At 40.9% G+C, this 60,948-nt stretch overlaps 2 protein-coding genes and 1 long non-coding RNA gene across 6 annotated transcripts in view; 1 reads left to right on the top strand and 2 right to left on the bottom strand.

The window, feature by feature from the left end:
- Positions 1–484: 484 nt before the first annotated feature.
- LOC128783571 (uncharacterized) lies at positions 485–6,957 on the bottom strand. Its single transcript, XR_008429211.1, has 2 exons — positions 5,100–6,957; positions 485–1,012 (listed from the first exon to the last, which is right to left on the bottom strand). It is a non-coding gene; the product is annotated as an uncharacterized LOC128783571 (long non-coding RNA).
- A 2,560-nt stretch (positions 6,958–9,517) lies between these two features.
- RIMKLB (ribosomal modification protein rimK like family member B) lies at positions 9,518–51,223 on the bottom strand. 4 transcript variants are annotated; one of them, XM_053934395.1, is made up of 7 exons: positions 51,038–51,223; positions 49,335–49,836; positions 43,021–43,241; positions 18,683–18,913; positions 16,662–16,748; positions 13,529–13,732; positions 9,518–12,089 (listed from the first exon to the last, which is right to left on the bottom strand). In XM_053934395.1, exons 3-7 carry the CDS (start codon positions 43,193–43,195, stop codon positions 11,626–11,628), a joined length of 1,161 nt encoding a protein of 386 aa, XP_053790370.1. In that variant the 5' UTR covers positions 43,196–43,241; positions 49,335–49,836; positions 51,038–51,223; the 3' UTR covers positions 9,518–11,625. The 4 variants fall into 4 exon arrangements, with proteins under 4 accessions (XP_053790370.1, XP_053790369.1, XP_053790371.1 ...); XM_053934394.1 differs by lacking the exon at positions 51,038–51,223 and adding an exon at positions 50,832–50,986; XM_053934396.1 differs by lacking the exon at positions 51,038–51,223 and adding an exon at positions 50,832–50,986 and having other exon boundaries at positions 43,021–43,238.
- A 4,902-nt stretch (positions 51,224–56,125) lies between these two features.
- MFAP5 (microfibril associated protein 5) overlaps positions 56,126–60,948 on the top strand; it is a 19,933-nt gene continuing 15,110 nt past the window's right edge. The window contains exons 1-2 of the mRNA XM_053936494.1: positions 56,126–56,194; positions 56,727–56,805. The gene's annotated coding sequence lies outside the window, so the exon portion shown is untranslated. The remainder of the gene's footprint in view (positions 56,195–56,726; positions 56,806–60,948) is intronic.

Genomic DNA, 60,948 nt, shown 5'->3' with positions numbered 1-60,948 from the left:
CAACATAGTAAGAATGTACACGCCCATGTCTATAACAAGCCCTGCCACTGTGGCTTCAAAATCCAAAGGCACATTATCTCTGTAGGTTAACCAAGTTGCTTCTCTTTTTCTCTAGCAGTCACCAAAGTGACCATGAAGTATACCATGATCAGTATAGTGACTTCATTTTTAAAACTCAGGAGACTTGTATCCTCAGTGACTTAGGTGAACTCGTAACATGACTGATAAAACCAAAGGCCTGATGCTAAAGTTTCTAAGACATTTGGGAAGATTATTCATGTCAATATAAAGCATTTAGGACTCTTAGGAATGAAATTCATGGAGGGAAAAAAAAAGGGTTAATAAAGTGAAGAATACCCAATATGTTTTACTCTTCTGGCTTAGCTGCAGTTTTGATACAGTATCAACAGATTTCTGAAGTTAACCATTCCTTCGAGAAAGGGGAGATGGCGTAAAAGGTACCAAAAAGAATCTCACACTCTCATGAATTACAATTCAACTCTTTTATTCAATTCTCCAAGTTAGTGGGACAGGGATCATCATGACTGTTAACACCACATGTGGACATCACTCCATTGCACATCCGTGCTGATCCATCCTTTCTTCCCTTCATTGTTAAGGAGGCATTATCAAAAGGCTAAGTGCTCCCATGAGAGGCAAGAGAAGACCTGCTGCTGTTGTAGAAAAACCTAAAGAAACAAATCATTGAAGAAGTTAACCTTTGCTCCACAATATGAACATCAGAAATGCAAGCAGACATCATAAAAAAAAAAAACATTGCCGTATCCAGCACCTATCTGGCTTCCCTGATAGCTGCAACAAGACACACCAAGGACTAAGCCATGGGTACCAAACTCCTCTTCTGACCTTGGAAAAGGCCTTTCCAGGTCAAAGAGTGAGATGCAGTGTGGGTTGTGTTCTGAAGATAAAATCTAGTTCCTGTTACCTTTCCAGTGGGTAGAGTTCAATCTCTGCACCTGGTGATCCAGTATCTTCCACACGCCTTAGATTCCTGTGGAAATATTTCATGTGGAGGAAAAATTGTGTAAAAGTTTAGCAAAGTCAAACTGCAGACTTTTCCTGCCTAGTTCTCCCCCTGATAAAACTTCAGCACTTGCCATCCAGTAAACAACCATTTCCATTTGGGCATGGACAAGCATTCCTACATCACATCACAACTACACTACCCCTCCCTTACAATGTTGTAAAGGTCGGTGGGCAGGGTAACCGTAACATTTCTGTTGTTTCTGTTGCCTTGTGTTGGTTAGATGCATGGGAAAATATATACACAAGCACATTGAATTTCCTCCTAAAACTCACAAAATCCAAGTTTCAGGCTTAATGCACAATACCACTGAACAGAAAGAATCCAGAGAATAAAGACTACCAGGCAGTGTTCTGCACAGTAGCAGCGAGGAGGGGAAACTGCCCACACCTTCTTGGACAAGCACACTTCTTGTAAGTGAAGTATTTACGGATATGAAATATATACAGCTGCAGTCAGTGTGGTATTCCTCATCAAGGTGTAACTGAAACATTAATCTGGACTCCTGGCTTCCCACTACATTGGTATGACAGAACCAAAAGGATAACTGTGAATACAGCTACTGCTTAGGCTTCTTTCTCTGCTTCAGAGCATCTTCCTATTCAGTACATGTAACACCATGGACAGTTTTCACCTCTTCAGTTCCTCTCTCCCCAGAATTTAACTGTTTTACAACACAGATCAACTAAGCATCATAAAAGCTCAGCAGTGTCACTGTTTCCAGGAAATCTGCATAGAAGAAATGCATGACTGGCCAAAGAGGTAGCAACAACTGGGTTACTGGCTTATGTAATATGGATCTTCCCTCCTTCTCCAACAACAAATGATAATTTGTACAAGAGGGATTGTCCTAACCAATTCTGGAAATTAGCATGTATGCCTGGAAATTTACAAATGCAAGAATTAATTTATTATTTAAATTTATATATTACAACAGTGAATGAGGTTTACATTGGATATGAGGAGGAATTTGTTCATAGAAGGGTTGTCAAGCATTGCAATGGGCTGCCCAGGGAGGCGATGGAATCACCTGGAGATGTTTACGACTGGATGTGGCACTCAATGCCATGGTCTGCCTGACAAGATGGTAATTTGTTCAAAGGCTGGGACTTGATGCTCTCAGAGGTCTGTTCCAACCTAACTGGTACTGTGATCCTGTAAAGTTAGTTTCTTGCTATTAGAACACTTTATTGAAAAAAAAAATCCAATGACCTTTTAATAAAACATTTCTTTTCCATTCCTGCATTAAAAATCTCAATTATATTGTAATTTGTCTAACACAAAAATGCTTTTTCTTAGCTGTTCTGCTTCCTATAGAAATGGATAAGAGTATTATATATTTAACTGCCTTCCAAATAAGCAAAAAAATATCTATTACCCTAAGACAGAATACTGTACCATAGCTGCATACAGCAACCTGGCTCCAAATAAAAAAGCAGACACACAGAAATTCACATAAATCTTTTATAAACCCTTCATGCACAGACTTGGCAGAGCTTAATACAGACATATTACTATGCAGACTGTATATTCTAGTAACACTTGTACTGTTTCTAAAGGGAACAAAGGAGGGACACAGAAATACCTTGAAAATGCCTTGCATGGGTGCAATGTGAATTTTAACTTTTTCATCAGCCTAATGCATCACCTACTATTCAGTCAGCATGAGGAACCTATCCATTTCCTCCTTTCACAAATATCACCCCTTGCCTGCCTCTGAAAGTCTATGACAAGAACAGGAAATAATCTGTCTTCTTCAAATCTCTACCACATCAAAGCTGCACAAAACAGGATGATAGGGGTATGTCACATCTAAAAGAAAAAAAAAAATAAAACCAGAACTCTTTTATACTGACAGACACATGGAGAACCATGGAGGATCTGAAAGTGTTCTAGATGCTGTCCTGTTTATAACAAAATTCTTTCCTGACCAGTGACTGTCACCTTGGTCTCTGCTCATCAAAAAAGCTCACATACATTTATGTGCCTCTCTCTCCTCTATGCTGAGAAGCAGCAGTTACAGGTGTACTGGGGCCAAACAAGCCCATGCCCATGGCCAGAGGAACACCCTTCTTCCCAAATGTTACTGTCATGTAAACTCAGTGCAGTAACACCTTTAATCCACATGACCATCAATTCAAGTAGGCAGGTGCTACATTTAGTTTGTGCCTCAATGGAACTTTCAGCTCTTCTCCCCAAGATCCAGTTCCCAAAGGCCAGTATGCCTAGCATATATTACATGCGGAAAGTCTGGTGAGATTCCTCCCACCAGCTGGGAATGCTCAAGATCAGCAAAAACTGTTTTCCTGCCTCATTCTCTCTCTGATGACAGATTGACATAGGCTTCAGATTCCTTTGCCTCTAGTATCAGAAATTATTTCTCTTCATCACATCTCCAGCCTGACTGGATTTAAAACCCTTTCTCTATGAGCTCTGTCTCACATACAGACTTTGCTCATTATTACATTTAAGACTGCAAGCAATTCTCTATCCAAAATATTTTCCATTTTGGACATGCAATCTCATTTCACTCTGTAAAAATTCAGTTCTGGGATTTCCAACCTGTGGTCCACAGAATTTTTTCAAAGGTTGTATGATAACTAAGAATCTAATGAGAAAAGCACACCAGTTGTCCATGGTCCTAAGTGGTACCTGATGTGTACTGGAGACTATTTAGCTGCCTGGATATCAAAATTCAGATCCCGCTTCGTTCCTGTATATAAGTGTTGTTCCTGATTTTAGTGTGACTACTCCAAGTAAAATGAGAAAACAGAATTTGGAATTTATCTACTAATACTTAGCTGTAAATTAAGTAAAAACATTTATGAAAATACAGAAGCCACTGCTGCATTCTGCATATTAGTATATATACTGACAAAATTCCTTTTTCCCAATCCATTTGGACACGCTTCTCCATATTATCAGCTGATCCAGATTCAAATTTCTCATATGTCAGGCAGTTTGTCAGTGCTTCTAGTGCTCTTTCCTCTTATTTTCTTTTCAGAAGGAGCCGTCATTCTACTAGAAAGTCAGCATTTTAATCTCTAGTAGGAGAATTACTTAGCGTGGAGGTTTTGTTACGGTGGAACATCCTGATGATATCTGCAACAATAACTACTTATGGTGTCTACATTAGTGGTCTCCAAAGATGAGACCACGCTCCCCAGGAAGCTTTGCAAGACAATCTATAAGGCTGCAGGATGAAAAAGGTTTTTTCACCATTAATAAATACAGTTAAATAAACGTTTCAAAAATAAACTTCATTTAATCTTTACCTCATCCTTTTTTAACTTCTTGGGTTTATATAAGTTTTACTATGTATGTAGTAATACACATATTTGGGAAAACTATTGGGGTGCATGCTCAAAATGTTTTTTCTGATAGGAATCAAAGAAGTTACAGAGCCATTTAGAACTGAAGAGGTGGCTGACACTACCAACTCCTAACTATTAACTCAGAAACATTATATAATTTGCATTTCCCACTTCCAAAAAGAATTTTAACTCTTGGTGATTCGAACCTTTTTTTCTATCTTGAGATTTAGGAAATCTCCAAAAATAACACTGTTCTTTATTATCATGGCATTTCTAAGGCATTTATATATACACACACATATGTTGTTCATAAGTAGCAAAAAAAGCAGTTGGGCTCTCAGCCTATGAGGCTGATCATTGGCTGATGGTAAGGATCTTTGTTACCTTCATAAAATAAAATTCCATAGGATTGCAGGATCTTCCTCATCCATTCCTTAGTTTTTAAACTAGATTACAATAAACATTTCACCAACGGCACAAATATGAACAGTCTTCTGTGGAGCACAGAATGACTGGGCTAGATACATTCCTTTCAGCCTTATTTTCCAGTACTCTAAATATGTGGTGATTTTGGTGAAATTTCATTTTTTAGACAAGTAAAGTTAGATGGGAAACTGGAATGTTCGATCAAAGATGAGAATTAGGACATCAGGTAACCAAACACTAACTGAGATAGATCAAGGTGCCTCTTGTATTACAAGCAGTCTTTTGATGGTCAGAATTCTGTAAATCAGACTCACCATTCAAAGGGACAGTTCAGGGACTCTGCCTCTCTTCTCCATTCCCCTTACTCCAGTTAGTATTTTGCAATCCATTTCTCCCAGTACTGGAGGTTCTCAGGTCACAGTCATGAGTGTCTTCTGCTGCTGCTGCTGCCACCTACCAGTTTTATTATTCTGTTGCAGCAGAAGGGCATATAGAAGAAGTTCTAGTTCAGCATGCATGTAATCATCATCCCTTGTCTAAGAAGTCATGGCCTATTCAAGTTCTACATTTCCCCATACACTAGGCAAAGCACTGGGCACAACCAAGATCAACACAAGGCTTTGAAAGCTACTCCATAAAGAGGAAGGAGCATGATCTGTAAAACCACCTTTGAAACCACATTAAATATTACAACTTTAACTATTACAGAATGCAGTACATTTTGGTAAACTCTCCCCACCAAAGATGAATTGCAGACTCTGCAAAGAACTAGTACTGTATTTCTTTCAAGAAAATCTTCACATAATATATATCTAAAATCAGGTTAGAGATGCAAAACTGTGATCCAACATGAATTAATGAATAAATCTGAGGAAAAAAAAATTATTTGTAGACATTATTACAAACCCCAAAAAGACACCCAACCACATGCCTGAAAGTGTTACACCCGTGTCCTATAGCAGCTGATGCACAAAAATATACACAAATAAAGGAATAGGCCTGCCCAATGCTGAGACGCAAGAAGTGGGTGTGTCTGAAAGGAAAAAGCATTGGAAATGTAAGTATAACAGGTTTGTAAAATTACCTTGCAAGTAAAATTAAAAGACACAAATTATACACTCAATTATACCAATGAAATTGGATACCACTCCTCTGACTTCCACAGAGTGATTCCAGGTTTATCTCAGTGTAATTGAGAGCAAAATTTGGCTCTAAAATTATTCCCTCCCACCTTAACTTGAAGCTACAATTTATTATATTGCTGATAAGTTTGCTTTCTTTCAGGAAAATATAAACTGAGACTATGAAAAATTGACTATTTTATGATGGTATAGAGGAGTAATTAATGTACACAGAAAAATAATCTGAAACAAGTGCTAATTCTTTACAGATGTCATAGGAATATAATATTGAATAAGGAAAATTGGAAGCCTGTTTGTAGGCTAATATTCTTCAACTTGGAAGGGTATTCCAATTGTCTGATATTTTACCTCTGTGTAAAATAGGAAGATTCTCCCCCTTAAATTAAGTAAAAATATATTAAGTACCCAGTACTTTTACATTGTTTGAGATTAGGGAGAGAGTTACCAGAGAAGGATAAAATGTACAAGTGCTTTGATACAGCAGTAAGAGCAAGATAAAATGTGTCACCCCATCCTCCCAAACAGAAATCATCAGCTCAACAGTCTTTTTCTGCAGCACACATATTCTTCCATCTGTCCTCTTTATAGGATCATGCTCTATTGAATTTTAATAGAATTAGCATTCTTAGTACTAGTTTTTCATTCCTATTAACTACTTACTTCTGCAGTTATATTTCATGTTCACTTAGCAAATGGAAAGCAACATATCTTTCCAAAATCTAAGCTAAAACAGTATACTTGAAGACAATCTAAAACTGATAAAGAGGAAGTGGAATTAATGTATTACAAAACTATCCCTCATACAGTTGCATAGGGGACTCACTTTTGTCTCACCTGAGTAAAGTAAAGCACAATGACAGTTTTCTTAAAAGTCAACAAGTGTAAGGAGGGGAAATAATGAAGTAAAGCAGGGTTTTCTCTAAATCCGGTTAAAGAAATCATTCAACAAGTATCACCAAAATGAACTGATGGGAAGAAAGGAAGGCAGACAAGTTAGCAAACTTATGAAGGTTAGAATAAGAGCAGAAAAGTGTCAATTTACCTGACAACAGGTCGGTTTTGGATGTCACCAAACTGCTGCATTTACCATTTTACCCGCTTGCATTACTGGGGGGAAAAGTTTAGGAAGGAACATTCGCAAGGATTTTTCATAAGTTCTCACTCTTGCCATCAGAAAGGGGAGAAGGGGTTTTCTCTGGATTGTTTGACTTTTTTTGGCTCCTGAAAAGTTTTGCAAAGAACAGTAACAAAGTGTGAACTGTTAGAACACATTTCTGTAAAAAAGGGGAGAATAAGTCACCCAAAATAGCGCAACAACAAATCCCACCCGAAATCCGCACAGTTAATTTGTGTCATTGTTTTAAACAAATAAACAAAACAAAAACTTTTCAACTCAAATTAGAAACATGGGAGGCTTGGAGACTTCCAACAGCAGATCCACCATTAGAATGCTCCAAAAGTCATCAAAAGTTTAAGATAGATTTAAAGAAATTAAAAAAAAAGAAAAGGCAGCAAACACCTGGTTATAAATCCTGCAGTGTTCAGTTTAAAACAATTCCTAGAACAGTGAAAAAATTAAAAATTAAAAAAGACAGTAGCAACAGAAGTTACCTGTCCGAGCACCTACTATTCCATAGAGAGAACAGGAGTGGGTCGTGTGTCTCACACCAGCCATAAAGCCCATAAACCTTCTCAAAAAGAGTGAGCCATGAGAAAGATACTGTACAATCTGTTTTCAAAGTCTCTCTAAGCCCTTATTGTCCCTTATACATTTAACTGACAGATTTTTGCAATGAGGGAATTTAGCAAGTGTCACTGGTTTCATTTGTTGGATTTTGCAGTCCAGTATTAACATCTGAAGAAGCATCTCCTTTGCGTCTGACATACCCAGATGTTCCAGAGGTTATTTTCCAGGTAAATATCACACAGCAAAGATAGCACATGAAATGGGAGAAAAGGCTTCAAGAGTGACCGTCAACTCAGAACAAAAAATGTTAACAGTCAATGAAAACATCAAGCATTGACACTGTTTTACAGATAAGGTGTTGTAACATTACAAGAAAAGATTTTATAAAACACATTAAAGAATTAAATACAAGGATTAAGATACAATCCATACATTGACAGCAAGACATGAATTACAAACACATTAAGTTGAACAGAAGAAAATCACCAGTGTTACAGAGAACAAAATTTCATCAGATGTAATTTAAGAAACTTATTCTTGCAAATGAGTTTATAACTGGCTCTTTCAAACATTAAAATATACAAAAATAGTTGTATCACCATCAGCTGTATTGGTACCACTGTAATCCACCACTATGTTGACCATTTTTTCAGCACATGATTCCAAACCCACATATGGAGGTAGTGTTAGTGCAACTGTATAGAAGTTTAGCACGTGATTTTCAGCACACAGAACTGAAGAAAATAAAGTGTATAAAGCTGACATCTGTGGAGTTCACCTTCAATGGGAAACACTGCCTGATTACCACAGGCTAGGTTTGTTGGTGTTTTTCCCTTTGAGTAAAAATGAGACACCCCTTGCATCCCCAGGCCATTCTTTGCATTTCACTGTTTCAGGAGCAATGAGTAAGTAGGGAGTAAATACATGAGACAAGTGTGCCCATTTGTACAAATGACCCCTCAAGCAAGGTTTTCATGCAGCATCAATACCCAATATCCAAACACACACACATGATGTTTCAAATCCTGTTTCCCTCTGTGACCACTATGCATGCATAGACTTCTCTCCAAACTAGTAATGGAAGCACCAACCAGAAGAGCAGCTTATGAGAAGGGAGTCAAACGGCAAATCTCTCAACCCACTTGGTCTTTTTTAAAAAAATCTTATATTTACTTCATGAATTTTACAGCTGTGAGGTGTAACCTAGACATTTTGAAAGGGTGCTAGAAATGTAAGGTTCCTGTGAGCTACAAGATACTACAGGAACTCAAAAAAATAATCCAGAATATTCAGTTAACTTTCATCTAAAAGATGTTTCCTGTGATAGAAACACGAAGGCCTTTGTATACCAACTAGCACCTGTTTACTCCCTGCTGTTATTCCACATGTGCTCAATGTATGTCACAGCTAGAAAGGGAAGGATTGATCCTATCAGCCTGTCAAGGAATGCAGGCACCTACCAGTAAAAAGGAAGAGACAAAAAAAGAAAAAGCAACAAAAAAGAGCCACCCTCCACCCCAAATTCCCCTTGGATAAACAAGCAAGGGAAGTAGAGCTCTTAGAATAGAGTTTACTGCTCAGTGACTAAAGAATTAGGTTACTTTCATGTTCTGTCGTTCTGTAACTCTTCACAGAGGTTGAAGACCTTTATATTCTTCAGGTATAACCTGTGCACTTGAAGGCTCAGTAAGAAGGATTTGAAAATACCTTTTTACTGCTGAAGATCGTTTTTTTGCTGGACCAGTTGGTCCACCTTCCTGCTTAACACCAACAGTCAACCTTTCACTTGATTTTAATAATAATATTTAATTCTACAAAAAAAAAAAAAAAGCCATTTTATTACATTCCTTTTAAAATAAAAAAACCAAACTGTACAAAGAAGCATGATCAAACCTCCATAAAGTAGGTTAATACTGTTCTGTTTATTGCCTCTTGAAGACTCTCTGCATAGTGTCCGTGAGTTGTGTTTAAGGTCCAAGTGAAGGTAAAACAGCAGAGCAGCAGAGAGGTGAGGAAGGGCCACAGAGGTGGGCAGTGCAGAACCTCAGAGGGTACATGGGACATGCTCCATTAAAGTATCCAGAAAACAGCAGCATTGCACACACACAACCCCCCTCCAAACAAACCTATTTTCACAAGATGATTTTTCAATTGTAAACGTTTTACTTTTTGTTTTTAAAAAAGAGGCTTATCTTTATATATATATTTATATATATATATATAGTTCCAGGGCTTTATGAACCCCAAGAATAAGAGGGGAATGAAAAGGGAGAAGGAGGAGGAAAAGGAGGAGGAAGACAGGGACTGAAAAATGGACTCAGTATCTGTTTTGGTTATCTGTTTTACAAACCAGCTCAAGGCTAATGAGAAAATGCACAGCCAGAAGGATTAAGGAAAATCAGGAAGTCTGTGAAAAAATTAGGAGCTGAACAGCCAACATCCTCAAAAAAATAAAGAAAAACAATTGTGCACACACAAACACACACGAGTGTGTGCAATCACACTACGTACATGTAAGGGCCTAGGATCAATCCCTTAATTGTTTTTGGACCTAGGTTTTTTTTTTTTCTTCTTTTTTTAAACTCTGGCTGAGCTCTCTTTTTTTTCTTTCTTTTCCTTCTTTTTTTTTTTTTCCTTTTTTAAATCTGACACATTTTCCAAAGCTAAGAACTGAATATTTCTCCCCAGTTATATACTCTTTGGATTTATGCCAACATCAGTTTTTTATGTTCAGTGGGGAAAAAGTAAGCCTGGTAAGTATTGTATGAACTGTAGCTTTATTCTAAAATTCCTCTGGATGACTAACCACTTTTAACCAGCTCTTCCCTCCTCCACACCTTACCACATTCCTCCCTCCAAAAAAAAGCAAATAAAAACAAACAAACAACCCCCCCCACCAATGTACAGGCTACAACTCAGTGTTTTCTTAACAAACAGTCTGCGGTGTTTTCACTTTGGCCACTGTTAAAGATGCAGGCATAGAGAAGGGAGTGTTGGACTAGCATGTATTAAAGAAAAAGGAACATTAACATTGCAGATCTCTCTCAGAAAGACTAAAACACTAACAAATACAAGTCGATGCACGTTTGCTTTAAACTAGTGTAATTCTTTTTCACATTTTTAGATTAAACATCATTTTTGTATACCAAACATTACAGTGCTGTTTATCTCCTCCAACCATGCAAAAATAGTTAAAAACGTGCCACTTCTGCCCACAAATAGAATATGACCAATTCCCCTATATACCTTCCAAAATGAGGATTTGAAATGAGAAAAACAGAAGTATCCTCCTTTAAAACTTTATAAAGGAATTTAGACATAAAGCTGCCACTTAATACCAAGATGGTACAATCTACAGATTTTTACAGAAAGTTCACATTAAGTCAACTGATACTTCTCTCAGCTTCATCATTTGAAAGGCCGTATCCTGCAAGGTCAGAAAGTGATGACTTTAAAAGGATCCTGAACTTACAGCTCCCATCTACAAGAGTAGGAACAGTAGGTGTCCAGGAATTTTGAAATACTTGGTATTTAACACCTTCAACTCACACAAAGAATTTGAGGCACTCGGCAATTTACAGGATCAAGCCTTACAGAGGTAGAAGAGACTTAACTTAACTGGTGCAATAATTCACAGAAGTTTCTAGAGAGCTGCCAGACAACTTTCTGAAAATCTTCAAGTGTGAATCACGCTTCAATGCTTGCCTGTGAAGACACATGAACTGCAATATATCTGGGGACCAAAGCAGCATCCAAATAAAATTACTGCTTGGTTACGAACTGAGCATCTCCACTGTAAAACTGATGAAGAACTTAAGACAATTTAATGTTCTGCAAATAAGTAGGGACAGCAATCACAGCACGTGTGCCTTTTACTTTTACTCTCTTGACTGACACACCCACCCCCCTTTCCTCATTCCTCTGAGCGTCTCTGATAAACAGCATTGCAAGTTGGTTTAAAAAAAAATTTTACAAGAGAGAGTTCTGTTGGTCACCTATTTACACGTGGCATCACTCCACAAGGAGCTTGATCTCATTGGCTATTAGCTGGTTCATGTTGAAGAGAGCCCCCGGGAGCTTGGTGAGCAACTCTCTCTCCGTGGTCTCAGGGTCGCTGTCGACAGAGCTGGAGCTAGCACTCATGTTGTCGACAGCGGCCCCAGCTGGAGGGCCCAGCTCTGGCTCGCTAGTCTCACTGGCCGTGGACACCACGGAGAGCAAGGACATGCGCCGCGTCAAGCGGCCGGGGGCCAGCAGGGAAGCGGCATAGTCCGCTATGATACCAGCTACGTCTAAATTACAAGCCTTGTCAAAGGCAATGAAACCTACATTTGCATTGGCCTCGCAGACGTAGAATGAGCCGTCGTCCTTCATCAGCAGGTCAATGCCGCACACATCCATCCCCAGGATGTTTGACACTTGGACTGCCAACTGCTTGCCTTGTTCACTCAGCGAGCACATCATTCCTACACCACCTGGAAAAAGTGAAAAGAACTTGCTGTCTGCACTCAGGTCACAAGTGACTGACATCCTTCTCAACCAGGCAGTGCTTTTTGATTGGGAAGCTTCAAAGTCAGCCTGCAAGCACACTGCTGATGACTTAGAAAGCAACCTCCTTTCCACAGTGACTACTAATGAACTTGATGCCACACTAGGATTTCAAAAGATTCTGATCTGTCTTTGGCAGGTCAAGATTATGATTTGTTTAAAAAGAGTTAAGTGATGACTTTTTAGTCAAGAAAAAATACACATCTTTATGATCCCAGGATATTAAAAAAATGAATTAACAAACCATCCTTGTTCCTTCTAAGGAAGAGGTTTTCAAGAAGCGTTCTAGCTCACAATAAATATTTCAACAAAATTAAACCTAGAACTCTTGGTAAGACTACAACTCTAACTGTAGATATAATTGAGGGGAATGGCAATTAAAACATTATCATCATCTGCTCACATACCTCTCAACTTCCTATCACAGGTTACTGTCTCTAAAGCAAGAATTAGGGAACATTTGTGTCTGAACCTCAGCTGGTCAGGTTCACAGTCCACCAACTAAATATTAACTGGCTCAAGCTTCATCTATCACAATACTTAAATTGAAAAATAACCCAAATAATAAGAAACAAAAAGAAAATTAACAGAAAAATCTTTCAGGCTGTATTTCCTCTGCATGAAGTAGTAACTAAAATCTCTTAGGCATTCTAACCAAAACTGCACTATACATGAACACATTTTATGCCATCCCTGCTCACGTTCAGTACAGTTTCACCCAGGCACCCTCAAGCGTCTTTCCTCCTTTTACCCTCAGAAACCCTCAAGTCCAACACCCAAACCTATGCAGAATCTCAGTTTTGAGCATGCAGTAACCTCCTCTTTCTCCCAGATATGGTCTTTGTGGGAAGAGGTAGCAGGGAAGAACCTGAAAACTTAAGGCAGCACAGAAAATGCACAGCGTAATCCAATTATTTATTGCCTTCAACAGCTTCCTCACTTAACATTTTCTTCTACTCTCTTGCCAAATGACTGACTCCTCCACCTCCCTTTAGTGTTGCTTTCTGTCTTCCTTCATTTTCTGTTCCTCTCAACAGGATGAAACAAATGATAACATGGCATTAGCATTAAATTGCCATTACCACCAAATTGCCATTACCACATCAGTTGCTCCATTTGTGTTCTAGAACTTTCCCCTGTTTGTCATCATCCCATCTATCAAACACTTTGAGCAAAGATCATCTCTCCTCCTGTGTTTGCTCAACATGCTTCTTACTTAATCCTTATTCTCATGTTTCCCCTTTAAACCCCCAGCAGTAAGCACAATTAACATAAAATAACACCTGCAGCTTATTTCAGTCAGCTTTGTGATTTTTCAACTGAGTTGAAATATTCTGATCAAAACTATGAGCAATGCTTTTCCTACCAAGTGAGCAGTTACTCTGCATCCTCCCATCTGTCGAGCAGCGGAGCATGGTGCCCACCACACGGCCTCCCACTACGATGACACGCACATCCTTGCCATGGGACTCCTTAACGTATTTTTGAAATAAGTAAGGGGCATCGTGACGGATCAAATGGCTTAGGTCTGCCAAATGGTGCTTGTCTCGTGCCAGGAACACAGCTTTACCTGTATGGAGGAAAGAACATCGGTGTGTTGAAAGCAGCTACCTATCTGAGCTGCATCAATGACTCAGCACATGAAAGTCAAACCTCTGACCAGCACACTGCCTATTCTCAGAGGCCCCATCTGTAGCTTATATCCATTTACAAATTCTTCCATGGACAACAGTATTCCACTGATTCAGTGCTTTTAAGTGTTCAAGTACTGACAGAGCTAGGAGACTTGAGTTTAAAAAAAAGAAAAAGAAAGAAGCAAGGAAAAAGAAAAAAGCTTTAGATAAAGGAGATGGTCTTGCAGTTTCAACTTCTATTGGTACAAGTCCTTAGTGAGAGGGGAAAAAAAGGAAGAAATACTTAAAGAGCAACCGACATGTAATTAATAACAATTTTGTTCATCCAAGAGGACAGGACCCACAGCCTACAGCTTTGACACACAGGAACCAACAACATGAAACTGTGGAACACTTGGCATCTAAGAACTCTGAAGTCTCTAGTGTGCCACTGCAGAACCACTCATTCCTCTGTTAGAAAGTTCCTGAGAGCTGCTCTTCCCAATACTTAAAACAGCTCACAACTCCAGAATGAGGTCTGCAGTGGAACAACTACATTCAGAGGAAAATGTTCCACTCCACAGTATCCAAGATAATTTAGAAGAAGATTCCATAAGACATAAAATGAATGGATTATCCCACAACTCAAAAAAACCCTCTTGACAAATCACCAGGTTTTCTGCAAGCAAACATCTCTAGGACTTGGATTTTTTAACCTGAAATAAGTATCTTCATTCCCTTTCATTTTTAGAGCACACCAAAGACTTGTTTGCTCTTTTCTGGTTGTATTCATACTGGTTAAAGTCATCCCTGAACCAGACTCTACTACTTTCTATCCAATTTCCACTCTCACAAGACTGCATCCCATTCCATCTTTACCTACATTTCCCAACTTCTTTTCCCCTTTCCTGAAGGCTCTATGTCATATTAGATTTATGCTTTGCAATAAGGCTGCACACTTTCTCTTGAAGCAGAACTGTCATTCAATTCTGTTATGGTGTTAACAGAGTACAAACATGAATTGATAAACTGCCCTCCTTAAGTAAGAGAACAAAAATGCAGCAGAAGCAGAACTAGGATAAATAATGTGTAAAGAATTCCACCACATGTCCCTGTGCCCTACTAGAGCAGCCTCTGTTTAGATAGGATTTAAGGTCTCCATAACACAGAACACTGCTTGAGGAACATGGAATTTCTCATTACAGAGACATGAGAATGTAAGCTTAAAATTCACAAAAAGAAAAAACCTCTATGTTCTTTCTCCCACTCCAAACTTTAACAATTCTACAGGCAATTAATAATCCTACTGTATTCCTGAAATGGAAAAGGAAGAATGGTGCCTTGGAGAGGAACTATTTAGTTCTTGCAAATTATCCAGCACCATGACATCTTGGCAAAACCAGGACTGGCCTATTTGCTGCAGCTGCAAGCTGTACAGAAAATTGGCCTAGAAGAGTATGGCTTTTATTCATCAGCCAGTACACCTATGACCACATTTGCCTATTTATTTTAAATATAATTTGCAAATGGCTGTTCTTCAATTAATTTGAAAAAGTTTCCCCAATTCTCTTAATGTGAAAAGATATGTACTTTGCATAAATTTGCATTAAAATACCTGGAGTTTAAAGTGGTCTAAAGCAAAACTTGTAAACAGATTTACAGGAATCCTGGCTAAAAAAGGGAGCAGAAAACTAAACTGCTGTTTCTTTTAGAGCTAGAACTCTAAAATTATTTAGTAGATCTTCACTAGAAACAGTGTTAAGTCAAATCCACTGTCTCAGATATTCCACAGCTGTCAAATTCACCTTGCTGCAACATCAAACCTCACCTTGGCTTTAGAGCTCCACCCACACTTTAAAACCACACTAACAGGAATTAATACTAACAGCAGCAGGTCTGATTTTCCTCAGCCCCAGCGTTTTGCTCTTTTCCATTATATCAACACAAGTATTTGTGCAAGTAAGTGCTAAATCACGTAAGGAATTAATCTGAGTAAAAATAACCCATCTAGATCCATTCAACATCAGTTCCTGAATCCACTTACTACATGGCTACAGAAGCACTCATGCCAGCAGAAGAGAAGCATCAAAGCAGCAGAGAGTGAGAGCAAACTGACAGAGAGAAAAGAGTGGTGTTCTCTAGTTATGATTTTGTCTGAAGTAACTCCTGGTTTTGTGCCTTATCTTTATTTTTAGTTTCTTTATAGATCTAGTATTTATTAAATTTGTTTGAAAGTATATTAGAAACAGAGAAACTTCCTCTGCAAATAACCTCTGAAATTGATTTAAACATGGCTTCCTTCAGTAACCATTATTTAACACTAAATTAAGTTGATGTTTGTTTCATACTCAACACTTAAAAGACTAACAACACAGCAACTTAATCTGAACCTGCAGTAATACCACTGACAATGTCAGAGGTATTTTTCTGAAAAACGGAGATTCAGTTTTATAAACAATATGTAAGATTTGAATTAAATCAGAATCCTAATTATAGACAAAGTCAAGTAGGAAAGAAGTCACTGCATGAACTGAGATTTCATTTCTTAGGCCTATTTAAAAAATCCATGTAGGCTTCTTTCAACTTCATGAAGGCCAGACCTCCCATTATTCTAGTTCAAAGCTTTCCTCATAGAAGTCACCAATGCACCATAATTTTGAACACTTTCCCTTTGAATGCAGCCTTTGCAAGACTGGGTTCTACTAAAACTGTTTCCCAGTGCTGCAGCCTATTCAACATTCAGCATTCAAGGGTGGTAGAATTTAGATGTATTGGAAAGAAGTCCAACACCTAACAGATCTTCTTAACTCTCATTCCTTGATGAGACAAAAACTTGGGAGTGCTGCTCAGAATACTCCTTGCCCTCACCCCTGACCTCACACCCACCTCGATGACCCCGCGTGTTCTTCACCACCATAGGGAACTCCAGCACTTCCGCCTCATCAATCATTTTGGAAAAATTCTCATGACCACCTGGCAAAAAGAAAACCAACAACATTATGTGCCACCAGTCTGCTGTGGCCAAATTTGGGATGTAATTGCCATACATTCCTCCCACCCTTACAGCTTAGATAATGCAGAAAAATCATCAGTTAGGAGGACCTTGGTCATGGAGCATGGATCAGACTTTGAAGGTGTTTGTGGCATGTGGGATACTAAGACCTACTTGCTTTGGAATTGAAGACACAAATTGACAAAGGCCTCTCGATCACAATCCCAAAAGGCTCAATCTAATCTTCCAAATCCAAATGCCCCAATTCTACCATCGTATTCCAGTTTATCACTTTTACTTTATCAACTTCCATCTTTTCAAATATCTAACAGGAAAACAGCAGACTCATAACACTAGTAACAGTTCCATCCACACTACTAACCAGGAAAGCAACACAGAACACAATGACAAGGCATAATCCACAGAGCAGCAACAACCCAGACCTTGTCAATCCACCTCCCCACTTCTGAAGGTTTAAGTCTCCTGTATTTCATTCTCCCTATATCCTGAAGTACTACTTTAAACCCTTAATCTCATTGCATCTCTAAGGACCTTAGAGTGTAGCTTTTAATGGCCATTCACGCAATTATGGTTGATACTTCAAGGTTACTTGAGTTCAAGTCAAAGAAGGCTGACCACAGCACAAGAAATACAGATGAGAAAAGTCAGCAGACAAAGGGACAAGTTCCCTCTAACACATTGTGCAGTAAAGTGCAGAAGTCAAGCCAAGACACAAAGTCACAAAGCCAGCAGCAGCCATCACGACCCTGCCATGGAGTTTAATGTATGTCATGGAGTAACATGTCATTCAGCACATCCTGCTTTACTTGGCAAAGTCAGCTCTCACATATAACTTGATACTTGCAGTTTAAAAAAACAAAAAGAAAAAAAGAAAAGAAAGTCATGCTTCTGTCAAATTCCAGAGGCAGACACTAACAGAAGTGGGAGGGAGTTATGACCAAACAGGTATGTACTGCAATTATTAAGCATCATTCCTGGTCTCCCCTTCCCCCCAAAAATTAAAAACTCATTCCTTTCTCAAGAAGTTAGAGCAACCACATGTATAAAGAAAGGGTATGTTTCTTCTCAAATGTGTTTTCATGGTAATTGATGGAAATAGTAATTCATAGTAATTGACAGAAAGCCATGGTTTTGTCACTTTTTTTTCCTCATTTTGTCAAGTTCCCTTTAAAAAAGCCTATTGATGCAATCACACAAAGGGAAGGAACGCACTGGTATTCCCAGAAGGAACAGAAGGTTGAGAGGTATCTACAGTTCTTTAATAGATTGTAATTAAAAGCAGAAAGAGCATCAGGGTAGCTCAGATGAATGGTTCCTCTGATCTAGCACTCTGTCAGGAACCAGAGATAGTAGAGAGTCCAGAGGCAGGAACCATAAACAATAATTAACTGTTTTGGTGGGCAACAAAGCCTAAACTATTGTTAAAAGGTGAACACAAGGACTCATACTCCTTGCTACTCTTGTCCTTTCACAAAAACTGATGTATTTGCAGACATTTTTATTCATATAGGAGTTTAATCTACTTTCAGGTTGTACCAAAGTGTAGTTTTCTGTAGTACTTATGACATTTAGTACCTCAAGCTCTCGTCTGTTGTTTTGGGCAACTGGAAAACACTGGAAAGTATTATAGCACTAACAGCCAAAGTCAGTTGCTTGGAAGGCTGAGGTACAGTTTAAGTACTCTTTTCAAAGCATCAAAAGCTAATCAACAAAGACAAAACCAGAATCTGGATGCCATGACTTTAACTTCTTTTTTTGGTTATTAAACACTTAGCTGTGGAACTGGCCTCATGCTACTTAAATTTCTATGGATTTCCAAAACTTTTATCTTTTGCACTGCAAAAGTGCAAGTTGTCTAGGCAACTATGCTACCCTTTTGATCCAACAGCCTTACCATATGAGAAAGTGTCTGGAAGAGGCACACCATGGCCAGCAAGTTCTTGAAATGTCCAGAACTTGTTGACACAGTTGAGGATGGCTTGAGGACGATTCATCAATCGACAGCCCATCTTCTCTAGGTGGCGAAGGACTGTGATGTCGCTGTCACTCTGGACCCAAGGTGTTGGCACACGCACAACCACCACTTGTGGGTAAGCAGTAATGAGCTCCCCTTTCACCCGGAGACCTGAAGAAGGAAGAGAGAAAAACATCCCAGTGTTAAGTCATAAGGTCTCCAGGAGAAGGTAAACAGGCGCAGAAATACTGCACTATCTGTGATCACAGAGATACCAGACTTCAACAGCAAGTGTTAAAACAGCACAACTCTCCCCAGCACACATCTTGTCAGCTGTGCTGTTTCACTCATGTCACTCTGAACTCACATAAAACTAGGACCAAGCAAAAACCAGACTTAATTAGGGCACAGTCTTGGGCTCCTTCCCAGGGTGATGGGCATTTGTTTACAGGTTGACACTCCACCCTTTCTATGGGTGTAAACTGCATGCTACACTCACATCAGCTGTATCAACAGCTCAGGAGGTTCCTGCCTCCCATCGCTGGTTCTTGCCTACAGGATGCAGTTCATACCTTTCCCAGTCCCAGCTGTATTGATCCCTCTGTTTTTGGCACCACATTACACAACATATTGCCAAAGTGACAGAGACTGGATAAGATCCTTAAAAAAACACAATAAACCAGCAGTATTTTCAGCAGGTCATTTCAACAATCTGATTTATATTAAATTAAGTGGTCAGAAACAATTTTATCAGCAAATAGGGAAGCACCCTGTGACAAAGGCAGGAACAAGAAAGAAAGCCAGCTTTGCCACCAAGATCAATACATTACTTAATCATGACCTATAGTTTTACAGGCTAATTCTCTGAAAAAGAAACACTGAAAGATGAGCTGCAGGAACAGGCATAAGACAGGATTGGACAGAAGGCATCAAGCTCAATGGAGACAGTCTGGAATCTGAGGATGGGAAAAGACAAACAAGGTTTGATATTTACTTTATTTGCCTTATGTTCAAAGCAAAACTTTATGACTTCAGAAAAAAATACTCAGCTCACACTGCTGTCAACACCTTAAGGGTTAAAAAAATAATTAAAAAAAAAAAGTGAGCTGAGAAATCACAGTGCATCTGCATCTTGTGCCTACCAAAGGCCACCTATAACTAGTGAGCTCTAACCAAATTTTTTTACCTGATTACTGTATTCCAAAGATGCTACATTACAAATACAGACTTATATCTACTCTGCATGAAGGCACCGATTGCGAAGCTATATATTTCATTTCAACGTGCATTAGAATTAATTGGGGGAGAACTGGGAGGGAGGGGGGAGAGAAGAAGGGGGATTTCCCCCTCTCTGTACTTCCCTTTTTTCTTTTCTTCTCCCAACCAGGATGTATTTTAGACCTTGCATTAAACATACTGAAGCAACCATCTAACTCCCAAAATGGAAGTTGAAATGTGCTGCCCATTCCTCAGGAGAACACAACCACACTCTGGAAAGGCCAAAACAGAGCCACATCCAATACAAATTCTTTTTTCCAATCCCCACAGCCATAATTGCACAGAGATGAGCAAACATAAGCAGACGAGTGCTCTGGCTGCTCACCTCATTAGCACCAAGCACTGCCGCATTGCAGCTGACATGACTCGCGTGTTTAAGCAAGCAGGCTTCAGAGACACACACACACACACCCCATTTTAGAGAGGCATCTCAAGCAAGATTAAGAACAAGACACTGCTACAAACCTAAGCAGACTGTGAACAGCACAAAATGGACTACAACCTCCTTTAGCCACAAAAGGAGTACAGATTCAGCAAGCAGAAGATTTTTTTACTTATTAGTCAGATTCCATCTTACACATGTATTTTTCCATTTAGGTGCATGCCCAATTACACCCACTTTTTGCCAATGTAATTGCATGCTCATCCTGATCCACATGCAAGCTGTGCAACAATCATTCTAAAAAGGACTGCATTTTCTACACAGCCCCAAAATTGCCACCGTTATCTGTGCTGTGAACCAAAACGACACAGTTTTCCAATTCATAATCTCTCAGACTATTTTGTTGTTTTGCTTTAAAGTCACGCCACATGATGAAGTTTTGCACCATGGATTCTGAAAAAGAAAAAGAGCAGTTTGAGGAGATGTGTTTGTCTCACCTGGAATTCTTCTGAGTACCTGTGATAGACTTGACTATCAGACTGGTGTAAATTTAGCCAGGTCACCATCCCCCCTGAAGTGACTTTGGAAGTACAATGATGTTATCAACAGAACAGTCTGAGCTTTTGTTTCAGATTCAGTCATACTCTCTGGTCTGGATACTGTTCTTCCCAGAACAAAATTTCTCTCCCCTTACAGAAGGCAGTTTACAAACAAAGAGAAGACCTACTCAATGAAATGTATAATCTGAATCACTACTAGTGATATGCACCATAAAAATTAGCTGCAGTCTCCCAGCAACACAGTGCTGCAAACAGAAGCAGCTTTATTACAGTAAAAAGGAGAGGCAGATTCTGCCATTTTGGAACAAGCATGCATTCAGCATTCCATCTGAGACCCATCAGTTAACAATCAGGTTAATGGTCATTATTGCCAAGTGGGCTGATAAAATAATATTTATTCACTGTAATGTGCAGTAAAAGAAAGCAGTAACATAGAAGATCCAGGTCATTATTTCCAAAAGACTGATTCATGAATGTAAAGAAGAGTAAGGGAAAAAAAGACTACAGAGATGTTACATAGTGGTTAAGAGGTAATGGTTTTTTTTTTTTAATCATAGATTGTGCTAAATTGATAGGGACCCACAAGGCTCACCATGTCCAACTCCTATCACTGCACAGAACAGCCCCAATAAGCAGGACACCATGTACCCAGGAGCATTGTCCAAACACTTCTTGAACTCTGACAGGCTTGGTGCTGTGACCACTTTCCTGGGGAGCCTGTTCCAGTGCCCAAACACCCTCTGCGTGAAGAACTTTCTTCTCATATTCAACCTAAACCTCCCCTGACTCAGTTTCAGGCCATTCCCTTGAGTCCTGTCACTGATCAGTACAGAGAAGAGATCAGTGCCTGCCACTCTGCTTCCCCTCATGAGGAAGCTACAGACCACTCAAGGTCTTCCCTCAGCCTCCTCTTCTCCAGGCTGAACTAACCAAGGGACCTGTTTCACAGAGTGGCACACAAAACTGCACACAGCCTAGACGAACACTCCCTTCTTTGCAGTTACAGAGCCATCCTGATCCCAAAACAGTAAAGCAGGTTACACTCACTGTTGCCTGTGGACAATGAACTGACCTCACAAACACACAGAAGGCAGACACTCAGATCATACAGAAATACCTTGACAAATAACAAGTTAATCCATTCATTGACATTTTCAGTGGATGCCCATGACATTGCAGACACAGCAAAGAGACAGCTACATGGTCCTTTGAAGTACCAATAATATAAGCCAGGAAAGGAAAATTCAAGCTTATCCAATACTGTCAACTTTCTCATCATATAACAACCATTTTACCAGTGCCTGAGAAACAATTTCTTAGGTTATCATAAAATATTTGGGTATTCTTTGGTTCTATGATGTAAAGACTCACGAGTTGGAATATAATACAGTAAAAACAGATTTAAACCCTGCTCTTCAACAAGACCTATTCTTTCACTCAGCTTCAGCTGTCTTTGTTCTTCCTCTGCAAGATGAAATTCTCCAAAATGGAACATGGTACACCTATAACATTATACACCAATCATCACAGTATTCAGACAAAGTACAAAGGAATTTTTGCAACGTGAACTGTAATCACTTGGGAATAAACCTCACTAGTTACACCATACCCCTCAAGTTTCTCTCAAAAACAGCTCAAAGTAGCACATGATAGAACTGAGTGGGTAAATGCATGATTATTCATCAGTTGGCCCAGCCACTCCTCCTGCTTTTCACTCCCAAAGAACAGCAGGCAAGCTTAAAATGCAAAGCAACTGGTCTCTGCTAAAAAGGATTATTTGGACCCAAAAGGCAGAGGCCATCACATGAACCCGTGAAAACCACAGAAAACAGAGCATTAAACTGTACTAAAGACAGAAGAAAGAGGCAGAGATGACTACTGCTGTTACCTGTGAGGTCAGAAGATCTGCATCTACACCCTTAGAAAGTTTCTGCGACACTAACCTCCAGCACAGCAGAGCCTATTCACATAGAAAGATATTCATGATGATAGCTGTCTCTCAGAAACCTGATTTAGTACAATTTTAGGGTGGACAAACATACTCGGGGAAAAAAAACACAATGATAGCCTTATGGATGGATAAAAAGGATCAAGATTTCAAGCAACTGTGTGTGGCTTCTGAACATTTTAATTCACATCCAAGCAGTGTTTTAAATTGCTTACATTTTTGAAACTCATTATTCCATTTGCAGCCTACACAAATTCCTTCCAATCTCTACAAGACTCATTCATCAACAGATTAGTAACTACTGCAAAGCAATATCTCGTGTCCAGTCTGCATGTTACAAACAACTGTACTTTTAGTTGAAACAATGCTTTCACAGAAAGAATGTAGTTTCAGAAGATAAGTCTAAAAACTCCAAGATTGCAAGGACATCCAGATGCTTTATATATCTTGATTTAGCAAACATGAGGCACTTTTAACAAAAGATTAAACCTTAGTAATATAAAATAAATTTATAAAAGACAAAGCTTTTCACTGTGCCTGGAGACAGCTGGTACACTGCCTTGTTACCCATGGAAGCTCATGACCTATCAAATCCATTTCTGACCAAACAGATCAAAAGATCAGGAAGGCTCCACAAAAGGTGGTTTTGCCAAAGCTCCCTATGCAGTGCTGCCATGAATTCAGCAACATAAAACATTTTAGTCATCACCTTCTTTCAAATTGACTTCATGTATATATTTCACAGAATTTGTCTGAGAATTGTGTGGCTATGAGAAGTTCCCAAACATGACAACACAGTTAATGTACATGTACATGTAATTCCATGTACAACACGGGTAACTATGCAAAGAATCCTCACTGTGTGGCCTCAGCTGCCACAGGCTGCCATTGTAACTTCAGTGACTACCTCCGTCTTCAGCAAAACCCCCAATAAACACCAGCTCTCTGAAATACATAAGTAAAAAAAAAAGTAGGAAAAAAAGTGATTTAGTATTCAGACAGATCCAGTATGTGGAATACTTTTTCTAACAGGCATACCAGCATTTAAGTGGTTGGTTGGTCATCGTGCATGCAGCACTACAAAAAATAAAATTTGAATCAAATTTCACTAGCATAAAACATACACCAGCTCCCACCACATTTCCAACAGGAGCTAGCAGGGTCTGGGAACTTCCAGATGTATTACCCAGATTTTTCCTCAGAGATCTGTAGGCTACCTTGAAAGTCTCCAGCTCTCAGAACTTTGTTATACAAATTTATTCATCCACCCATCCATGGAGCTGCTAACGTTTCCCAAATGAACAGTCACTCAGCAAGCAGGCTATAATGAATTCAACTCAGTCAGCTGGGAGAAACAGGCAAGCCTTCTATCACACAAACCTTTCCTCGTATTTTGATGATATTACATCCTGCTACTTGCTCTTCACAATTCATCAGTTCTTCTCACAGACATCACTGAATTTTTCTACAAGTCTGGACTCACTCCTGCTCTCAAATCAGTGCATTCCTATTTCATTTGTCCTCCCAATATCTGTCACCCACAAGACACTGCATAATATTTGCATTAAATCATTATAAAGTGTTTAATAATTACTTACAGTTTACTTGCAGGGAATTAAATGTGTTTCACCCTAATTGCCATGTTAAAGCAAGCTTAAAGCTCAGAAGGGAGATTTCCCAAACCTAAATAGCAGATTACTGCAATAACAAGTTATACATTCCTTCACTAAACTCCATCACAACTAAATCTCTAAAATTTTCAAAACTAAGCATACTTCAAATAGTCTTGGCAGAATGTATGTGTCAGAATTAAGGAATAATTAACAGAAGTAGAATTAACATTAATGAAATACTACACTATATCTGAAAAGCTTGCTGCTATATTAATTTAAGTATCTATCCTATAACCCAACTATAAGCAACATAAAATTTCCAGAAATTGGGTAATAAACTTTCTTTTTTTCCAATTTTTTTCAAACCTTCTTTGAAAAACGTAACTTCATTGAAATGTATAAGTATTTTTGAGCAATTGCTAATTTCTGAGGGTTTTGCCAAAGACAGAGGCAGTCACTGAAGTTAAATTCCTCTTCTGAAAAGTGGCTGCTTGTGGCAGCTGTATGTTAGATAAAGTATCACACTTCAAATGCAATTTTATTTGAACCAGAACTTAACCTCTAAAAGGCAGCTAAGCACTGAAATTTTAGAGAACAACCAATTTATTAACATCAAACTTAACTTCCCCCTTTGAAGTTGTACAGGAATTTTTCCTATATCACTTATCACCTGACAGCCAGAGTTTATTAATCTGAACATTAAGTTGTCACAATTCCTCCAAAATGTCACTGCCATGTAAAAGCCTCTTTGGTATCTAGTATTATTAAGCTATTTAATTACTCTAGTGTCCACAGAAACAGATTTCTCCAATAGTTCTGTGCTGGATGTTTTAAGTTCAAATTATCTCCCTTCCTATCCTGCTCACTAGTTTTTTCAAACCAAATTAACAAGTGCTAACATTCAACCCTATGTGTTCAATATGACCTCACCCTCCTTCTCCACAAGAACTTAACCAGAAAGGCTTTCCCACCAAGACACACTTCCATAGCTCAGCAATATCAAGGAAATCACACAGAGCAGAAACAAAACTGATCTCTCTAGAACAGTACTATGCCACTGTATTCTGAAAAAAAAAAAAAGGTATTTTGGAAACCAGAAGCTGTCTATTTAGCAAGCTCTTATGATGAAACCTTTACCTAAACCCACTGCTCAGCACAGATAACACTTCAAAAGCAGACATCTGTTTATAATCCAGACATGATATTTTAGATTCGATATGGTTTAGGTGAGGCCTCTTGTATCTCATTAGAATTTTTGTACAATATTTTCACAAGGTGTTCTCAGAACATTCCTGGGTCAAATAAGCATGACTGATAGAGTTTTAGAAGTCTAAAGCATCCTCAGCAGAGAGAATATCCACTTGTGGCAGGTATCTGTCCTGTATCATCTATCCAGAGCCTACCAACACTGAGAGCCTTAGAAATAACAAGTTCTGGAATCCCTTCCCCAACTCAAACGCAGAAAGGCATAAACACTAAACAATCCCATCCTAATTCAGTGTTACAGAACAAGAACAGAATCATAAAATAATTAAGGCTGTAAAAAACCTGTAAAGTCAAGTCCAACCATTAACACAGAATTGCTAATTATATGTAAACTAACCTTACTGTAAACTAACTCCACTCTTAACATTCAGTCAGTCTTTCCCATGCTTTACATGTGCTGTTTCTGTTCATTCTGAATAGCAGGTGAAGAAAAAAAGTTAAGGATATACCTGAAAAAAAAAGGCTGATTGGAAAGGTCTTTCCAAAAGCAGAAAGAAATCCCAAGGAAGATTTCAAGCAACCCATAACAGGTTCTCCTCCCATCTGAGATGAAGCTAATTTTTTTCCTGTAATATCAAAACCTACTAAATACCTTTAAAATGCCTAACATAATGCACTTCATTTCTCTCTGCTACCAAACAATAACTTCTGACACCAGGAGATGCCACTTATTTACTTAAGCAAAGTGGTGAAGCAAAGTGGAGAAGCATCCACTTCAAGTTTCAATCGCAATTGTAATGAAGACACAGATCCTTCATATCTGTCTCCCATAACAGAAAAGATACCTAGAAGAATGTCTACACCGTCAGAAACTTTTAATAAATTCTATCCAACTCCCTCTCCTTGCAAATTTTTTCCTAAATATATTTAGCTGAACCTGAATTCTGGGGATTGGAAAGATCCCCTCAGTTTATTGTTTTTGACCTGTCACTGGAGTCTAAGGCCTTCCTAGTCAAAATTGCATTCAATTTATGAATTGGAAGCACTTATTTTGGAAACAAATACATCCTTCTTAAAAGAAGAAATTTAGCTGTGATATTTTGGGAAAAAATTGCATTAAAACTGACTCTAAAGCTTGCAGAGATAATATCAATTCCTGTCATTCGGAAGAGTCTGCTGTTTTGTGGGGGTTTTTTAATGTGTCAGAGAAAAACTTGTACTTGGACATATAGTATACAACAGTTCAAGTGTCATCATGAGTACAGTATTTTCCTCCACGAACACCTTCAGTCCTCTAAAAACGTTGTTCTAGACCAAAAGCTATAACCCAAAATTTCTTAGTTTTGACAGACATTAACATAGAACCATACACAAATCAAAGGTAGAGAAGGAAAAATTCCATTTTTCCTACACCTCTGTAAGCCTCCTCTTTCTCACTTTAGCGGGTTAAAACTATACTGCAGTAGCTGTACACATGCTCTATACCCATATTGTAATGAAAATACAGATATAACACTGCAGTATTATTTTGCACCTGATCTGGATGCAGAAGCTTCCACCTAGTCACAAAAACATGTTAACTAATTAAGATACTTACTTAGTATGCTCCCTAATTAATACACCCTATACAATCTATAACTTTCTTCTTGAAAGAAAATGTTCCTCATTATTACACAGTTCTTTCAAGCAGTCCAGTCAAATGAAAAAATCATGTAGTGGTAGTACTGTACTCACAGACACCATGCTAAAGCAAGTAGAAGGGACATCCTCCCCACTTTCAGCTTGTTTTGACCTTTGAAGGCAATACATTTAAGAGATCAGCTAATTTACCACTAATCTCTAGACTGTAAGGGTAATTCTGCGCTTACCAATCCCTACAAGCTGGTAAGTATCTTTATAAACATTTAGTCAACACTACAAGTTCTGAAGCTCTCTTGTCTTTTCTGAAATAATCACTCACCCAATTTACAAAGAAATAAAAATAACTAAGGTCTACAGCTCTCATCACAAATAAGTCAATGGCAGAGAAGAGAAACAAAAGCTTTTTTTACCACTTCAGGTATGTTAAGTCTCCTTAGTTCATTTATCTCTTCCACAGATTACTCAAAGAATCGCCATTAAATATTTGCAGATTACATTTTTCTTCAAGTTCTTCCATTTTACAGCAACACAGTCATAGAATTTCATTACCAAATGCCACTCTTGATCTGTTCTTAGTTACTGAATTGCAAGTTACATTAATTCCTAGACTCTGCCTCTAACAACTTAAAAAGATTAAAAACTCTGAAAGGAAAAGGTCTGACAGCATGCTATGAACCTTGGAAGACCTATGCAAGAAAGGGGAAGAAATGAGCACCTCTTTAGAAATTCACATGCTGGAGAAAGCACTCACCTAAGGTTGTGGTTCTAAGACAATTTTGACTTAAGTCCTGCTGCTGCCAACAGTTTTTCTCTCCAGCTCCATACAATCCTACAGTGGCATGTAGTACCACCCACTCCCTATCACTCTTACACAGACCCACTGGTGAGCTAGTAAGCTTCCTACACCAGCAGGAAACTCTTCTGTTCTTCTGTAAAATTCAATTTCTTGCAGGTGTTGCAAGCTGAACAAGCTCACTGCAGGATCTGATTAATCCAGGTGTCAACTGCAACAGAGAAAACTGGATCACAGCAAGGACAGCAAGGATCTGAACAGTTTAAATAGTCAAGATAGTGCTGCTCTGAGACTAGAATTCTCCATAGTGAGGTGGGTATTCTTTCTGCATTTACAACTTGATGGTCACTATGCTAGCCCAGCCTCCAACTTTGTAAAACCAAACCAATCGGACTGATTTCTGTTTCTCCAACTCCTGTCCTATGCAGGTAATACATTCTCCAGTGGCTTCCACTCCCTCAGGTTAAGAAAAATTTGCAGCAAAACTGCTACAAATGTCCAGTTGCCAGAGTTGTTCAAGCAGGACTAACAATTACAAGCAATAAGACATGCAGTTTACATGTACAGAATCCTTTCTGCCTGCAACCACTGAACTTATTCAACTCAAAGCATCCACAAAGGCCATGCACTTTCAGAATCCTGCCTCACCTTTAGTCCCAAGTATGTAAGGAGGAGTGCACAAAGAACCATTTCAGTCTTAGGCCAGAATGATCCTGGGAAGATTGACAGAAAAACAAAAGGAAGCAGGATATGAACATGCACATTTCAAAAATTTCCAGTCAATACTAAGTTCTTTCTACCTTTCTATCTGCACTTACCATGACTTCATCCCATAATCTCTCCTCAATTGGCAGCTGGATAGTTTGCATGCCTGAGGTACTGTGGTGAATGGATAAAGGCTCCTTTAGAAGGACAGGCTGTGAATATGAGAAGGGTTTGTGCCTCACACAAAGGAGCAGATCACATGCATACAGCTCTGCTTTGGAGTGCACAGAGCTAGACAAGAGCCCAGCAACTGATACAGCATGCTAACACATTGTGACCATATATTTGGACCACCCACTCCATGAGGGTGGTCTAACTTGGTGACAGACTGAGAGGCTGTGACAGATTCATCCTTGGAGATATTCAAAACCTGACTTCATACACCCTAAGCAACCTGATCTAACTTCAGAGCTGGCTCCAGCTTTCAAGTTGGCTGCTGTTACTAGAAGGTTGGTCCAGACAGCTTTTAAAGTTCCCTTTCAAACTCTATTATCCCTGTGATTCTCTGGGGCCTTCTCCTGCAGTATGCCTGGGCTCTTAAGTTACTTATTGTTATGCCCAGCTGTAACAGTAGGATGCTTGCTCCACAATGCCCTAAGTTTCATATCTCAAACTAGGTATGTGGGTTCACTAGGTAACATCCTGTCTTTATTTTGCATTATCAAGACCATCTAACAAGTTCTTACAGTCATCAAAAAATTAAAGATCAAGTTCTTCATGCTAGAAGTGGAAAGTACTTTTATAGGTTTGACAGTTGCAGGAGAGACAGGACCCAAGGCCTGACCACAAGGAAACTTGGGAAGAGATCAAAGAAGAAATTCAATATATGGTAAAGGCAAATCCTGTCTGGAAAGCAATGTAACAAAGTGGGGAAAGAAGTTTTAAGCTTTTATTGTTAAGTTCTAAAGAAACAACTGAAAACTGGCCTCATGCATCACATTTCATTTTCCTGGTGGATGCAGTCATCCAACAAGACAGGCCTTCACAGAAAGATGCAGGTGCAGAAAACTGTCAGGGACACAAAGGGTAGTCCCCTTTAGATCCTGAGTTGAGTTTGAATCTAGTTTTGTGGAACAAAAGCTACTTCAAACCTTAAAAGGATTTTTAAGATACACTAACCAAAACTCTGTTTCACTGGGAATAAGCAGAGATGGACTGCACTCCAGACAAAAGAGACTTAAACCTTTACTCTGAGTCTACAGGATATTCCTGAATGTTGTCTGAGTCAGGGGAACAAGGAGACATAGTAACACTAGCAGGAGAACTTGGTACTGCCTCTTCTGTTATTAATAACCACCTTGATTGAAGAGAAAGGCATGACATAGGAAAGAAAGCTGCCCCACAACACAGAGAGGCAAGATTTGCATGGCTCTGCTTTATAGAACAGTGTGGTTGGTGGAGGGAATCTGAAGCTCACAAAAAAAAATTTCATTATCGTAAGAACCAGCTGCCTCTGCCACGGCAGGCTCAGCCAGGCTCACTAGTGCTCCCCTCCTACTTCATATTAAGAAAAATCTCAACTCAAAGCAGGGCATCCTGCCTGACCACAGAACCAAGAATGCAGTTCATCCTGTGATGTTCCTCATGCAGGAAGAGAAGGCTCAACACTTCATGTTGATGTCCAAAAGTAATTTATTATTTTTATATATATGAAGATATCCTTAACCATGAAAAACAGCCTGCAAGGCACCTCATAAAATATGAAATATGAACACCGAAAGCAGTGCTGTCAAAAGAACACAAACTGAATTCCAAGAATGGAGTAAGCCAATTTCCAGAGTAGATGAGTACAATAACAATGTTTCATGAAACAAGTATAAGGGAGAAAGAACAAGGTACCAGAGAAACTCCCCCAGGTATTTAGGTAAAATTCCTCAGTCTCACTAACAGAATACATATTATCTTCAAGGTAAATTTATCCATGGACTACTATTCAAAGACAAAAGTATTAGGTCACCCAAGTAATTAGTGAGCATTCCAGCACTCCTGGTTTCCCCTACATCTACATTTTTCAAAACCTGGATAGTAAACAGTGTTGATGCATCCAGCACAGTCCTTATGTGCACATCGTTTATTTACAAAGAATGTAGGCATTCAGTATTACATTCAAAAGCTACATTAAGAGAAAACTATTGCAGCCACAAAGTCAAGCACCCAAAGGTTAGAAAAAGTCACAACTAAGGATGTCTGTAGCACTGATCTACTACCCCACACACATACTGTCTTCAATTACAGAAACAAACTTTATTTTTCCCCACAGCAGATACCTAATGTGCACAGAAGGTACAGCACTCATTTAACAAGTAGTGACTGAAGACTGTATTTTCTTTTACATTGTTTAGTGTGTAATCCATGGACTGGTATACTGAAATCCTTGCTTAAAACACACCACTGTTAATTTCTTCTTGAGTTTTATGTATTGTGCTTATCACAGTAATATCTAAGTCCTTCACAATCATAATTAATTTTGTTAACACCACGGGAAATTAGTGAATATTCTACTAATCTCCCATAGAGGGAGGGAAACCCAGAGATAAGTGTTGACAAAGGAATTCTAGATGCCACATTTGGGACACCATGATTTCTCAGTTGCTCATGCTGTCCTGATTGACTTCATTTGTGGATCTAAGTATTCAGCTCTTTCACAAAGCTGATCCTAGCACCCAAAGTCTGTGCACTCAGAAAATGCAAAAACATGCAATTAAAGACAATTTCTGAGCAGTTCAATTTAAATCACAGACTAACATATTTTCTTCCAGCAATGTTCTGCTTCAATTGTCACAAATTTCTGTAATCACAAAAAAGGCATCCTACAAATTGTCCTCTCCACCATACTGCAAGTTACATTTCCAGAGCAGAACACCATGTATATTAAGGAGGCTAATGAAAAAGTAGCAAGTAATTAAGTAATTTAAAATGTAGCAGCTGAAAACAAATACACAACAAAGAAGACAAAATTCCAAATATAATTTTGCCAATTTCTAAGTTTAGGTTATTTGCTGCTGCTATTCATAACAGAATTTTATGTTCATACTTGCAGATAATCAAAAGCAAACTTCATCCCTTGACACCTAAGTAATACCTGACATGGTGGAATAGCATGTGAGGGTGAGACTAGCTTGCTTTGCCCCAGATTCTCACTCCCCACTCACACCCCCATAACACTGATCCCCCTAGACATTCCAGTTAGTTTCCAAAACACGGATTTCTCCTACTATCATGTAGTTTCTCTGCCTGCAACTTTGAATACTGCTGTAACTGCTCACTTGCCTGCCTTGCCTTCAAACTTGTTCCCCATTTGAGTCTCCTTGTTCAGTTTGCAAGTTTCAACACAAAACCTGTGCTCCCACCAATTTCAATCTCCAGTTTCCTTCATGAGGGAAGCAACTCCTTATCTAGCAAGAGTTTGTCTGCAATCACTTCCTGTTACTGTTTCTTGTTCCAGCATGTTTGCCTAGCACACTGCCTTCACACCACATTTTTCTTCACCGGCACTTCAGCCTCCAATCCCAAACCAATTTCAATTATCTTGTCCCCATTATATTTGAATGGGCCATTCAAGTCTTTATGTCAAAGGGAAGAGGTATAACCAATATGAAAGAAGATCCCTACTTTAAATTGTGTGCTCAGACCAAACTGTATCTTCCATCCCACAGCAGACAGAAGGCCACAACACCAGAGATTCTTTCTTTTTCATAATACACAGCTATATTTCAAATGTTTTAGCTGTGAAGCTTAAACAAGTCTCTAAGATGCTGAACAGATTATTTCTTGAAATGGTAATGATTTAGGAAAAATTTATGTCTACTTTCACTAGCAAAAGCCACTTCTGTCAAATTGAGTTCTTGTTCCAAGCTTGTCCTTCCAAAAAGATGCTTACAGATTTGGGGTAAAACATTCTTTTTTCCTTTAAGTGTCCTCCTTCCACTGCAGGACTTGGCAAAAGATTCACAAGACAGCCTCAAAGAGTCATTTAAGAGTCAGATGTATTATTAATAAGGAAGGACAAATTCTAAGCAATAAAAATCTGATGCAAAGGTTTAGCCCACTGTTAAGATGGGTGATGTGAGATGCATCTGTAATGTCAAAAAACCTTCATTCAATGTTTTATCAGATATAAACACATCACTTAAAATATGATCAGTAGTAAAACTCAACATTTCCTTGCCCAAACTAGGCAAAGTAATAGTTTTGTACCAGTGTCACCTGTCTGGCCAACAGATGAAACCATGTTTTTGTTTCATATATAAGACAGAAAGCAAAACAATATGCTCTTCTTACTGGAAAGCAAGGAAGAAGGCATTATAAATTAGGACCTGTCATCCATTTACCATCTTGAGTGTCTCAAATTATACTTTTAAATAAATCCTGTCTTTACCAGGAAGTAAGCATAATGTCAGGACATCAGCAATTTCAGCAGTTAGGTCAACCATTCAGATGTGAAAGCAAGTAACTTTTATTGGGGGTGGGGAAACCAAAGGAGTCCATTCATAAGTTCAAGACTTTGAAAGTACTATCTGGAGTATAACAAAAAACTTGGAAGAAGTAGCTTGACTTTTCACACTAGATTCACAAAAGGATTTTGGCACTTTTCACAGTAAGCCAAACTGGTAGTGAAGATACCCTTTTACCTCAACATTCAAGGACAGTTACTTGGATATGGAATCCAAATACTGACACAGTCATCAGATGACAGAGTCTTCCTAAGCTGATCTCTCTCTGTATCATGTCACTCTGTGTTACATAAAGCATACATCTAGCACATCAAAGATGAAAATATTCCATCTCTAAGGTCAGGGCACGAACCTGGGAAGAATTATACTTGTACTTACTACTTCAAGCAAAGACAGATGCTAAACAAGTCTAACATTGATGCAAATACCCCAAACTCCAGACTCTATGTACTCACAGCTCTTTTCTCCATGTGATGGATCAGTAAACTCCTGGGAAGGCTCAGCAGAGATGAGCAAACGCGACGTGCCTGTGAAGCTCTGGGAAAAGGCTAAGAAAGCTGACCTTATCATACGATGACTAGAGGGGTGGAGCACTCCTCCCATAAGGAAAGGCTGAGACAATTGGGAATGTTCAGCCCAGAGAAGACTTTCAGGTGACCTAATTGCAGTCTTTTAGTACCTGAAAGGAGACTACAAGAAAGATGGTGAGTATTTACAACAGCACGTAGTGACAGGATAAGGGGAAAGGACTTTAAACTGAAAGAGGGTAGGTTTACTTTAAATATTAGGAGGAAATTCTTGATTATGAGGTGCTGAAGCACTGGCACAGGTTGCCTAGAGAATTTGTGGTTGCCCCATCCCTGAAGTGTTTAAGGGCAGGTTGGACAGGGTTTTTAGAAGCTTGGTCTAGCAGAAGGTGTCCCTGTCTACAGCAGCTAGGGTGAAATGAGATGATCTTTAAGGTCCCTTCTGACTCAAACCATTCTATGACAAAAGAGACCAAAAGATGGCTTTTAAGATAAAGGTTTGGAACAGTTAGGAGATTGTTTGACTCTCAGCTGAGTGAATTAATTGCATGTGTAAATGTTTGTCCAGGAAAGCAGCAAGAGCCTGAATGCCTTCCCAAAGTAACTAGACAGCATGGGGGAGTGTATCCAGGGCTCAGCCCAACCTAAAGGATAAAAACAGAATGATTAGCCAAAAGAGTTTTGAAGAGAGAATAGTCTTGAGTTAACTTAAACCCCTTTATGCCTTCCCAGGGACTGGGAATGCCCAGTGTTGTGATGATGAGCATATCAAAAGGACCTGTAATGAGAATCACCAATGCATTGTACTCCAACAGCTCTGTCTGTGCTCTATCTCTAAATTGCTTGTCATACAATTCATAGCTGTATATTTTGAGCAGCTAAAGAGAACATACAGCTTTTTACAAACGATTTTTTCTTCTTTGAAAAAACTTAAAATTAAAAGTAAATCATCCCCCTCAAAGTTCCCCAGCATTGTACCAATACAAGACAACTGACATGACACCTAGAGGATACTTTCAAATCAAGTTCTTAGAACTCAAGGGAAATATTTATTGATCTTCTGACTGCTGTGTTTCCCTACCAGATCTAATTATTCTTTAGACAGAAACTGCCAAGAAACAGGATTTGATAGCATGGATTTTGAGCATATTATTTAATGGGTTTTACATTACAACTATTATGGTGAACAAAATCTTTGACCCTAATAACTGTGTCAGTGCAGTCCAACCTTCATCTCAGCTAAAAAAATCAAGAGCACTGGTATACCTAGTCTTTTTACTTCACACCTGGACAAAATGGGTCAAATCAGTAGTGTGTCTCTTCCAATATCTGTTCTTCCATGCTTTACTCACAGATGTGTCAAGATGGGTAACAAGCACAGCAAGACAGTCCCCAGCTCAATACCTGCCCTATATTGAAGTACAGAGCAAGAAAACCTTTCTGTATAATAAGAAAGGTTTCCTATAAGTTAACACAATTGGTGTAATTCAAGCAGGGTTTCTCTGACAACATAAGCAGAACACCTTTGCTATCAGGTATTCTACTCAAGTTGTCAGGGTACCTGTAACACATTCTGCATCAACTTGCTTAACTTTTGACAAATAAAAAGGCATTTTATGACACTTTTAATCTTAAAATGGACTAGATCTTTAGGGAGATGGAAATCATGTAAGCTCTACCATTCAAAGCATAATCATTATAAGGACACCATCACAGATTTTTATGACATTGTAAATATTAATTATTTACAATACAAGGGGAAAAAATGATCATTTCAGTAGTGGCATTCTTTTTGTTGTTGTTCTGCTCTTCATTCCACTCTTTCTATGCAGTAAAGGGCAGATATAAAAGGAAACTGTAATTCTTAAAACCAGTATTTCACCAAAATTTACATGAGAGTTTATAAAAATAAAATAAAGTGGATGCTGGTATTCCTAGAAGTCCGTATTAGTCTAAACACAGGTCTGCACACTGGAAGGCCATCTCAATACAGGTCGAGGTTCAGCAGTACCAGTCTGTCTCACATTCACAGTCACTGAGAGTCAACTGCCCATCATTCACAAATGGACAACCACCGGACTTGAGAAAAGGTGGACAAAGTCAAAGCTGTTATTGCTTAAAGAACAAGTGATAAGAGTACTTCTCTGATCATAAATCTGGAAAAGCAAGCATAGCCGTCAATTTCATAAAATAAAGTTTTTCACATCAATACTTGTGCTATCTTCTAATCTCTCCCACTCCAACATACAGTTTGCCCTTCTGATTTAAGTGCTGAAGAACTGTTTGTGCAGCCACGCTGTTCCCTGACTCGAAGGACTTATGAAATCTAAAAAAAACACCTGCCACCAAGAACACACTGGTTTAAAACTACATCAGTATGCAAACCCAGTTCACAATACAACTGCTCAGACAAATGTGCCAGCAAAACTTGCTTATGTGACACAGCATTGGAACAGGGATTGCTGGAAAAGTGACACAGAAACCCCCAGCCAGTTGAAGACTGTCTTGTGAAATGTTAGGCTAATTTTCATTTCTTGACTAGGATGTATGGAAACACTTCTTTCATCTTGCTTTTGTCCCTTTTTACATTGTTTATCATCCAGATGGTCACTCCTGAGAATTCTTACAACAATTAAAAATCTGGCAATGCTTTCTGGCATTTTCAGATATGATGACATGCACGTATGTTCAAGATGACGTGCCCTACAAGTCTGATTTTCCTGGCTGGCTGTTCTAGAACACATGCAAATGAAAAACTTCAGACCTTAACACAGCCCTCTGCAATTAACATAATAAAATATTTCCATGCAGAAACATTCCTACTCCCCCTCCTTGCCAAGGTGGCTTTGGACTGAGCCTGTATCTACAACTGGTGACATAATGAAGAAACAGAACAATTTTGAGAAGATCAAATTCACTGTTAGCCTTTGTTATTTTAGCATCAGTTTAAGATGACAATCACTCACATAAGAATAGAAATCCCTGACAGGAAGGAAGAAAACTGCGAGAACACCCAGGATGGTTACAGAGTATAAATCCTTTCTTTCTATATGCATTATAAGAAGGTTGTCTTTGGTGTCATAGTTCTGAAAAAAAAAAAAAAAAAAAAAACACCAATTCTTCTTAACATATGTGGCAGCTGTTCAAAGTCACTGTTATTAAAATACAGTAATAAAGCAAATGTTAAGTTTTCTCTATTAGAGATGTATTTGTCTTGGTATCTGGGGCGTCACATACTAGATTACACCCACCTCTAAACACAGCTACCATTCCAAAATCTCCTCTATATAGTCCATAGTTGCCTAACAGTAATGCTTATGGTTTTAACATCAATCAGACTAGAAGTGATCAATTTCCACAGTGAAAAAACATCAGAAACAGTTTCAAGTGATTCTAAGCCCAGCACTTTCCACAGCACAAAATCCACTTCATGTCTAACCACATTCCAGTCCTTTGCACACAATGCAGTTCCTTCTCCTGCTCTCACTTGAGTCACAAACCAATTTCCCAACTCTGCAGAGGAAGTAATGGCTGCTCTGGCTGTAGTTAATAGCAGGAAACAGGCCAACTCTGCAGTGCTCAAAAAGGCACCTTGCCAAGGCTGCCTGCCTCTATTCCATCACTCCCAAAGCCACTGCTGCATGCTGCAGGAAAAGCTCTCACATTAAGGTGCACTGCTGGACTAACAAGTGCCAGGGGACTATTGAAACAGCCAGAAGGAAGAGGGCGTGACTATGTTCCCTGTTGTGTGATAGATGACAGTCTTTAGGTGACTTACAAAAATATTAAGAGTTTTGGTGTTTTGATATGGAAACCATTTCATATATGTAAAAGCCCTCTCTTACCATGGATCTAGCTGATTCAAAGCGTTTTTCTTACCATTACATGAAAAGACAAGAATTTGTAATCCACCCTTACCTTTTTTCCTCCAGCTTTCCATATTTTACAGAAATCTTCCAATTATGCCAATTCCTTCATGTTTATTTCAAATTATGTCTAATCCAGTGTGTGAAAACAAAATCAAAGATCACAACTACTCATTACCAGTTCAAACTAAATAAGAATTGAAGGACAGATCATACAAAACAAAAGCACATCTTGCAAGATTAAAGACTTAAACACAACACTGCCTTCTGCTGCAAAGTTCAGGCCCACACTGGAAATCCAGATGCCTAAATCAGCACACCAACCTTTACCAAATTAAAATAATCTATCTTCTAAGTACTTCCTCTGCAGAAAAAATGAAGGTAAGAGATCTGTTTCCAGATGCTACCCATCTGACTTAAGAAACGTCAGCTGACTGTGCACAATGTATTACTGTTTTAGAATACATAACCATTATGCCCTTTTAATTCCTCACCTAAGCTGAATGTGAAACCATTTGGCTTCACATTCCCAAAGAAAAAGCCAAGAAAGTCTTAGGAAAAGTTAATACTTTGTTTTATACTTAAGTCACTCCAGCATCTTCAACAGTTCGAAGTTCATCAAAGCTACTTTCCTTAAAACTATTTTCCTTCACAGGACAGTATCAGAAAACATGGAGATTCCATAAATCTACAATAAAGGTATTGGTAAATTGCTGAGTCAGTGAATTCCAATTTCTGCTGTTCTGGTAGCAAAAAAAAAATTAATGAAGGTATTACTGTGTATCATTTTAATGAGGGAAGGATCCAAATTTCCCTAGCATTTTCTTCACCAAAAAATAGCTCTTGAACTGTGCTGCCCTAAAGGTAAGGTGTGGAGTCTATGGGGAAAGGTACTACTCAGTCCTAGACACAGGGAAGAAAGAATATTCAGAATGAGGAGACAACCCATGGTATGTTTTGTCTCTTGTCCATCGAGTCCCCTCTATAGGGTGGGATTTTCCTACCAGCTTCCTCCACCTCCACCTTATCCCACACCACACATTCCTGCTCACAAGCTTTAATTTGTTTAGCTGTAAATTCCTCAAGCCTGTTACATCACTGCATTAGCAAGCTTAGACATATAGTTTAAAAGTCCGCATTTTGACAGGACTCACTGCTAAGACTTCAGAGAGATGTCTAAAAAATGTCCTGCAGAGTTTTGTTGCATTACTTGCTATGTATTTCAAATAAATATAGGAATTGCCAAACTAGATTAGAAAACTAGACATTTGAGTTTGTAATCCTTACATCTGGTAAATACCAGATGCCATGCACAATCAAAATAATCCTAAACCTGACTCTATCAGACATCCCAACCACAAGAAAATTCCTGGTTTGAAATATTTCTGGATCTATAACTAAATCAACATAAATACAAGCCATTCTCTGAAAGAAGAACCCCATCCTAGCCTGTGTACCAGAGCTAGGAATTGTGTGACCACAAAAAGGGTTGGTGCAGCAATCTATTCCAACAGAAAACTGTTAATTATTTGGTGGAGTTAGTCTTCCATTGGGTTGGCCAACTCAGCTCACACAAATGCCAGATCCTGCAAAGTAGCAGACAATTTGGTAAACCTTTTTTTTTAATTAGCTGAGGTACAACATGAAAGCAAGCCAACAGAGACATGAAGTCCTTTACAAGGCAAGCAGCAACAGCAAAGCTGGAAAGAGACAAGAGGAACACGGCTGCTCTACTTGGCAGTAGATTGTCCTAGACTGGTTTAATTTCAAGAATTTAGCTCTTAAGAAACTTAGGCTACAGCTACACAGCTCAAGTTTAAATCAAACCAGCCCAGTTATCACCCTCCACTTTTTTCCACACATGCATTCTTGTCCATTCCTGTGCAACAATGTTGTGCATGTCTGATTCAGTAACCATCTCAGCACACTCAACCCACCATACAAGCAGAAAAAATTAATTTATACAGCTCTACTCTTCCACTTATTTTTTCTCAGCTTTTGCCTGGTAAATCTACAGAGTACTACTGCTACTGTGGAAAAGATAAAGGAGTGCATGGCATGGGTAAGCAGACACCTATTCAAGTAAGGCATAAACCATAGTTAATTTCAAAAAATACTTGTTTGAACTTATTTCCAAAACCATTTCAGCATAAATCAGTTTAAGAATTTCCTTTTAGACTAAAAAAGAAAAACTTTAATTCTACATCTTTTAACTTGCATTTACAATCACTTCTGGACTCATGCTGTGTTGAGGTATTTAATGTGGATCTTGAGCTGCATACAGGTTCATCATGTGATCAGGGATACAGGGACTGTATAGGGTGCTTGGGATTTTGGGTCATCCTGAGTTTCAGGTGTGAAAGAAAAGGAACCAGCAGGGATTGCTGGGCCTACACTGTGTGTTTGCTTTGGGAATCCAGCCATACTTCCCATCCAGCTCTGCAGTACAGCAGAGACCTGCCCCAAGGAGTGGCTGCTGCAAAATCCACTGAGTGAAACAACCCCCCCCCTCCTCCCCCTTTCCCTTTGGCCATGACAAATCTTATCATTTCTGACGGACACAAATTTTGTAAATCTCAGCATCACAAAAGCTTTACGAATCTGACTTTGGCCTGGGCATCAGTGATACCTGCATGGGTACCTGTTAAGGTATAAGCCGTGTGGTTTGTGGTAGGGACGATTTTCACGTGTACGTATCCCCACGGTTCTGCTCAATTTTCCTAAATTTAGAAGTGTCTTTTCCACTCTACTCCTGTGAAGTAAATAATTTTAAGCTTTTTAATATCTTATGCCGAATTTTTGCTCTCTGAAGTCTCCAGCCATGTTCCTGACAGCAAGCCCACAAGAAGGGTTGTTGACTATCATCTAAAGAAGTACCACATTTTTGAGGTTTTAAATAGCGCCCTGTAATATCCAACTTGACTGTGTAAATTTAACATTCTTCTAACACTTTACTTAAGAAATTGTCTTGGTTTTAAAGGAGAAAAAAAGCTCCAATCAAAGTGTGAATATATGGAAAAAACCCAGCTATTACTTCCTCCAGTATCATGTATTACCTTCATAGTTTGAGCCTTGAATTGCCAAGCTTTCAAGACAAATAATAGAAAAGGAAGCAAAAGCACATAATTATCCACTGAAGATACATTCTCTTCATCAACTCCTCTATGTCACAGAAAATTTTACTCAACCTGGACCCCCCACACAACAGTAGATAACCAAAAGGGTACAGAATGCACTACCTCCTGGATTTTGTTCCAGGACATCTTTTCCTAGGCCAACTGAGGTCTTTAAAAAGGAAAATGAAACACAAAGGTTTTGCTTGTGTCCTCCAGCAGAAATCTTTATCAAAGCACATGCAATAGCTCTAGTAAAAAAACAACTGGAAAATTAAGAGGGAAGATTATTCATTGCTCTCCAAGAGAAATAATTGTTTGATAAAAGACAATTACCACCCCTCAGGAAAAAAAAAAAAAAAAAAACACAATTAGACAGACCAGACTACTTATAAAAAAAATTCTATCCGCAATCTTTCAGCACTTATATGTCACTTCTTTTCAAATGGTCAGTTATTCGCATCATATTGAATGAACACTTTGTATGAGAATAATTACCCTTTTCTTGCATTTTGTTCTAGTAATGTTCTTAATTTTTCTTGTTCTTGTAGTTTTCCAACTTGCATTACTTTTATCTTTTTCCTTGCAATAGACACAGCGCTAGGAGACATCAGACAGAAGAGAACAGAAAGGTCCACAATTTACACTTGCCCTATTTAATTCCCCAGAAATAGGCAGAAGACAAAAAAGAAGAAATCACTAAGAAATAAAAAACAGTACTGAAATGCTGAAGGACTAATTGTGCATCTCAGAGACTGCAGCTACACTCCAGGATGGCTGTGTTCCCATTACACTCTGTCCAAAGGAAAGCATGCTCAGAGCTCAGACTTTCTAGCAAGAAGTTACTTTGATTTGAAGACATCCTACAGAATTTCAATCTGTGATAAAAATCATAAGACTCCTCAGATTAAAAGAAAAAATAGATAAACAGAAGTTTAGAAATACCAGAATAAAAAAATACTGTATTTACCATGCATGTGTTTTATACTTGATTGATTCATGCCAAAATAGGGTATAAATTCTGACCAGTGTTCTTCCCCAGAGTCAGTTTTATGATTTCCTTCCCACATATGATTTCCCAAAGAGGAACAAGATATACATGGCAGCCTCTTCTTCACGGCTGAGGGTACGTTCATATTTTCTTCCCTCACAAAATTACTCTAATACAACTTTCAGAAATGTAATTCTTCCCCGGGTCTCAAGCAATACATTTTTTTTTTAACTGATAAATGGGGAAGAGGAATGAAAGAGTTAAAGATAAAAAAAAAAACACTGCAATCTCCTTGCTTTAGGAAATCCAAATTAAAAAATGTTGAAACAAAAATAAATTTTAAGTGTTACAAAGCTTGACATTGGTGGTATTAGTATCTTCCCATCACATAAGCTTACTATCTACAGTAATAGATAGTAAGTAATAATCCTTTTACTTAACATTTCTAATGCAACTTAACATTTTACTTTCTCTTTTTAATCACCAGAAGAAAAAAAAAGCTAGTAGGAAAAGAGAACAGAAATCTTACCATTTAGTTTTAAACACTGTAAATTGCAGTAATAGCTCAAATTATTTGATGAACATACTTTATCAGCACTGTTCCTTTTTGGAATTCACATAACTCCACATCTGTACAGCAGCGTGCTTTAGTTACATCACATTATAACATCTAGTTCCATGACACTTTGCACTTCTCATTGAAAATTCCTTTTAGATTATTTCCAGTGTTTTCTATTTTGGAGCCAGAACACAAACAGAAGAAAAAAGTCCCTCTGAAACTCTTTAATGTGACCCACAAAGTTCAAGTACTGAAGCACAAATTAAGCTCCATGATTCCTTATTAATTCAGGAGTCCTGTAGTCCTTATCCTGGACTCACCAAAATGAAACAATCCTCCTCTTTTTTCTGCAGCGGGGAGGTGAAAGTGGCTCTAATGCAAATTAGCAAACTGAACAATTCTATTTGATTAACATAATACAGTCTAAAAAAGACTTTATGATGTACATCTACATGATTTAGATGATAAATGGTAGGTAGTCTGGCATACATGGAATTTATTATTAAATAGTACCAATGCTCCATTTTACAATCTTTTTCCAAGCACCCCTTCAGCACACTCCCAGCCCTAGCTCATTCTCACCAAGATTTCCATCCTCAATGGTCAGCACCACTTCATCCATCACCAAGGCCCGGAAATCCAGCTCCTCTTCACAGCACTTGGCCTTCAGTGCTCTCAGGATCTCTTGCTGAGGGTAATCTTCTCTGATGCGGCGGTCTGTTAAGAACCACAGCCTGGGAGCAACTGAACTGCACATCTTGGACTTGTCTTGCAACCTTCAAGGTCTCCTTCCAATGGAACTGCTAGACAGTGGAGAAGATGAGACTCTGTTAGAGTACACAGGCTCTTATATTCATGATTCCTGCTGTACTAAGTCCCACTTCCTCTGCACAAGTCAGTCCGTTTCAACAGACTGCAACATCGAACCTCCAAGAAGCAAAATAATGTCTACACCTACTCTGCAACCAAAAGTACCAACAACAGGAACAAATCTGTTTATATTCCATGAATGTTAAATGCTAGAAATTAGGTCTTGATCCTCATCCCAGCTTTCTCCTCAAGAACTACATGAAGATGAAACTGAAAACAATTTGAATGGCCACATCAGAAGGCCAGAATTTCAACTTCATGATTAGGAAAATTCCTTCTAGTGAAATAACTCCGCCCTTCTCCTAAGCACTGCTAAAATACCCAGTGACAGACTTGATTTGTCTCTTTCCACCACATATGGAAGAGTAGAGTGTGACAAACCCTTTATGTTAAAAAAGCAGACCAGAAGAACAGAAATTCATTACCACAGAATCTTCCAGGTAACTATTTAGGACTGTTTTGCTCTCACAAATATTTCACATCTGCTGTGAGACATACTTAGAAATATATTAAGTAGTATCCAGAACACATAATAATAGAAAAAACAATAGAACAAGGAGCACCAACAAAATGTCAGGAACACAGAACATTAACACATGTAAAATAAAGCAAAGTCAAGGCCAGAGTGTCAGTAGTAGCCCTTTCTTGCTTCAAATCAATTGTTTAAAACCACCTTTATACATAAACAGCACTAATGAATTCAGGACCAAGAACAAAAAACATAATTTAAATTGAAGAATTTCAATAGACTTAGAACTGATAACAGCAAGGTACTGAAGTACTGCTCCTTTTGCTTTGAATACAGAGGATATGGGCTATTTTTGACTGAATATATTTTTACTGAAATATTTTAAAAGCTGTAAACCAGTTACAGGTACATTAATTGACTACTTCTCTATGTTCAAGAAAGCATGGTGTATGGAATAGGAATTCTGGAAAAAAGCAGAAGTTTTTTGTGCCACCTTTAAACTTTCCTATTAAAATAAAGATGCAAAAATCATAATTTTCACCTGTATAACTGACATAAGCACCTAGCAGAACTGAATTCTGAGATAGAAACAGGAGTTTTGCCTGGTAGTCATAATGACTGCTGCAAGCAGACAAGGTAAATACAAAATCACTTTTAGTATATAATTGCTATCACTTGGTATTACAAAGAATTTTAGTTTCTACAGCAGGTCTTGGGACAAAAGGATTGTTTAGTTACAACCATAAGAATCAGCCAGGTTTTTCTAGAATTAAAAAACTATTTTTTTTCTACCACAACAGCTTTTTCTTAATAAGAAAATAAGTGGACATTTTTATTCCTGGTACTGAGAACCACAGTAACAACACACAAAGACTGTGAGGTTTTTTTCCATTGATTTGGTAAATGAGATGCAACAATAAAGCCAAGGACTACAGTTCTTCATAGTACCAGACTGGAAAAAGGCAGAAGCTATGGAAAGACAATCACAGATCCAGACCAGCCCTTCAATGCAGTCAAGATGTTCAAGGTAAAGCAGGAAAAAGAGTGTTTGCTCCCTGCAGAAAAAAATGGGTGTGGGAAGTTATAAGGAGTATCTTTTGATCTCTCCAAGAACCTCTTTGTTCTTCAAAGTAGCTCGAAGTGAAAAGGCCAAGATGAGGTTTGGGCTGGCAATGGCTGACATCTATCAGACCCTGCCCCACTTGTGTCTCCCTTAACAATGCATGTCTGGACACGGTAGTTTACACGGAACTTCCTGGAACAACATCCTGTGCTGGGCAGCGGGACACTGTGTTTCGCAGGAATGCCCCCGCTGCAGGCCCAGCCGGAGGCCGCGGGCAGTGCCCTCAGCGCTGCCATTTGCAGAGGGGCTGGCGAGGCCCAGCAGCGCCACCTGCCGCCCCTGCCGGGCAGCGCCGCTCCGCCCCCGGCCCGCACGGGCGCGTCCCACAGAACAGCGGGAGAACGCCGAGGGCATGGAAAAACACACCACACACACTTTCTCAGCGTTAAAAAAAACAAAACAAACATAAATCAGAAACCATCATGAATTTTCTGCCTGCTTGGGGTTTTAGTTTGGGTTTTTGTGGTTTGAGGTTTTTTTCTCCCTCAGTACTGGTTCTAACGCTAACACAAGAACCAAGTATTTTCTCCCCATTTTTCTTTGCCAATCTGCTTCAATTTTTCTCAAATCTCTTCACTACGTGGCCCCATCTCCACACCTTGAAATACACCATCACGTCTCTGACTGTCATTTCAGCACTTAATTTCTTAAAAACCAGCAAAGGATTGAAGAAGAAAGAAAAAAAAGGTATATCCTTCTCTTTCCTCCATTTTCTACTTTTGAAAGAAGTTACAACACTGTCAAGAAGGGCCACCCATATCTATCAATGAGGATATTAAACCAGCAGGTGTATAAAAATGCCTTAGGTATGGCTATTCATCTCTCTCCTAATACTACATCTCATTTGCTCAAAATCTTAATGTATATACAAAAGCTCCCATCTTATCGCAAGAAAGGCAGGCAACAATCTCAAATCTGCAAGTAAAGACTGAGAAGCTCACTTTAGAATAAGCTACAAGCCAGCAGCAGAGACAGAAACTAGCAGTCCTAAATCTTGGATCCTTCACCTCCAACCCAGTACCATATTTTTTTTTCTACCCAAAAGAATTTCTTTTTCTAACATTCTGCTCCTAAAGCCAGAATATATTCATCAGTTTCAGTCTCACCTTATAATCTATTTTGATTGTATAAGAAATCTCACATAACAAAACTTGCAATTTACCCTAGTAACCCAAACATCTTAAAAATCCCTTGCACATTCTCAAGAAAATGGTTTGTAGGAGGAAAGCTGGCTTTGCAGTTAGCACAAAAGCATTATGCTCTGAAGTTGTACATTACTGCCAGAATTCTTCCCTGAAAACCAACTCCACCCATTTCAATCTAAAAGACACAGCCTCAGACAATGCTGGGTGTGCAGAGAGAATACTTCCTAATCCATGAGAGCATCTACTGCAAAGTAACTATGGTATATGTAAGGGGAAAATCGGATGTTTAAATAACTTTAAGATGATCACTTCAAGTGCACTTTTCACTCAAATCTACTACAGTCAAAGTAAGTACAATCTTTCAATAACTACTTCACAGATTTATGAAATTCAAAGGCAAAAAATAATCATAAACTTAACTGCATTTAACAGACTGGGAGAGGGAAAAAGGGTGGTATCAAAGAAAAAGGTCTGTGATAAAAATCAAACTGTGTGTCACACCAGCCAAGCAGACACTGCCACAACTGCTTCAGGAATGCACTGCATGCATTCCTGCAATTTATCCTTGCAATTTATTGAGGGAATGAACACTCACCTCAACTTTCAGCTGTCACCCTTATCCTGCTTAAGCCAGGCCTTACTCCAGCAATCACACAGCAGCTTCCTTCCCTCTCCAGCACATGCAAACCTATTTACTCCCACATTCCTTCAATCTGCAGTACACCTCAAGCAGCTGTTTTAACAAAAGCACTCACTGCTCCTTTTTGACTTTACATCATACATGAATATGTTTTATTGAAATAACAGAAAATTCAGCCAATCAGATCAGCTGTCTAGAAATATCTGGAAATCTTCTCTGAAGACCACTTTTTTTTTTTTTGCCTTGAAGGGGGTGTTCTCTTCACAGAGAAGATTAGAGACCTCCCTCTCCCTCCAGGAATGGGAGACTGGTCTCCATGGCTCATTTACTCCTGTCTTCAACACTCAAAAATAGGAGAAAAATAAACTAGTTCCTTTTCAACATTATGTGTTTCCCTTAACATGAAACAAGAAACACATTTTTAGGAGATTGTGATTAATTTATGTATTATTGATAAATGTGTAAGATACAAGGTATCTAGTATCCAAAAAAAAAAAAAAAGTTCAGTATTCTTTTTGTTCAGGATGCAACTACTCAATGCTTTTGTAAATTAAAAAGTCTAGGTTGTGTCTTCCCTATGGGATGATGAATGGAAACCCAAATGTTTATAGTATCAAGGATCAACGCAATGTAGCTATTCCACCTGCTCAACCTGTGATCTGATGTTGCAGCACACTCCCACTGCCTACAGTGGGATCTGGGAAACACCTTAGTGGAACAGTTATTACCAGCAGCCCCTCCCAGACTCGCACCTTTTTTAGAGCTTGGCACAGACTCAGTTACAGCACTGTGCAGATAACACAAACTCCACAGATTTCAGTGTTTAATAGAGAGGTAAAACCAAACCTTAGTTTTAGCATATCTCTAGGCATGTTTAATCCCTACAGCTGAGCTACTGACAATAAAAATCTCAGGGAAGTGAGAAGGAATGAGCAAGAGACTGACAGTCACAACCGCCATGGGAAATGGAGAACTAGGAGAAACACTGCTCCAAGCACTCGCCTCACTACGAGTAATATTAACAACACCGTTACTGTTTATCCCTTAATACTCACTTTCAGAACAGTGCTATTCAATCTGGAAAAGACATTTTGACTTCCTTTTCATCATAAATTAGCTAAGGCTTGAAACTGAGTACACATTTCCAATAAACCAATCATCTCTACCATTACAGCAGTTTCTAGATTGGCTGGAAGGATGCATTTCAAGACAGTGAAGACCTAAGAATGGTTGGCAGATGCTTGCAAATTATCTCCTTCAGGAGACACCTCAAGGCAGATCTGAATTATAAAGTCAACCTTAGATAGCAGACCAGTTAAACAGCTAATGAACAGTTGTCCAGCACATGACCCAGCATGTAATCCATCATACACTGTCATGGAAGTCTCTGTCTCATCTTAATGAGAAGAGAGCAGTATTTGAAACATCCCAGAAATAGGACTTCCTATGTCACAGGGAGAGCAGGTCTGAAAACAGTTCACAGCTGTTTTGAGCATAAAGCGATTTTTTTCCACACAAAGATACCAGAATGATGACCATCTCAAGAAAATGTTACGAAATATGTATGGATGATGAATATATCACATGGTAACAGAGAAAAGAACTGACATCTTTAGAAAAATAAATCCAAGGTAAGTCAACTCGTTCCTGACAATGCGGCTTCATGGTGACGCTTAAGGCCAACATCAAGAAAAATTCCTTTTGATATACCAGAAACTAGTTTTCCTAAGACTGTCACATAACTGTTTGAGAATCTTTGGAAAGAACACATTTTTAAAAGCTGAAGAATCTGAAAAATTTAAATATTTATTTAGATGCATTTTATATAATATATTGAAAAGCTGCAGCACAATCTGTCCACTGCTGCTGCATTATCATCCACCCTCTACACATGCATCGGAGAATTGAAAGTCTCTGCAGGCAGGTGAACCCCAAGCAGACCTCTTTGAAAGCACATCACAGTATTCACCTCCTTTTCCCTTTGAGATTTGTAGACTGCAACAGCCAAAGGATATGGGAATATATTAATTGTTCCCATTCATTCCCACCCCTGCAGACGGGCAACTGCACTCCCCATGATGGCTTTCATCTCCTTGTCTCCACCTTTGCACTGAGTGATGTTCAAGATGCTAGCAGCAATCCTCCCAGGCACAGCTGCCTCTGAAAGGCGGACATCCACACCCCCCATCTTTCCTCCTCTGTGTTCATGCTTGCAAGTAGAAGGCAAGATTCCTCATTCACACACCCCACTTCCCAATCACCACTGAATAATCCATTCTCTCCTCCCCGCAACATGAGCCCAATACTGGTCAGTATCAGCCATCCTTCTACTTTGGTCTTGGTGGTTTTTTTCCAACAACAGGCTCTCATCTTTTTCATGCCCCTCCACTGTCCCTGTGTGCGCACACACGCACAACCGTGTGCAAATAAAACACACCATCCCCTCCCACATCAGCTGCTTTTCCACCTGTGCCAGGTTCCCCCACAGTGTGGTAAAAATTCCCCCTCTCCTCCCCGATCCGTGTGTACACAGCCAGTTTTCCCTCCTCCCTTCCCCCACCCCACAGTCTCTGTGCATGCCTCTCCCAGCGCCTGGAGTGGGGGAAGGGAAACATGCACTGCGTGAATGAATGGGCTGAAGAGACTTACCAGAAATTTGGTGAGGCAGGAGTGGAAGACGAAAAAGACACTAAAGATGGGTGTTTCCTTCAGCGTGCCAAGTGCTGCTTCAGTTCTGGCTCCCTTAAGGAGGTCACGTGTCTTGCTAGGTACCCCTTTTCCTGGATCCTCTACTAACCAAAAAGGGTGACACGGAAGTCTTCTGGGTGCCTCCCTGCACTACACCCCAAAGGAGGGAAGGGTACTGCTGAAGCTCCCAAAGCAAGCAAGCAATGATAACGTTCTCCTGGTCCTGTCAGGCACTGTCTAGTGGATGCCTCTGGGACCAGGGTAGATTTCTGAGGGAGGGAAGGGGGAGTAAATCAATGTTTGAAATAATTCCCAAATAGTTCTCCCCTACGGAGCAAGGAAGAATGGGAAGGAGTAAAAAGAGTACTGGTGAAGAGCTGTAGCTTTCTATGTAAAAAAAACTCAATCCTTGTGTCTCTACTTCCTCAGAACTAAACCCCTAAATGACTGAAGTCACCAACACCTAGGGAGGAAAAAGAAAAAAGAAGAAACATTCCTATTAGACATAAACATACAAAGGTATGAAATAAACTAAATCCCAAAGGAAGAAAAGGTGCTATTCAAAACAGTAAGCAAAGCCAAAAGAAAATGATGAACATAATTAGGCGAAATGTGCAACTTTAAGTATTTTACACAAATATACTATCACACAAACCAATTTTAAGGGGAAAAAACCCACAAAGCTAAGCAGTTTGTTCTTTTACTTAAGAATGTGCGTTCAATGGATAGATAAATCCATACCTACAGGGGAACATATGAGGAAATTAAGTTTCTAAACCGACAAAAACTATTCCTATTTATTTGTGATCCTTTAAACCTCTCCCCCAGAATAACCCTTAGGATTCAGATAAGACTGGAGAAAAGTACGTTTCAGTTCAGAAGCGTGTATTCCCATGCATTAGGAGCATGTACTCCCGTGCATTACAACCCACGCTGCCACAGAAAATAAACAGCGGTTTATAAACGGTGACAAAAAAAAAAAAAAAAAAAAAAAACACCACAACCAAAATAACATGTCTAGAGGATGCTTGCTTAAATGATGGAATCAATCCAAGATTAACAGTGGCACGCTTGGAATACGGAGCCCCTGGTGAAATCTCAGGCAGTTAAGACACCGATGTGCCACCAGCTCTTTTTTAAACACCGGAAAACAAAAGGGGAGAGGAAACCTAGTTGGGAAGATCTTGCTGCCAGACCCAACGCCAGTCACACACCCCCCTAGCTCCATCACGTGAAGATCAGCCCCCATAGCCACGGCCGATCCTCACGGACCCGTGCGGAGACGCGGCCGCCGAGCGAGCCCGCGGGGCGGCGGCCCCCACCCCGCGCTCGCAGCGCGACCGACCCGCCCGCGGAACGCGGGTCCCGGGCCGGGGGCGCGGCCCCCCCCCGCCCCTCCCGCCCCTCTCCCCTCGCACAACGAGCGGCCGCCGCCGCCGCTCCCCCTCCGCCACCCACCTGGGCGCCCCGGCGGGCGCGGCGGGGAGGCGCGGGCAGCTCGCCCCGCTCCGCGCGCGGGGGATGCAGCACAATCACCATGGGCGCAGCGCAGCGGGGCGGGACGGCTGTGAGGGGACGGTCCCAACCACCCCCCGCCCGCCCCCTCCCCGGGCACGGCGGACCCCACCCCCGCGGGCTCGCGCCCGCTCAGCCCGACATCTCACCCGCCCCGGGCACCGCCGAGCCTGAGGGGACCCGCGGGGCGCCCACCCCCACCCCCTCCGGCACCGGGCCTGGGAAGGAGGGCGCGGGGCGACGAAGGCTCCGGGGAGACGCGCCCCTTCCTCCCCGCCGGCGGCGCGGTCCTAGAGGGAAGCGAGCGACGCGACGCGACGCTCTGCTCGTCCCCCCCACCACCACCCCGCCTTCCCCCCTCCTCGGTGTCCCTCCTCCCCGCGGCTGGAGGAGGCGAGGAGGCCGCGGCTGTTCCCTGCACCGAGTCCCCCGCCCGCCGCCGCCTCCCGCGCTCGCTCCCGCCGCCTCACAGCCAAGCGGCGGCGGTGCCGTAACGGCCGGGCCGCGCTTGGCACGCGCGGGGCGGGCGCGGGGGAGCGCGAGGGCGGCGGCGCCGGGATGCCTCGGACCGGACCGAGCCGAACCGGATCGGCCCGAGCCGGATCGGACCGAACCGAACTGAACTCGTGAGCGGCGGCACCACCGCTGAGGTGGCTGAGGCCACTCCTGTCGAAGGGCTGAGGCCTCCCACAGAATGGGTCAGATTGGAAGGGACCACAGTGATCGTCTGGTCCAATCTGCCTGCTCCAGCCAGCCATCCCAGAGCCCATGGCACAGGATTGTGTCCAGACAGTTCTCAAATATCTCCAGTGAGGGAGACTCCACAACCTTTCTGAGCAGTCTGTTCCAGTGCTTGGTTACCTGCACAGAAAAGAAGTTCTTCCTCATATTCAGGTGGAACATACAGAGCATCAGTTTCTGCCCATTGCCTCGTGTCCTAATGGTTGGAACCATCAAGCAGAGCCTAGCTCCATCCCCTTGGAACCCCCCCCCCTTTAATTGCTTATAGAAATTGCTAAAGTCCCCCTCTCTTCTCAAGGTTGAACAGGCCCCACTCTCTCATCCTTTACTTGCAAGAGAGCTGCTCTAGTCCCCACATCATCCTCGTTCCCCCGCCTCAGGACCTGCTCCAGAAGCTTCATGTCTCTCCTTACTGAGGAATCCAGACTGGATGCTGCACTTCAGATGCAGCCTCACTAAGGCCAAGTAGAGGGGCAGAATCACATCCCATAGCCTGCTGACAAAACTCTTCCTCATGCTCTTCCTCACACCCACTCCTGCCCTTCTCCCCCGCCCCAGACTGGGCTTCAGTCCAGCCCCTACTGCCCTGCAGACCCCAGCCCAGGTCCTGCCATGCCCACCCAGCTTCTCCTGCAGCCCCACCTTCCACCCCTGATTGCCCACTCCAGGGTGCAGACACCAGGCCACCGCCACAGGTGACCGGCCCCAGCACAGCCCAGGCAGCTGCGCTGTCTGGCAATGCAGCAAACATAGAATACCTGTTGTGCTTGTCACTGCTGCTGCTGCTGTTGGCATGTGGTGTGCAAAGCCAGAACCCTTGCACTTCATGTGACAGGTAAAGGTGTGACAGAGCCACAGAATCAATTTGGTTGGAAAAGACCTCTGAGATCACCGAGTCCAACCTGTGACCGAACACTACCATGGCAGTAGATCATGACACTGAGTGCCACATTCAGTCTTTCCTTAAATACCTCCAGAAGCAGTGACTCTGCCACCTCCCTGGGCAGATCTTTCAAATATCTAAATCACACTTTCAGTGAAGAAATTCTTCCTAATGTCCAGCATAAACCTCCCCTGGCACAGCTTAAGCCTATGTCCTCTCATCTTATATCCTGTGACATGTCCCCTATGCCACACATCATACAGCATCATGTGCCTGACATACCCAGCATGTAGCCAGGGCTGCACCATCCCTTGCTGCTGTCACTTCTCTAAAATAGTAACTGCTGGCAGCAAACTAATATGACACATCCCCTTTATCAACTAACACACACCTCTGTGTGTATCTGTGGCACACCTACTCAGTTTCCTCGGTACCACACCCTTTTCATTCACTGTATTGTATCAGCTGTATATTTCACATTTTCTTGCATGAACTTTTTCTTCACTCAACTTTCAGAACCTCTAGACACAACACCCACACTGCACACCAGGGGAACAACATGTGTGTTCCTCAATAACCTGTGTTGCACTCCCAGCTTTGCAAATATGGGATACAGCCACTGGTCATTCCCAAACACCCATCCTACCATGAATCTTCCCATTCAACCTGCCTTCTTCTACCTCTTCAGCATGTGGCAGTGCTGTCCTACCCATCTTAATTCTCTCACCTGAACAACAGACAGTTTGTTCATTTTGTTCTGCAAACATCTGGGTCCCACTCCCCAGACCTCACATGTGATTCAGGCAGCTCTTCTGAAAACTATTTGCTTAATGAGTATGAGGCAAGACTACCTCACAGATGATGTCAGAGGCCAAAATCCCTATTTACTAGACATCATCCAATGCTCTCCTGTCTGCTTGAGTTGCTTGCCAAGACTTCTGGCTTCTCACGGCTGCAAGCCAGAGACCACTTCCAAATTCAGGTGCCCCTCCTTCTAACTCTGTACAAAAGTATAAGGAAAAATACACTATCACCCACTCCAAAGCCAACTTGAAAGTACAACTTGAGAGCAGGAGGCAATCATAGGCTAGTACCAGCAGTGTAAACTAGTAATATAGATAGCTATTACTAGAATATCTAAAAACTAGATATAGATATAGATATAGATATAGATATAGATATAGATAGATATACAACACTAAAATGCTAGACAGCATTTTTGTTGTTTTGACAGTAGCAAAATACTACTTTATTTGACAGAATTACTACACACTGAGCCTTCTAGAACAGAGTTCCCATGTGCACAAAGTTCACACTTTGAAAAGTTGTAATTTCAGGCTGTGAGGAACACGGGGTTTGTTTACACAGGGAATTTGCTAACAAAGAGTTACTGTGGTATCACTGCTCTGCTGAAGATTGTGCAACAACTGCACATTGCCAGCATGCACATGTATTTCAGAGTAAAAATTGCATGCCGGTTTTAAGACAGCATAAAGCAAAGAAAAATGCTTGCATTAGGATTTATATAACTATAGTGACACAATAATAGCAGATTTTTTTCTTTTATATTTCAATAAGCAGGCAAGTGGTAAGGCAGGTGCCTCTGCTGCTCAAACATGGTTAGCAGTTTGTGGAAAGAGGAGAATTGCACAGCTGGGGAATTCAGGAATGTAGATTTTTGGCCATACAAATGCATGTTTGGTTATAAGACATCTGAGAGGAAGTCATTCTACTAGTACAGGAAAAACACTCGTCATGCTAACAGTAAGATATTTGATCTCAAACCATTTGGGATACTTCAGCTGGGTCTTACAATTATCAGTAACAATTTAATCTGCCAACTACCACTTACCTTCATAGCTCTCTCTCTCATGCAAAAATGTAGCCCTGTATCCTTTTTATTACTGTTTGTTGAGCTGCTGGAATTGTAGTAGTTGAGCTTTGTCAAGGTTGGATACCCTGTATCTCTAGAACAATTTCCCATCATCTAGAAAATCAAGTGGGTTTGGAAAGAGTCTTGAGAGTTATTTGCCCTTTCTTGGAGAGGTAGAATGGAAGAAAGGGTCAATTTATTACTTAAAATGTACCCACCTAGGATGTGTCTACTGCTGCAGTAGCTTTTGAGTCCCTTTTTTTTAAGAGTTGTCACTGCAACTGAGTTGCATATAGATGTTATAGTTTTGTTTGTTTGTTTGTTTGTTTGTTTTTTTGCCAGTGAGGGCACGGTCTCTCCTGTTATCCATAAATCTATTCTCAGGACAAAATTCATACTATTTTATAGCACAAGAACGATATTGGACAGTGCCCTCAGTGTCAGTGGTCCAGAATATCAAGCTTCACCCTTTAGGGAAGAATTATATTCGTAGTATCAACAAGGAATGGATGCCTCTGAACACTAACAAATCCTGGCACCTTTCTTTTGAGATTTTTCCCATGCACTCTGTAATGCACAATGTAAGGACTGGTCCAAAGCCTTAATGTATGCAAAATCTGATTTCACGGTTGATTCCATGAAACATCTTTTGTCACTGAGTTCACTACAACTGCAAACCAGCTGTTTAGTCCTGAAGCCAAAGCCTGCAGGATATTATCCCATTATTCACATTGTAAAGTTTCATATACTGTCTCTGGTTGGGTGTATGACCTTGTGATGCAACAATGATGGAAAGTCCAGCCTGAAAATGTTGCTAAGCCTAATTATTTATACTCATTTTCCTGTGTGCTGACTGTGTGCTCCCCTGTGTCTTCAGTAGCTACTCATTTGGTCAGCTAAGTCTCATAGCGATGTTTCTGCTTCCCGCTTGAATGACTGAATGGTAAAAAAAAAAAAAAATGTATAAAGCAAGGTATAGGCCTGTGTTCACACATGAATGCTTGGGTTCACATATGAACACAGATGGTCCAATGAAGGGAAACAACTTCTGGCCTGTGTTTCAACAGGAAAATGGCCATATCATTCTTGTTTCATACCATGTAAAATGAGACTATGCCAAATGGTGCAAAATAATCTTTAATTTCATACAACCCCAGCTTCTCATTGGTTCTGCTGTTACACAAATTCCTGTTCTGAATTAACTAGTGTAAGATAGCAGAAAATGGAGAAACTACTGCTAACACAAAGGACTCCCAGCTAAGGGGGTCTGCAGAAAGTTCCAGGTTTCACTGACTCAGTCCCATACCATGCCCTCCAGAATTGACACCCCAGCTTGCAGGTGGGTCTGTCGCCCGTGTGCCTGAGTCCAAGGGGGTCATCGTGCCCATGTCTCTCCATAAACATGGTCCATTGTCCTACACACACGGGCTTCCCATGCCAGAGGCGGCCCTGCTCCCCACGTACAGCTCCATGCCCTGCTGCCCCCGGCACCGAGTGCCGAGCTGCTCCTCTGCCCCCGCGTTAGGGTGGGGACCAGCCCGGGGGGACTGCCCGCCGCTGCTGCCAGGACGAACACACCGAGCGGCAGCAAAGGGGTCGTGGTGGGGAGGCTGCGGGTCCAGCGCGGGAGGGTCCAGCCCCAGCCTCGCCTCCGCTGCCCACCCGCACCCGAGCGCGCATCCGCATCCTCTTTGCCCGTGTGCGGGCGCGGGCGGGCGGGGCGCTGCGGGCAGCGGTGGCGGCGCTGGTGGCGGCGGTGCCGAGGAGCCCAGCCTTGCCCGCGGCAGCCGGCTGCGACCGGCGGCGACGGTGAGGTCTCTGCCGCCGGGCTGGCTGCCAGCGCCGCCGTCCCGCCAGCGGCAGCGCGGGCCGGGCTCGGGAGTGCCCCGGCGTGGGGGAGCGGCGTGGGGGCAGAGGGGCTGGGGCAGCGCGGGTGCTGGGATGGAGAGCGGTCGTGGGCTGGAGGGGCGGCCGGTGCCGAACACACTGGTGGGGGGGGGGGGGCGCGACTGCCCGTTTCCTATGCCAAGCAGTGGGAAGGGAGCCAGCAGGCTACTGCAGGGGAAAAAATTCTTTTGCTGAAAATACTGGGACAAAATAACAGTGTCATGTTCATGTGGTGGAATAGAAGGAATGGGAACCCCCTTCTTCCCAGAATTTGAGACGAGTCTCAGGCTCAGGGTACAATCCTGACAGAAGAAAAGGGCTTGCAGGGGCATTGAGAGACCTTTCCTGACAGACAGCAACCGTTTGGGGACATAAGGGAGGAGTGCATGCATCTCATTGAATAGGTAACTTTGGAGAAGGTCAGAGGCTTCTGTTATCCTTATTCTGGGCACAGTTTGAGGACTGAGAGACACAAAGAAGCCCAGGCGGGCAGAGTTGCAGACAGAAACAAAGGAATGGATGAATAGCAGCTGGTAAGTTTCAAAGACTGGTATATATAACCAGCAGCTCCCAGTTCCACAAGACAGGAGTGCATTTCTCCCAATTAAGTTGCAGTTCTGCTGCAGGGAAACAGAGAACGGCACCGAGGAGTTGGACAGAAGGATGAATGCGCTTTCGATGGAAACACTCATTTGAAAGGAAAACACTGTCTGTATCTCTCTTCTCCAGCTATTTCTCTGTCTGCATTTCTCCTTTACCATCTTGAGAAAGTTCCTGCCTGCCTGCCTTTGTTTCCTGCTCCTTTACCTCTTTTTGACTCCTGTTTTGCCCTTTTCTGTCTCCTTCTCCATTGTCTTTTGATGAATGCTGTTGCAGCGATGACTTTGGATTTCAGTGCCTGTTGGGAAGGATCTGATGCAACCACAGGATGGCTATATCTCATAGGCACTTTGCTGCATTAAGTCTGATAAACATCTGCCCTCCGAGCTAAAGAGCTTCAGGCAGCAGGTTAAATGTCCTCGAGTTTATCCCAGTCGTGTTAGTGTTTTCCTTTTGTGTTCGGCAGCTCTGTCGCCGGAGCTGATGAGAGCTGGCAATCTTGGGGTTTTTTTCTCTCATTCGTGGGGAGCGGTTTCTTCTTTTTCTTCATCTAACTGATGCCCCCTCTCGCAGCTAGCAAGGGTGCTTACACACCCCGCTCCGCTTGCCTGCCTTGAGCCGATGGAGCTGATTAGGGGGCGGGCGCCTGCATCTCCAATTCTGGTCTCCCCTCGCAGGGTCCAGCGCCATGATGGGAGCAGTGCTCAGGAGGCTCCCTGCGGTGCCAGGAGACCCTTCCCCTTCCCTTCTCCTGCGCCAGGTGCTAAGGGAGCAGGGGGACAGAGGTGCCTCGCAGGGAGGCCAAAACTAGGTCAGTGTAGCTGGAAACCGCAGCTGGTGCACTGCGATGGGGGCGGAGAGCCAGCTGTAGCCAGAGGGGGATGAGTGGATGGCGAGAGGAGGATGAGTGGATGGCGGGAGGGGGAAGGGTCTCTCCTCGAAGTTGTAGGGCGGGACAGCGTTCTCCGGGCTGCTCGCATGCCTGCCAGCACCCCCGCCCCGCTCCCCATCCTCCCCAGCCCCGGTTCCCGCCGCCGGGCGCCCGCCGAGCCCCTTCCCTTCCCAGCTCTGCGCCTGCGAGTGGGCAGGGGAGAGGGAGAGGAAGGGAGGGAAGAAGGTAATGCTGGAAACGGAGAGATGGAGGAAAAATCTGGGCAATGAATGAGGAACAGATGGAGAAATGTATATTAAAAAAAAGAGAGAGAGAGAGAGAAGAGAAGCGTGAAAGGCAACAAAAAATGACAACTCATGTTTCAGCAGCACTTGCAATTGGTTCAGTGGGGAGGAGGTCATCTGCATTCCTCACAGTGCCCAGGCAAAAGGACGCATCCCCCTTGCCAAAATCCACAGGGCAATGCTGCAGCCAGACGCTGCAAGCTCCATCACCAGTAGCTTCGACCGCTCAGATGTACCTCGCTACCGCCCAGAGGTCATCCTGTTACCACCCTTCGGAGTGCAATGAAAGCCCATTTCAGTACAGTTTGCAGCATGCTTTGTTTGACCTTTTGAGTGTTTCTACATCTACACTGCCTCCTCTGTTACAGCTCCAAAGAAATCCAGATTGCCAAAGTTGTGTCCTTTTGTCGTTGCTGTACAACCAAAGCCTTCTTTTCTCTAGCTCCGACTTTCTCTCTTCCTCCCTTTCCCTATGTCGTTTCCATTTTCCCCGCCCGTCTCCCCTGCTGCCCAGTGCCAGCCTTGCCCCCACTGCCTGGTGCCTCCATCATTCCTGGGCTCACCAATCTGATCGGAGCCGTGCTGCCTGCAGAAACGCACGCTCTCCCAGCCATGCCCTCCCCATCCTCGTTTTCCAATCCCCCCTTCCTCTCTCCTAATCAGCCCCGTTACATCCTTCCTAGCCTGACGCTGGCAGCGTGTCTCCTCCCTCCTTCCCTCCCTCTCTCCTTCCCTTCCTTCCTCATCCCTCCCTCTCCTCTCCCTGCAGCTCTTCCCAGCCCTCGCTGCAGTGCAATCCATCACTCCCAGCAAGGTCCTCACACCAGGGGAGGGGGAAGCTTGGCTCCCTGTGAGGCTAGGGGTGGGTGGGCAGGGAGTGCAACTACCTCCTCCTTTGCTAGGAAGTGAGAAAAGCTCGCAGAATACAGACCCTTCTGGAACTGAGACCTCCCATCTGCTTTGAGCTATTTTATTTATTCATTTACTTATTTAGTCTCTTTGTTTTCAAAGAAAAATATGTTTCTGCCAACATTCCAGTGAGGGTGACTGAAAGGAAACCAAGGAGACAGAGAGAACGCCAGAGTCAGAAAAGCTTGTTCAGATAGAAGAACTGGGAGACAGCATTGAGGGGGAAGGGAAAAAGAAGAAAGAGGAGAGAGAAGAAAAGAAAGGAAGAGAGGAAGAGAGGAAGAAAGAGAGGAAGAAAGAGAGGAAGAAAGAGAGGAAGAAAGAGAGGAAGAAAGAGAGAAAGAGAGAAAGAGAGAAAGAGAGAAAGAGAGAAAGAAAGAGAGAAAGAAAGAGAGAAGAAAGAGAGAAAGAAAGAGAGAGAAAGAAAGAGAGAAAGAAAGAAAGAGAGAAAGAAAGAAAGAGAGAAAGAAAGAAAGAAAGAAAGAAAGAAAGAAAGAAAGAAAGAAAGAAAGAAGAAAGAAAGAAAGAAAGAAAGAAAGAAAGAAAAGAAAGAAAGAAAGAAAGAAAGAAAGAAAGAAAGAAAGAAAGAAAGAAAGAAAGAAAGAAAGAAAAGAAAGAAAGAAAGAAAGAAAGAAAGAAAGAAAGAAAGAAAGAAAGAAAGAAAGAAGAAAGAAAGAAAGAAAGAAAGAAAGAAAGAAAGAAAGAAAGAAAGAAAGAGGCATATACAGAAACAAACAAATAAATGCAGGAATAGGGGAAAAATATTAGATGCAGGAAAAAGAAAACATAGCAAAAAAAACCCAATAATGAAATTGGAGAGAAACCTGAGATGGCAGACATGGCAAGAAAACTCAAGGAGTAAACAATAAATAGCCAGAGGAGCCTGCTAAAAAGGTTATATTGATATTATTAAATAACATTTATATTTTATCAAACAAACACAGTGGGCTTTGATTTGAATGCAAATATTCTATACAGCTGCATGCAAATAAAATGTGAGGGGTTTTTTTTATTCTAAGAAAAATAACATAATGTGTAAATAGTCAAAGGTTTTTTCATAAGAAGATATGTATCAGGGCAGCTGCATCAATGGACAGAGTCAAGAAATTATTAGAATAGTACCAAAGTTGATTTTTCAGCTACCAGTGTTGACCTTTTACAGGTATGTTGTGAAGGTGCTGTTGATATTGATACAGAATAATCTATATTTGTTGCTGTTGCCATCTCTTTAAAGCTGAGGTGAGCTAAAGCAGTGCAGGCCTTTTACATGTACACATTTCACATTAGGACAGATTTTCATTAACATTGCTTGCCTTGACTTCAGTCTGCCATTGAATAGAATAGTGACTACACCTGGGGAAGGTCACAGGAAAATTCAGGTGACCTGGCTGAAGTCAGAAGTACCTACAGGAAACACAGTGATTTATAGAATGTGGTTGCAGTAATGCCCAAAATCTTTGTTCAGATTCCTATAATGTCCACTGTAGAATAAAACATAAATGAATATTTAAGTCAGACTTTACAGTCTCTGTGAAGGTATAGGAAATGGAGGGATGCAAACCTGAAAGTGGTGCTTCCTAATTTCCCCACAGTGTAAACTCTCATCAATCTGTCTGCTAACATATAACATAATTTGCATTTCTTCTACTCAGTACAACTTGTTCTTCTTTCTTAAATCCTTTCAGAAGCAGGGTGAGTGCTGTCAATGCTGACACAGAGAAGGACTTCAACAGTTTGAATATTTTGGATGTGGCCAGTTTAAAAAAGTCTTTGACAATAGATTTTTTATAAAGGTTATAGAATTTAAAGCAAATGGCTTTTAAAGTTGCCAGCTTTGCCCCCTTCACCAACGATGTTTGACAGCTTACAGGGTATCCTATTTTTAAATATAATTAATATAGTTTTGCTGACTTTGGACTGTTAGGGTAGACAAAACCACTAAAATCTGTTCCACCATGCAGGACTACTAAAAGACAATAAAATGATGTAAG

This window comes from Vidua chalybeata, chromosome 2 (genome assembly GCF_026979565.1).
Source record: "Vidua chalybeata isolate OUT-0048 chromosome 2, bVidCha1 merged haplotype, whole genome shotgun sequence".
Lineage (NCBI taxonomy): Eukaryota > Metazoa > Chordata > Aves > Passeriformes > Viduidae > Vidua > Vidua chalybeata.
This window is presented reverse-complemented; position numbering and strand designations above follow the sequence as displayed.

Bases quoted from the DNA above. Each gene is read 5' to 3' on its own strand.
- RIMKLB (XM_053934395.1), bottom strand. From the start codon at position 43,195: ATGTGCAGTTCAGTTGCTCCCAGGCTGTGGTTCTTAACAGACCGCCGC. The intron at 13,733-16,661 runs GTGGGTGTGAGG...TCCTCCATACAG, and splicing joins GAACACGCGGGGTCATCGAG to GTAAAGCTGTGTTCCTGGCA. The intron at 12,090-13,528 runs GTAGGAAAAGCA...CACTTTTTCCAG, and splicing joins GCAGAGTAACTGCTCACTTG to GTGGTGTAGGAATGATGTGC.